At 40.9% G+C, this 60,948-nt stretch overlaps 1 protein-coding gene across 1 annotated transcript; it reads right to left on the reverse strand.

The window, feature by feature from the left end:
* Window positions 1-27,784: 27,784 nt before the first annotated feature.
* LOC149311814 (tyrosine 3-monooxygenase-like) lies at window positions 27,785-60,013 on the reverse strand. Its single transcript, XM_089526607.1, has 12 exons — window positions 59,870-60,013; window positions 56,059-56,233; window positions 54,132-54,220; window positions 52,680-52,747; window positions 49,941-49,991; window positions 46,640-46,785; window positions 42,172-42,307; window positions 40,737-40,806; window positions 37,489-37,545; window positions 35,795-35,890; window positions 29,266-29,399; window positions 27,785-27,944 (listed from the first exon to the last, which is right to left on the reverse strand). Exons 1-12 carry the CDS (start codon window positions 60,011-60,013, stop codon window positions 27,785-27,787), a joined length of 1,326 nt encoding a protein of 441 aa, XP_089382733.1.
* Window positions 60,014-60,948: the final 935 nt, after the last annotated feature.

Raw genomic sequence — 60,948 nt, forward strand, 5'->3', positions numbered from 1 at the left:
ATGCCACTGTGTGAGTGGGGACAGTGCCTGTTCCATGGCATTCTAATTTCCTCTTTCTGGGGCCTGGTTTATTTAGCAGGCCACACTCTCTCAGCCTCAGAGAAAAGGCAAAGATTCCACCCCCCACCCCCCCCAAAATGAATCTTGCCAAGAAAACCCCATAATAGGATCACCTTAACATTGCCAGAGATCAGAAATGACTTCACGGCACATGACAAGAACAATAATATCACTTCAAAAATCCTGATGTGGTGCAGTTTTTAAAGGCTATCTAAATAAATATACAGACAGAAAAATAAACCAAAAATAAATAGTTATTTTCTCCCCCTTCTCTGTCCTACATGCCATAGTCATAACTGTAATCACAACCCCAGCTTTGAATCCTTTGAATCAGGACACAAGACATGGGGATGCAATCAAAACTTTCATTCAACATGTTTTAATGGCTGTTAGTTGCCAGGGAATGAACCCAAGACACTAGATGTGCAAAGCCTATGCCAAGGTTCTCATCAGATCTGAAGTGGAAATAAATTCAAATAAAAAGAAGTGATTTAGATATTTTCCAGCATTCATTTTCAGCTCTGATGAAGAAGAGCACAAACGAGGGGAAGCCTCAGATGGAGTAAGGCCTGACCCTACAACTGGGTAGATGAAGGCAGCTGCTTTGGCAGATTGGGAAGACATGTCCAACAACATGTTAGTCATATTTATTTGTTGTTATGTGCTTCAAATTATTTCCAGTTTATGGCAATCATAAGGTGATCCTATAATTGGGTTTTCTTGGCTAGATTCGTTCAGAGGGTTTTGCAACTGCTTTACTCCATGTTTAAGAGAGTGTGATTTGCCCAAGGTTACATTGTGGGTTTCCATGGCTGAGCAGGCTGAGTAACAGTCTCACACAGTCACAATCCAATGCTTAAGCCACTACATCCACACTGCATCTTATTATATTTACCTCTTTTTTTTTAACAGCCAGAGATGGAAAGCTTTGTTTGTGGGATTTTGTGCCTCATGCCAAAATAACTTCTCTGCATTTGGGTACTTCACGCCTTGACTTCATTGATTTGAGCAGGATGAGCACTATTTATTGTTCTGGATTAGACAGCAAAATGTCTTGGGTCAGTCCTGGAATAAGTATCATACAAAACACACATTTGTTATCAGAGTTGAACATCCAGTGGAAAGAAAGATGACAACTGCAAAATAGCTTTATCCTTATATTGACTTCTAGCTTAAGGGCTGCAATTGGGAAGGATCATATTTGAAACTAATATTAATGTGACATATTAAAAACCTCTCTATATATGTGGCTGGTTTGTGTGACATTTAATAAGGGCTCATTTCATATCTTCTTTGAGTAGCTATCTGCACTGTATTGTTACGGGAAAGGTTAGGTTCATAATTTGGCCCTGGTGGATGAATTTCCTTCTGGAAAACCATTGTTGTTATAGTTACTGTATGTCTTCAAGTCATTTCCAAGTTGTGGCAATTCTAAGGTGAACCAATCATGGGCTTTTCTTGACAAGTTTCTTCAGAGGTGGTTTGCCATTGCCATTCTTTACTGATGACAAAGTCTTAAACTATAGTGTATAACACTGGCCCAAAACATATTGCAGAAATAATCCATTTTGAGACCACTTTAACTGTCCTGGCTCAATGCTAGGAAATTCTGGGAACTATGGTTTTGTGAGACATTGAGGATTTTATAGCATTGGCTTTGCTTCCACAATAGACACGGGATGTAACTTTAAGAAGGAGGATCTTCAAAAGATGCGGGGGATGTCCAGAGAAGCCTGGGTTGCAAATGGGCTGCACACTCCCCGACGACAGGGAAAAGCAATAAGATCTGCTTTGTTAAAGTCACATCCCACATCTGTCACAGGAGCACAGTCAATGCATTAAATGTCTTAGCCTTCTCTGTCAGAGAGCTCTGGTGCCACAATAAACTACAGTCCCCAGGATTCCTTAGCACTGAGCCAGGGCACTTGAGCAGTCTCAAACTGGATTATTTATGCAGTGTGTTTTGGACCAATGAGAAAAGACTAGTAGATCTGGTTCTTTTTATGGACTGTTTTAAAAAAAGGAGAATTGGGTTATAATTTAAACCTGGGTGGATTTGGCAGTTCTTTGCTGTAGACGAAGAAGTATGCAGAGCATTCATTCTACATAATCTTGGGAATGCTTTACTTACCAGCTGTTAGTGCTGAGCAACAGACAAAGAAGACCTCAGGTTTGTGAACTGTGTGCATAAGTTGTTGTTATTGACTGCTTGGGAAATAACACTGCTTCAATTTATGTCATTTTGAAAATTTCCACATTTTGAACATAGAGCAGAGGAAATTGTGAGCTGTCCCTTTTCTTGTCTGCCTGTCTATCTTTCTATCTATTTTATATGCAAGAAGACAAAACAATAATTTTCTACTTCAATTTAGAATTGCCATCTAGTTGTCCCTCATTGGCCCAGTCTTCATAAGATGACATCCAGGGTAATGTAATGTAAGAGTAGGCAAGAGGCAGATGACAGGCAGGCCCCATGCCTATTTGTATGATCACTGGAACCTCTGGAATTTTCCATCACTGCTAGGTAACTATCTTTTTTTTTTTGTGCCAAACTAATGGAATTGTGCTTCTTATAGCCTCTATGGAATACAATTCTCATTTAAAATAGTGTGTGCTGCCATATCTTAATTTAGAATGTGTTTGTCTTGCACCTTCCTGTTTTTCTGAGACCAGAAGCAAACCTCTGGTCAGTTTTTGACTTCGCTATCTAACATTTCTGGTTGTGGGCACAACTAGCAGCATAGTCTGGGGTTTGGGGAACTGGTTTCTAGACCAGTAGAAGTTTCCAAGTCCTGAAGCAGTGGTTAGCATGGTGTATAGTCATGGAACTATACACCATGAGGCCAAGGTTGTTCTGTAACTTGGCTCAGTCATTAATGAAAATGGAAACTATAGTCAAGAAATCAAGGAGATGACTTAGACTTGGAAAGGCAGCTATGAAGGACCTAGATAAAAGAAGATCTTCAAGTGCTAAGATGTATCATTGAATACCAAAGTCAGGATCATCCATGCCATAATATTTTCACTTTCTATGTTTGATTGTGGAAACTGGACAGGAAGAAGGTCACTTCATTTGAAATGTGCTGGATGAGAGTTCTATAGAAATCAGGGACCTCCAAAAAGATAAATAAACAGGTCTGAGAGGATATCAAGCATGAATTCTCAGTAGAAGACAAAATGAGGTTATTGAACTTTAGGCATATTGTAAGATGCTGGGACTTTTTGGAAAAGACAGTGATGATAGGAAAAGAGGAAGGCATCACGAAAAGAAGTAGATTGACCCAATCTAGGAAGCCACAGTCCTAAGTGTGCATGATCTGAATGGGGCCGTTGATGACTGGTGCTCATGGAGGATGCTTATTCATAGGGGTGACAACAACATAGTTGACAGGTTTTTCAACAATATTTTGTACCAGACTCATACAAGGCCTCATAAATTTATGTCAGTGCACTTTAGGTTCTTATCTTCTTTCCTTCTTCCATCTTTCTACCACTCCTATTTAGTTATTGCCTTTCTCCGTGGCCATGATTAAAGGTGGCTATAAAATATATGTGGAACTATAGGTGTTCCTCACATACTATAATTTCCTTCTTTTACTTTTAGACTTCCTATAAGATAAAATTAAATCCATCTAAATTACTGAAGTTTAAAAAGAACCACAAAACCAGAATTTCAGGAAAGCATTATACAAAATCCAGAATATGAAAATCAAATTAAGCAGCCACCAGTCAGCTCCAGATGACATAAAGTTCAAAGCAGAGGCTAAATGCAGACATCAATGCACAAGGGAGTTTTGATAACAAAGGGGGCATTTAAGTGTGCCAGTGTGGTTTTGAACAGAGTTTAAGTGTCAGCAAATAAAGTACATTTCAATATCCTTACAGCAATCTCTGTTTATAAGCATTGGTGTCAGTGTTTGGAATAATTAGTTGCTAATGCAGATACTTCAGAATGCCTCTGCTAAACTTACCTTTCTCCACCATAAGATCCTTCCTTAGGCCTTTGCCCTGACACTTTGACACTTTCCACCTTGACTTTAAGATAAGATAAAGTGAGGGATGTAAGAGTAAGACATTTCTCTTTGTGTCTTAGACAACTTCTGAGATTCTCTTGCTAATACAAAATAGTATAGATGCCTCAGACAATGTGTATGGCATTTTCATTAAATAAAGTGGAAAAATATAGCAAAAAGGAATAGCAGCAACAAACAGTTTACAATAGTGTATAAATAAAACATCACTGGTTAAGAAGCAAAAAGTGAATTTTGGTACTTTAAAAATTGACAGGATTTGGAAGTGGAAGATGAAGAAATTTAAAAAAGAAAGTTAAAAAGTAAAAAATGACTACAAGGGCTGGGATTCTCTTTGTGAGTTACTTTAGCATAAGTGGGGGCTATACCAGCCTATTTACTTTTAGGAATGAGGCCTAAAGAGATATCTTGTGAATCAGTTTTGTCTGGTTGTGCAACAGCAGGTGAGCAGCACCAGGGAGAGCTCCACTCCAAGCCCAAATGACCACTGTTTAGCCATGGAGGGGACATGGGGCTGTGCCAGGAAATTTCCCTTGTGGCATTGCCCAGCTAATGATGATGATGATGATGATGATGATGATGATGATGATGATGATGATGATTTATTTCTAGCCCGCCAAATCACGAAGAATCTGGGCGGGTTACAACAGTAAAATACATTAAGTTACAATAGAGTTTAAAAAAATCAAACCCTAGACCTATCCCCCCATTCCCAGTACTAAAACAGAATTAAACAGTAATAGTATAAAAACATTAAAAACATTAAAGACATTAAACAAAAAAATAGGCAGAAAGATAGGCGGGGAAGAATAGACAGATGAGGGGACAAATATCTCTATATCTGGGGAGGGTAACTAAGTTGGAAAGGCCTGCTGGCAGAGATCTGTCTTGAGTGCTTTCTTAAAAGCTATCAGAGTGGGAATGTGACGGATCTCCTCCGGCAGGTCGTTCCATAGTTTTGGAGCAGTAATAGAAATGGCCCTCTGGGAGACTGATGTTAGCCTAGATTTTTTTGGCTGTAGTAGATTTCTTCCAGAGGACCTTAGTGTGCGGGACGGACAATAGGGAAGAAGGCATTCCCTCAAGTACTCTGGGTCCAAGCCATGTAGGGCTTTAAAGGTAATCACCAACACCTTGTACTTTGCCCGGAAACTAATAGGCACCCAGTGCAGGAACTTCAAAACTGGTGTTATATGGTCATTCCTAGAAGTTGCCGTAATCAATCTGGCTGCCATATTTTGTACCAACTGAAGTTTCCGAACTTGGCACAAGGGTAGCCCCATGTAGAAGTTCAGTCGAGAGGTTACCTTGACTGACAGCATGTACTACTGTTTCCAGGTCCCTCGGCTCCAGGAAGGGGCACAGTTGGCGTATCAGACGAAGCTGATAACAGGCACTCCTGACTGTCACATCCACCTGAGCTGTCAGTTGGAGCGACGAGTCAAGGAGCACCCCCAAACTGCGGACCGAATCCTTCAGGGGAAGTATGACCCCATCCAGAACTGGCTGACACAACTCCATTCCTGGATTCGGGGTTCCTATAGCAAGTACCTCCGTCTTACTTGGATTCAGCTTGAGTCGGTTTTCCCTCATCCAGTCCATTACCGCCCCAAGACAGGCATTCAGAGGAGAGATGCCATCCTTAGTCACTGCTTCAGTCCAAGACAGAGAAATATATTTGGGTGTCATCAACATACTGATAACACCCCGCCCCATGTCTCTGGATGATCTCACCCAGCGGCTTCATGTAAATGTTAAATAGCATTGGGGACAGAATCGCGCCCTGAGGGACACCCGATTTGAGCTCCGTCTTGGCCGAACAACTGTTCCCAAGTGACACCATCTGGAACCTGCCTGAGAAGTAGGACCGGAACCACTGCAATGCAGTGCCTCCAGTACCCAACTCTCTCAGTCGCTCCAGAAGGATACCATGGTTGATGGTATTGAATGCCGCTGAGATGTCCAAGAGCACCAACAGGGTCACACTTCCCCTGTCAATGCCCAGATGGAGATCATCGACTAAGGTGACCATGGCAGTCTCCACTCCGTATCCCGTCCTGAATCTGGTTTGAAATGGATCCAGAAAATCCGTTTACTCCAAGACTGCTTGTAGTTGATTGGTGACTGCTCTCTCGATCACCTTGCTCAGAAATGGTAGTAACGAGACTGGTCTATAGTTATTTCTGTCCAGGGAAGGCTTTTTTAAAAGTGGTCTAACTACTGCCTCCCCAACACCTCTAGACCTCTGTGGGACTGACACCTAAGTGTGCTGGTGGAACATTGTGTGCTGCCAGCTCGAAATATACTCTTAGCATGGATTACATCATTAGGCCATCGGGCCTGAAGAGGAAGAGCCCTCCCCTCCCTCCTTCCAACTGTCATCTTCTGACCTGGGAGGAAGTGAAAGGACAGGCCCCACGCCATTGGGCCTGAAGAGGAAGAGCCCCCACTCCTTCCAACTGTCATCTTCTGGCCTGGGAGGAAATGAAAGGACAGGCCCAATACCATCGGCCATTATTATTAATGACAGATGGCACATATCTTTCTATGATATAGTTTCTAGTTTGGTAGATCATGGAAATGCTGTACACATAGCACATCTTAATTTCAACAAAGCATTTGACAGCTTTTGCTATTTTGTTGACAAGATGGTAAAACGTGCATTAGATACTACCACTATTAAACATGCATTGGATACTACACCATCCAGCTACATCATATCCAGCTAGTCAGAATTCATGATTGTATGAACTTGTGGTTATTAACTGCAGAACCTTCAGGGAAGAATGATCAGGTTAATTCATGCAGATTTTATGATAAATAATTGAGATAATTAGATATGCTTAGTCTGAGAAGGGAGAATTAAGAGGACACTTGATAACAGTCTTCAAACGTTTGAAAGGCTGGCATGTCCAAGTTGAAACAGATTTTTTTCTGTTCTTCTGACAGACAGGATTAGAACGAATGAGTTGACATTCCAGACAACAGGGTTTCATGTAAAGATTAGAAGAAATTCCTCCAGTGTAGAGTGCAAATTACCTTGGATTATAGTGTGTAATTATTTATTAGAGAGGCTGTACTACTAGACTTCAGGGGTGTTGCAGGCATATCCTGCAATGGATTGTATAAGATACCTTCCAAAGTAAGACTGTAAAGGATACTCATCAATTTTCTCATTTTTGATGAGAAAAAATGGTCAACAACCAGGAAATTGTTCACATTTGGAGATTTTTTTTTTGTGAAAATTTAATTTGTATTGAAAATGTTATTAAAAAGAAGGAAAAAAGAATATATATAATGCCTTGTACAAATACAGTGTTTTGTGTGGGGAATGGGGCCAGGTGATGTACTGTTGTGGTTCCACAAAAATCTGCATTGTTATGTGCAAAACACAGTAATTTTTGTGCAAATGAAATAAAACTTCTGAAATTGCAGTTTTGAAAAAAAAAGTATCCTTGCTTAATATATATAGATTGTTGTTGTTCTTGTTGTGCACCTTCAAGTCATTTCAAACATATGGAAACTCTAAGGCAAACTTGTCATGGGGTTTTCTTGACAAGATTTGTTCAGAGGAGGTTTGCCATTGCCTTCCCCTGAGGTGCATATATTATTATATAGAGCATGCTCATTTCTTTAAAGGTGTTCTTTGTCTAAGGGCTATCCAGTCCAACTCGGATTCTGATCACTAGTCTGATCACTTGAAGAAAAAGGGCCTTGAAGATGGCTGACACCACTTAGCACCTGGCCAGCAAACTGAGCAGGTACACAGGCAGGTCAGCTGTCAGCTGAAGACAGGTCAGCTGGTCACCATATTTCTTATGATGGTAAGATGTATTGTGTTTCTATGAATATACACTAATCATCTACATTTTCTTCTGTATATATACAGCAGCACATAAAAAGTTATGCAAACTTATATCCTCTTTTGTCCTCTTTCTTGATGTGATTTTGTATTTTGTGGCAACATATAATTTGTTTTTATGGTGGTGGTGATTATGTGCCTTCATGCTGACTCCAACGTATGATGACCTCATAAGTTTTTTTTGACAAGATTCATTCAGAGGCAGTTTGCCATTGCCCTCCTCTAAGAAGGGGAGAGTGTGACTTGCTCAAGATCATCCAATGGACTTCCATAGCTGAGTAAGGATTTGAAACCTGGTCTCTCAGAGTTGCAATTCAGCACTGAAACCACTACACCACACTGGCTCTCTAATACATAAACAGCCATCCATTTGCAATATTGCTATTTCCTACTGGAGGAAGGGCCTGTAACAGAAATACTGGAATCAGCTCTCAAGCAATGCACTTTCAATTTCAGTTCATGTATTGCCAGGTGCTAGTTGGTTGCAAGAATTTCTCAGCCTTTTTTGTTAAATTTTTCAGTTGGCTTTTCAGCTCCTGGCCAGTGATCCACAATATCTCCCCTCCCTTTTGTACCTGGCATTCAAGTATCAGAAAAAAGATAGGCCATTTTCCTTCTCTCCCCCCCCCCCCCTTCTCCCTAGCATCTATCATCTGCCTGAAATGTGAGTAGAAAGAAGTCATATTTAGGCAGATCCCAGTCCTGCTCTCTTCCAGGTCCATTCCCTTCCATGCCTGGAGAGTAATAAGCAAATCCCTCCATGAAGAAGCAGCTATCTGCTTCAAACTATTAGCAGAACCAACAATAAAAGGGACATGGTTTGTGCAGTCTCGCTCCTCACACATTTACTTAATCCACATAAATAGCTGGGAAATGTGAGAGATAATAGTGGATCTTTCTAAAAGAGCAAGGGCCTTAATACTCTAAGGCACCAGATCCCATCCGATCTTGGAAGCTAAGAATAGTCATCCCTGATTAGTACTTGGGTGGGAGGCCACCAACAAATTACAGTTGCTATAGGCTATGTTTCAGAGGAAGGAACTGGCAGGTTGCCTGTGAATTTATGGTGATCCCATGAATTATTATTATTATTATTATTATTATTATTATTAACCTTTATTTCATACGTTTTTTCTTAGGCAAGGAAAACTCAGTGGTGGTTTGTCCAATTCCTTCCTCTGAAATTACATGTTTTAATCTGGCCCTAAATTTAAATTTCCATCTTGTTTTTCAACTGAACATATACATTCCCAGGCTGTATTACTAATTGAGCAAATACATACTTCTGCTCTATAGATATTGTGGAGAATGGTTTTACCTCTCAGGAACATGTAATAATAATAATAATAATAGGATTTATTTATATGCCGCCCAATCACTGGGAATCCAGGCAGCTTACAACAGAGGGGATAATAGACGGTTCCCTGCCCTCAGGCTTACAATCTAAAAAGACACGACACAAAAGGAGAAGGGAATGGTGTGTGTGTGTGGGGGGGGGGGGGGGGGAGATCAGGTCTAGCATTCTTCTCTCCCTCTGAGCCCTGGACCAAGGCAGATGGACTGGAGGGAGGGCACTTCTTCTTCAGGCTAGCCCTGGTGGAGCTGGGCCTACCTGGTCAACTCCTTCATAGGCCGGAAGATGACAGTTATGGAGGGAGGAGTTTTTACTCTTGATAAATCTGTGCTGGCCCTTAAAAATCAATGCATTATGCTCTAGCTGCTCAGAAACTATGTGCTGATCAATCTATTACAGAACATTGTGTAGCATCAGTGTCATGCTGACCAAACTGAAATTTCCTGGAACTTTGTATTTTTCCACTTTTTGAAAAAGAGGAAAGGATTCACTTCACTTTCACCTTACTACCTAGTACTCCCTGCCTATGGGGACATGTCTATGAGAGCAGATCTTGTTCTTTCTTCCACTTTCCTCCTATCCACATGAGCTTTAGTAAGCTCCTTAAAGTTTTGTGAAGCATGGGCTGGTGCTTTTCCCACAGATGGCCTGGGATCACCTTCCTTGGCAGTATCAGTTGTGTGGCTATGATGTAGGGTTGCCATATCCCGCCTAGGGGCGGGACTTTCCCAGTTTGGGGTGGGTCTGCACGGTCCCACCCCGGTTTGGCCCCACCCCTGGGATTCCCCCCCCCCCAGCCAGGCCCTGGAGGCGGCTCCGCAATCGCAGAGCCTTCCAAGGCCTCTCTAGGGCCTGGGTGGCAGTGTCTCCCAAGCCCCAGAGGCAGCGTCTCTCTGGAGCCTGGGAGGCAGCCTCTCCCAAGCCCCAGAGGGGCCTTGGAAGGCTCCGCGATCATGGAGCCGCCTCTGAGGCCTCTCTGGGGCTTGGGAGGCAGCCTCTCCCAAGCCCCAGAGGGGCCTTGGAAGGCTCCGCGATCGCGGAGCCGCCTCTGAGGCCTCTCTGGGGCCTGTTAGGCAGCCTCTCCCAAGCCCCAGAGGGGCCTTGGAGGACTCCGCGGTCGGAGCTCCAGCCGCGGGGTCCTCCAAGGCCTCCGCGAGGCCGGGGAGGAGGAGGAGGCTGCTTGCCATCGCAGCGATCGCACAATGACAGGCGGCCCCCACACTCCTTCCCGGCCTGGGAGCAGGCCGAGGCTTCCTCCCAAGCCGGGAAGGAGAAGGAGGACAAGGTTTTAAAATGTAGGACTTTTTTTAAAAAAAATTCCTGGCTAGGAATTTTTTTTAAAAAAGGTCCTACATTTTTAAACCTTGTCCTACATTTGTCCCGGTTTGGAGGTCCTCAGCTATGGCAACCCTACTCTGATGGCCATGTTTTTCTACCTGCTTGCCTCTTTTTCTTCATTCTTTAAGAGACATCTGTTTATGCATCCTGTTGATACATTATGCAATTACTTACAGACAAAGCATATACTACATATAAAGACCAGCCTAGTAGCTTCCTTGGCTTCTACACACTGTTGGAAGTTAAAACCACCTAAATACAAACTTTCTGTAGACCTTTCAACTTTGTGCCACTGGGGTGGGTCAATACAATCACAAGCAGGTCCAAAAACTGGCTCCAACCTCAAGTGTAACAGAAACTCAGGAATCTCTTCTGTATGTGCTGGCCACAATCTCTGCTTTCCTTGCCAGGAGGCTTATGCTTTGGCATTTGCAAACACATCACAGCTGTCTAGCTGATAAACTGACGCACTCTGGGTGGCCCCATCCTCCTCCTGAGATTTCACAACTGCTGCTGCTTCCACTGAGAAGTGAAGCTTATGGTTTCCCAACTCCCTCACAGAGAGGGGTGAGATTGCAGCACCAATTCAGCATGGACATCTTAGCCCAACTGAAATTCTCTTCTACAAGACATAATTTTATTATTAGCTATGAAGAATTAAGCCTAAATTTAATTGTTAGCCTCACATAAAGCAAGCCTACTGAATAAAAGAAACTTATTTAATTGTTCATCTACCATGTTTAGATTGATCCAGTTTGTCTATTTTAGTTGGGACTAACAATTGGATTTAGGTCTGAGTGCGCAGTAGGGAGCCTCACGTCTTTTATGTGGTAAGATGTGTGGACAATTGGATGCCTCTGCATTTAAAGGTTCTATGAATCTTTATCAGGCAAAAGATCTCTGCTTGACAGAACAGACAGCACTGGTTAGGAGGACCAGTGGTCTGAACTGTATGCAGCAGCCTTGTATGTACATATATGTTCAGTGGGCCCTTGGTACCCAGTGGGGTTTGGTTCCAGGACCCCTGTGGATAGCAAAATCCATGGATGCTCAAGTCCAATTACATACAATGGCATAGTAAAATGGTGTCCCTTAAAAATGACAAAATCAAGGTTTGTTTTTTGGAATTATATTTTTTTAAAATATTTTCTACCAATGTGAAGAGCATGGTTAGTTCTACAATGATGTGATGAAGGAGGTTGGGAGATGGCTCAAACATGAATGGTAGAAAATGTGCAGTGGGGACAACTGAACACAAATTGTCAGTATGGGGGTGGTAACAACAGCAACACCCCACAATATTTCTGTCAACGTTGCATCCTTAGAATGTCCTCTAGCACAGCATTATTTTGAGTAATGTGGGGTTCATAGTGATATATTTGCAAAACATCCAAAATAAAAATTATTTCTATCTGGTATGACCTTGCTGTTGTTTGTTGTTATGTGCCTTCAAGTTGTTTCCAACTTATGGTGACCCTAAGGCAGTGGTTCCCAACCATCCTAATGCCGCGACCCTTTAATACAGTTTCTCATGTTGTGGTGACCCAATCCCATGAAATTATTTTCATTGCTGCTTCATTAACTGTAATTAAATAGGTGTTTTCCAATGCTCTCAGGTGACCCCCATGAAAGGATCATTCGACTCACAGGTTGGGAACCACTGCCCTAAGGCGAAGGTTTTCATGGGGTTTTTTTGGGCAAGTTTCTTCAGAGAGGATTTTCCATTGAGGCTCAGAGAGTGTGACCTGCCCAAGGTCATCCAGTGAGTTTCAATGGCTGAGTGGGGATTTGAATCCGAGTGTTTAGAGTCGTAGTCCTATAATCAAACCAATACACTGGCTCCCAAAGATTACTAGAATAGTTCAGCCAGTGCATGCAGATGGAGCACTGGCTGATTTGGTTTTCTTTTGCCTAATGATGTAAACCAAGTTCTCAGAAGGGTGCAGCCAGTGGCTTGAATCCTATTTGTTAGTCCAGCTAAAGCAGCTGAATCAATTTCTGACTGGAGAGTCAAAACATAGGCAAATCCCACTGATTTCATAGGTCTATTATAGTTTTATTTTATTTTTTTATTTATTTAGGTATTTATATCCCGCCCTTCAGCCCTAATGGCTCTCAGGGCGGCTTACAATTATTTTTAATCAGGCAGTTCCCTGCCCTCAGGCTTACAATCTAAAAGACACGAAACAAAAGGAGAAGGGAATGGTGGAGGGAAAGGGGATGAGGTCCAGTGGTTCTTCTCTCCCTCTGTGGCCTGGACCAAGGCAGATGGATTGGAGGGAGGGCTCTTCCTTCTTCCAGGCTAGCCCTGATGGAGCTGGACCTGCCTGGTGAACTCCCTCTCAGGCCGATGGATGGCACTTATGGAGAGTGGAGTCTCCTTCCTCTCAGGCCAGTGGATGGCAGTTATGGAGAGCATTATAGTTGTGCCTAATAGGATTCAGGATAATAGCCTGTGTCCTATTAGGCTTTGTTCTTCTTAGCTAATAACACCTTGTGAGGAGGAATTTGACTGGTTGCATTCACAAGGTGATTTGTACTTCAGCTGAACTAAAGGAAGACAATTAAACAACCTCACTTTAATAAATCCTCTTTGTTTTCTAAGGATTATAAAAGTTGTCCTGTTTCAGGGCAAGGTACATAAATGAAAGGAGGCTATTTGAGGGTCTGGTGGATCTGTTTTTCTAGACCTATTTCAGTTGGGTTTCAGCCCAGCTTTTACATGGATCTTGGTTGCCTTGTTTTTATAGTGAAGCAGATGAGGTGGACAACCCTTTGGCTCTTCTGGTTCTCTTGGGGGATTTTGATGCCATTGACCAAGGAATCCTTCTTGTGGTTCCACTTCAGTCCACATGGTTAGTACCAGAGTGTAGTTTTGTTTGCTAGTTGTTTGGATCTCGGGTGTTTCTGCTATGGGTGCCATCTCATTCCTTGTACAGTACTACTTGTTGTCTTTAGCAATAGCAATAACAAGTACATTTCTATAATGCTTATCAGTTAACTAGTACTCTCTAAGTGGTTTACAATATTGTTTTTTAAATTTTATATTTATGTATTTTAATGTTTTGTATTGTTTTTAAATTTTACTGTTTTATACTTGTTCTCTGCCTTGAGTTTCTATATTGGGAGAAAGGCAGGATATAAGATAATAATAGTAATAATAATAGTAATAATAATAGTAATAATAATAATAATAATAAGCCAATTTCCCCCCAATAAGCTGGGCACTCATTTTACTGACCTACAAAAGGATAGAAGGCTGGGTGGACCTTGAAGCCCTCCTCTAGGATCGAACTTACAACATTGTGTCTTTGTGAAGCTGCAAGAAGAGGTTGACTGGGAATCTGGGTTAAGTATCAGTGTATTACTCTGCTCAGTAGTATCAGTAGTACACACTTGTTTCAGCTCTATTTCCTCACGTTGGATGGAATTGCATTGTTCTTTGAATATGGTAATGTGTTAAACTTTTGCCATTATGACATCTAGGATATGGACCTCTTTATATCTTCATCCAACTCGACTGGTGTTCAGAAGCCATAAAAAAAAAACTGTTCATTTCCATCAAATATTTCACTATAGGTATACTGGGGTTTGTTCTTCTGTTCTCTGCTCTTTAAGGTAGCTTCTTTTATGCTGATTTTAATTTGCCACATTGCATCAACAAGTTACTTCCCTTTTTATTTTAGTATTTTTGTGAACAGAAATTTAATATAACAGAAAAATGAACAATGTGGGAATAAAAGCCACAATAGATGAGGCAGAGTTTGGACTGTGTGTTCATTCATGCTAGTCTGTTAACACTTATGGTTACAAAAATGAGCACCCATTTTGTTCGATAAAACTAAGGAATCTAACACAATGAATACAATGAGCCCATATTGCAAATCAATTGAAAAACAAATCTTTATTAACAATCATCTTCAGCTTCAGCATTACAATAAAACAGGACATTACTAAATGCATTCTGATGAAAGCAGAACTTGCAAACATTACTTTTTGGTAATAAGGTTTCCCAGAATTCTTTAGCCAGTGGCCATTCTGGCTGGGGACTTTTCAGATCAATGGCCCACAAAGCAACAGTCGTTCCTGACTCAAGAGCTCCACACGTAATATTAAGTGCCTCTAAGAATTTCTCTTAATTGGAAAAAAATGCATCTTGATTTTGTAGTACAAGTTGGCAACTAAGGAATGGCCAAATTTACAGGTTTTTTTAATTGGAAAAATTCAGTATTGATTTTGTAGCACTTTTCTGCCTCACATTTGCATCCATTGGCAAATGTGACAACATTCATGAAAAAGGTATGAATTTTGTGCACGTTTCCCTTAAATCTATTTTTTTAAAAAAATGTGTTTCCTATTGTGCCCCCTTTTAAACAAGCATTTCCCCTTAATATAATATAGCTTTTCCATACTTTTCCTTAAAATATTTTTTTAATTTGTGAACTGGAAAGCAAAATTTGGCAGGAGGGAGGGAAGGAAGATTTCAGCATGGATGTGTCTTCATTTGTTTATAGGTTTGGCTGGTCCAAATCTTCTAAATTCATAAGATTAAGACTGGATGATTATATGTAACCCTCTGCTTCCCCCATGTGGGTAATTATGGTGCATGATCCAAGCTGAACATTGACTACTTGTATTTGTTCAACATGTATGCAGAATGGTTGAGTGGTTAAGATGCCAAATCTGATGATTGGAAGATCGGAAGGTTGGCAGTTTGAGGCCTGAGTGCTGCATGATGGGTGAGCTCCCATCACTAGTTTCAGCTTCTGCCAACCTAGTAATTCAAAAGCAGGCAAATGTAAGTAGATGATAAAGAGGTATGCCTTCAGAGGGAAGGTAACAGCATTTGGCGCAGTCATGCCTGGCCACATGACCACCAGATTTGTCCTCAGATAACTCTGGCTCTTCAGCTTAGTAATGGAGATAAGCACCACCTCCTACAGTTGGTAATGACTAGACATTCATGTCAAGGGACTACTGTTACCTTTAGAGCAGGTTTAGAAGAAGGAGGAGTGACGATAGGAGGAATGAACATCAATGATCTAAGATATGCAGATGATACCATACTAGCAGGAAACTTGGAACAATATTAAGGAAGATCAAAGAGGAACATGCAAAGGCAGGCTTACTGTTGAAAATATAGGAAACAAAAATAATGACCACAGAGGAGGAACATAAATTCAACCTAGATAATGCATAAATCAGAAATAGTTTAAAAGTTCCCATACCTTGAGTCAAACATTGATAAGAATTGAGATTGCAGTCAAGAAATAAAAAGATTAGGAATAGGAAGAGCAGCCATGAAATAACTAGATAAGATCCTAAAGTGCAAAGATATACAACAGAGCACTAAAGTCGGAATTATCCAAGCCATTGTATTCCCCATCACCATGTATGGATATGAGAGCTGGACAGTGAACAAAGCTGACAGAAAGAAAATCAAGTCATTTGAGATGTGGTGCTGGAGAAGAGTTCTGAGGATACCATGGGCAGCCAAAAGGACAAATATATGGGTACTTGAACAGAGCAAGACTCAGCTCTCACTGGAAGCCAAGATGACCAAAGTGAGGCTGTCATACTTTGGCTACATCTTGATGACCCATTAGAAAAGACAATAATGCTAAGGAAGGTAGAAGACAGCAGAAAGAGAAAAACACCATAGACTCAATAAGGGAGGCCATGGGTCTGAATTTACAGGACTTAAGCAGAGCAGTGGAAGACAGAGGGGTTTGGAGATATCTCACCCACAGGGTCACCATGACTTGGGGTTAACTCAAGGGCAGTTAACACACAACACACAGCAACAAAGCATCTCTCTCTTACTACAGCACTCTCCCATTTTTCTCCCTGGTTTATTTGCAGATGCATTTTAAAAATAAATATTGGTATTAATAGGTAATATTATCATCCTTTCAGTGTCATCTCCTATCTTGTGAATCTAGAAACTGAATAGAGGCAGATACATCTTGGCTTTACATTAGTGCGTACAATGGATGTCATTGTCCTCCTTTCCTTCCACTACTTTGCTCCTTTCTTCTGGTTATTGAGGCTATTGTTTATGTTTTAATGAAAATATTGGTTGGCTTTGCAGAAAGACAATAATCTAAACTTCTAAACACACCTCTCTCTCAACAGCACAATGAAGACTGAGCTTGCTTAGTAATCACAGAATACTGGTTGATTTTAATAAAGGGAAAATGGAGTGGAGTAGAGTAGTGTAACATGACTGGGGGTACAAGAATTGCAAAGTTTTGTAGCAGATTCCATTCATTCTATGATATGTACAATCATGATCTATTTGGAAATGCAGCCTTCTGAGGGATATGTGTATGTGTAAAAGTTTTGTTTTGTGTTTTTTTAAGTAGTAACATGTATACTATGTTACTAAGGTCAAACTAGTAATATACCATACTTTGGAAAGCATTGTTACTTCTTCTTGTTCAGCTGTCCTCTTTCACCACTGCTTGACTCAGCAGCCAAGCAGTGGCAAGAATGAGGAATGGCTGCCTTGACCTCTGTATGACTGCAGACAAGGCCAAAAGAACCACGTGGCAAGCAAATAAGCCACTGTGAAAGGAGGAAAGAAAGATGGACCTGCTGCAGACATTTTACTCGGAGACCTCTCAAAATCCAAGCCTGAATTGCCAGCTGAAATGCATGCAAGTATTTTGCTTCAAAGTGATTGATTGCACATGCATGGAGATTTATGCAGCATCAGTTCATGGTGCAACTAATCAACTAGCAAAACATGATATGATGAATCACTTTTCTTTTTAAATTCTAGCAATCTTCTTTGGTCAAAACCTTATATGTATGCTGCAGCGTCACTGTGATTACTGTACTGTTGTTGTTGTGTGCCTTCAAGTCACTTCCAGCTTATGGCAACCCTAAGACAGGGTTTTCTGAGTGACTTGTCCAAGATCACCAAGTTGGTTTCCATGGCTGATTGGGGAACTGAACCCTGATCTCCAGAATTGTAGTCCAGTGCTCAAATCACTACACCATGCTGGCTTTCACAATACAATACAATAATTACTGAATTAGACTCTTAATAAAGAAATTATGTATGAGAATTATATTCAACAATAGGGCCCGTTTAAAATAAATAAACAACACCCCAAGCCTCAGCTTCAGTATGGCCCCAGAATGAGAATACACTGATCCAGATATTTCCCCAAGGGCTTTAAGTAAGTGAACAGGACCAGCTTCTATAATAATGCTGACAACACTTGGGCTTACCTGGCAGTGGTGGTCCCACATTCTCTCCAACCAGGATGGACATGGGCATTTTAATTTGCTGTGATGGCTAGTTCTTTGTTGCTTGTTCATTCTTGAATGACAGCAGGGATACTCAGTATAATAACATGCAAAAAGTGTCCCGTGAGTTCATACAAAGGGAGATAAGGGCATTTTCTTTGTGGAGCATTCCTCTTTTGGTAATGATAATACTTGCTATGGGTTAACTTTCTGGCTTATAAATCTAAACTGTCAACAAGATGGTTTATTTAGTCAGTACTTTTTTGTTTGCTTAAACCTCTCTGCCAGGCTATTCTTTATAAAGTGAGTCATGTTTCTGTGGAAATGGTGGTCAGTGCTGGCAATTTCCTCACGTTCAAAGATGACATTCACCTATTGAGTCCCTTGAGGTTCTTTTTTGTTACCTATGCTATTGAACATCTACATGAAACCACTGGGAGAGTTCTGGGATCAGGTCACCTTATGCTGATGATATCCCGCTCTATCACTCATTTCCACCTAATTCCAAGGAATTTGTTCCTGTGCTAAACTGGACATCCTAGCAGCTGCAATGGGTTGGATAAGAGCAAACAAATCAAGGCTTAATCCAAACAAGACAGAAGTGTTCCTGGTCAGTTGAAAGGCAGATCTGGGAATAGTTTTCAGCCTGTGTTTCACTCTCCCCTAAAACACAGCTTTGCAGGTTATGGGGAGTACTCTTACATTCAGCCCTGAGCCTGGAGGCCCAGTTTCAGAAGTGACCAGCAGTGCATTTGCACAGTTAAAACTAGTGCACCAACTGCACCCATTCCTGGAGAAGCTGAATCTGGCCATGGTGGCACGTGCCTTGGTTACTATTTGAATTACCATAATGAACTCTACATAGAGCTGCCTCTGAAAAATGGGCAGAAACTCCAGTTGGCCCAAAGAGCTGCAGACAAATTGTTAACTTGGGCTGTTTACAGGGAGCACATAACTCTCTTTTGCAACAGCTCCACAGGCTGCTGGTCCATTTCCAAGCTCAAGTCAAAGTTGATGACCTATAAAGCCCTATACTGCTTAGGTTGAGGCTATTTGAAGGGCTGTATCTCCTTTTATGAATCCATTAGTGTTCTAAGAGGCCTTTTTCAAATCATACTAATTTTCCAGACTCAGTTGGTGACTCAGAAGACAGGGCCTTTTTGGTGGCTGCTGCTAGACTTTTGGTCTCCCTCCCTAGGAGACCAGGATGACCCCACCCTTGCTTTCCTTCTGCCAGCAAGTGAAGACATGTTTATGCCATCAAGCTTTTGACAACCAACTAGCACAGCTTTTAGTGCTGTGTGGTGCTTTTTTTAAGGTCTGTATGTAGTATTTTAATAATTTTTAAATATTTTAATGTTTAATGTTTTTAACTTATAAATTGTTTTTAAAACTGATATTTATATTTTTGTTGAAGTTTTTAAAATAGTTTTATTCTCTATTGTTTTTAAATACCTTGTTAGCCATCTTGAGTCTCATTATTGAGAGATGGGAAGCAACTTGCACCTCAAGAGGTGCATCTTTTTTTTTTTTTTGTCTTGCCAATGAAACTTAAAAATTCTTTATTTCCTGGAGTGCCCATACAGCCAGAAGGAGGAGGGGACTGTCTGCATAAATTTCCCCTCAGAACCATCTGAACTGTGAACAGCCACATCTTGACATGCAGTCTTAGGACTAACATAGTCTTAACCCAACCCCCAACCCCCCTTTCTTGTATCATTCATTGGCTGATGAAACTTCAAAAGCAAGCAACACATGTTTTTGGCATTTGGTTGGACCAGTAGAGATATCACTGTTTTGTAGATTTTGAATGTTATTGTATTGAGAGAAAGGTGGCTTATAAATGAATAAAGTTATCATCACCACCATCATCTCCATCATCACTCCAATAACTTTACATGTCAATTGCTAGTGAAGATGTTCATGGTTGGCCTCCTGTCTTGTGGGGTTCCCACTAATGTCTGCTTCACCACTTTGTTATCAGAATGAAGACTAGACAAGACTTTGGTCTGATCCAACAAGGATCTTTGATTGTTCTTAACTTGGGTTGTCCCACTTGAGATGATCCTAGTTTCAGCTATCTGTAGCTAAAATGCAGTGTCCTCTTTCCTCTGCTCCAAAAAACAAAAACAACAAACAAACAAACAAACAAACCCAAAGAGCTAGATGCTCCGTTCCACAGCAACCTCCTCTTTGGAAAGATATCACCATTTTTAATGTCCTCTACTTCTCACTCAAAAATTTAGAAAATGTGTCTGAGAGGGTCAGTCCTCTAGATACAATGTCACTGATGAAAGATCAAGACACATCTATGATGCATATACCCAGACGTGGATCAATTGGGAACAGGGAGCAGGAATAAAGGTGCGAGTGGTCTGCCTGGAAGCCACACACCTTGGCTTGAAAGCCTGTTCCTCCAGTAACAAATGCCAAAGATCTCGTTATTAGTCTCAGTACTCCTTTCAGCCTTCATCTATGGTTTGGAAGTGTGGGTTGTGAAGAAATGCTCTCACAAAGGGTATTTCTTTGGTCCTATTCTTCATGTTTTGGATTTAGTATGTCATACAATTCCAGACCTGCATCTTCTTGTCTTTTAACATTGTCTTCACTTTCTCCAGCATGGTACAGGATGGAAGGAAAAGTTATTTAAAAAATCATGCCACACAAGCAGGAACTATGTGGTGGTGGTGGTGATAGAAAAACAAATTCCAAACCATCTGCAGCCGAACAGTGCTAATTAAAACAAAACAAAACAAAAAGCAGTAACATCAACCACATCCCATTCACCAGCACTTACAGGCTGTGCATTACCATGAAGTTAAATGTACAGTACAACTGGGTTGTAGCATATGGTGAAATTTGTATGGAACAATTGGCCCTTGCATGTGCATGCTGAGTCCCAGCTCTCATAGGAGTGGTTTGATCAGGCCACACTTACTCTTCTCTGATCCCACCCACACAACTATGTATATAATGACCCATCCTCTGAGGTTATACTCTACACATTGCATGAAATGGACTGCAGTCCACAAAAACATACACCAGATAAGTTTATGCATCTTCAGGTTGCCACATAAGCCTTCTATTGTTAATATCTTTAGCACTGGTAAATAGTGACCATTTTGTATAGAAAACCTATGAATTCAGATCTATTTCTTTTCCCTGCTGTTCAAACCCCACCTCCAGTCCTGCTTGCTACTCTGACAAAGACTAGTGAGAAGGGATTACAAGGTAAATGTTTGTGACCAATGTGTGGAAAATTTTACTTGTTTTGACTACAGCCCCCATAGTCCCCCAGTCAGCATGGCCATTGGCAAAGGATTTCAGGAATTAAAGCCCCAAAAGGTAGGCATAACATTTGAACATAAAGGAGTTCATAAAAGGAGCCATAATCTTTTCTCATCAGTTTCATTGCATCTCCACAAGGCAGCTTGTCCTAGTTTGGCTTTCTTACCCCTTCCTCTGTCATCAAGGTTGGGCCAGCAGACCCTTGGAACTTCCAACTGCCAAAGGGTCTGCTGGCCAAAGACTTTCAGAAGCCAAAGATTTTCAAGAGCACTCAGTGTTCATTTTGCTCTGTTCCCATTAAGCTGACCAATAAATTCCTTGCCAAAGCAATGAAGGTTCTATTCACTGTCAGCTGGACCTTGAGCTAGTCAAGAGCCACCCAAAGAGAGCTGGAAGAAAAGCAACCAGACTCCATTACCACAGGAGATGAATCCAGCATATCTTGTTCTGTAAGTCAGCAGCTTGCTAGATCTTTCTATGACAACAGAATCTGGAATCTGATTTCCATAAGTTCATGTTGAGAATGAGCATGGCTGGATATTCAGGTGTCAGAAGAAAGAAGAAGGAATGCTGCCTTCAAGACCACATAAGGTGGGAGCTGAAGTCCATTTCTTCCTGTTTACTTTGAATTCAACAAAAAAAGAACAGATACAGCAGGGTTGGCTCACTTACCACACTTTGTGTAAAGTGATGTTATATACACAGCCAAGTAAAGGAAAGGAAAGTTGGGAAGCTGTGGCTTAGTGGTGAAGACATCAATTCTGATGACTGGAAGTATCAGAATGTTCGCAGTTCGAGGCTCGAGTGCTACATGATGGAATGAGTGCCTGTCATTAGCCCCAGCTTCTGCCAACCTAGCAGTTCTAAGGCATGCACATGCAAATAGATAAATAGGTACCACTTCTCAGTGGGAAGGTAACAGAATTTGGTGCAGTCATGCTGGCCACATGACCAGTCCTCAGTCAGCTTAGAAACGGAGATGAGCACCACCCCCTCCACAGTCAGTTACAATGAGACATTCATGTCAAGGGATTACATTTACTTTTTTTTTAAGTAAAGTAAAAGTAGAAAAAGTGTAGACCAGGATTTAGTAGTAGGAAGGCCAGCTGAAGAGATTTTGCTGCCTGAGGCAGCACCTCCATTCTCTGTACAGAAGCCAACTGGAATGGCAGCTGTATCTGACTGGCAACTGGATAGGGGCTCCCACCATACTCAAGAGTAGCAGGCCAGTTAAATGGGTGCAGGACAGACTGGTCAGAACCTGATTGATTATATACTCTCGTGTTACACTATCTGGGTACATAAACTGGAACTGTGAAAGGAGGTATTCAATACCTCTTTAGACAACATTCCCTCTCTCAGCTTTCAAAGGGCCAGATCGCACTCCCCTAGGCATCTAGTGGCTAGGAGAGTGTGAGAGAGACAGTGGTGTCCCTATACCAAGTATCACCAGGTGCAAGGGGGGGCTGTTGAGGGTGTGGTGGCAGCCAAAAGGACATGCTGGCCCTCTAAGATTTGCTGTGGTATGCATGTCTCCTGCTTCTCTGATGCCAGGCTTTCTCTCTTGGGAGGAAGCCTGGGGTCAGAGCAGCTGGCAAGGGTGCATGTGTGCCAGGGCTAGGGTTGCCATAATTGTCCACTTTTACCAGGGACAAAATGTGGAACAAATTCAAGACCAAACTGTAGGACAACTGCAGGACAAAACTCAGCCCAAAATGTAGGACATTGAAGAAAAATGGTGGACCTTAAATGTCCTACATTTTGAGCTGAGTTTTGTCCTGCAGTTGCCCTACAGTTTGGTCTTGAATTTGTCCTACATTTTGTCCCTGGTAAAAGTGGACAATTATGGCAGCCCTAGGGCCCAGGGCCCAACTGGGTGTCACCCCTCTTCTGGGTGCCACCTGGTGCAGTCATGCCCCCTGTGTGCCTCCTATGCAACTGGACAGAAGCCTGCATCTGGAAGGCAATGGCAGTTCTCTTCTCCTCGGTGCAGAATTGCAACTGGACACCACCTGTGTGCCTCCTACTGACTCCACCTCTTTGGAAACTGTCTTCTGGTGATGAAGGGAGGAATAAGGCACAGGCAGCTGCTAAGGATTGCCTGGCACAATCCTTCTGGCTGCTAATAACAACAACAACAACAACAACAACAACAACAACAACAAGAACAATAACATTTATTTATAATGCCCTTTCCACTAAAGGGCAGTACATCAGAACACATACAATTAAAAATGGCACTGGGACTCTAGCTAACCTTAGAGGGAAGAAGAGAGTCCAAGAAAGATAGGTGATGTTATAATTGCTGCTTATCAAAAAGTCCTGTGATTTAGAACCTGACTCAATCCTGACTCAAGAAATCTTATTTGAAATTATATTAAATGTTGAGTAAGCACTCCTAAAAAAAAAAAGTCCTGTGGTTTTGAACCTGTAGTTCTGGTTCTGCTATACCACTGGCCATGTTTAAGAAAGGGGCAGTTTTTTCCAAACCAGAAATTAACTTCTGGCCTTTTCCCTTTGTTTTATTTATATTTTATTTTATTTTTTGCCATGTTTTCACTCTATGCAGGTTCCAAGGACAGGAAACTTTCTCTGCCGCTTACCCCCAAGTCACACTGTTATTGGATGGTCCAACATCATGACAAAGTTCTGCATGATTAGCATCTTCATCGAACTAAACAGGCCTTTGCAACTGATACCAGGCTGGTGCATTTGGGTTTCCAATTGCTCCAGACCACATGGCTCCTTTTCAGGACACAAAGAATGCAAAGAGGTTGCAGAGGCAATGCTAATAAGGTAAGTAGTCCCATGTACAATACAATAATTTGGAGAGCTGGCTCTCAATACCTTTGTTACCTTCTGGAATGATGCAGAAAAGTAAAACTAAGAAATACATTCCTCTATCTTTTTCCTTCAATAATGCAAACAGTGTATTTTCAAATACATGTATATATTCATGTATAAGTATAGACATTTGTCACATAATTGACCCCAAAAATCTGAGTTGACATATCCATGGGTCAATGTAAGTACTGTACTTTATCTTTCATAAAAATAGAAACCATCCCCTAGTAAAATGCAAGAGTATAATCTGTCCTTTAAGGACTGACCCACCTCTATTCTTCCTTCCATCCATCCATCCATCCATCCATCCATCCATCCATCCATCCGTGTGAATACAGTTCTGCCTCCTGCAATTTTGTAAGTTCTTTGGCATTGTTTTCCTTTTCTTCATCCTTTAGATCCTTTGTTACATGACCCTAAGTCTTACACTTGACTTATCCATGGGTCATATCAAAATCCATAATTTTGGCCCCAAAACCTGCCCTCAGTTTATACATGAGATTGACTTATAGTTGAGTATATATGGTAACTGGAAACTTAATCCAGAAGGAAAAGAACTATTTCATTGCATTTTGAGGAGGGCACAGCTGGTAACTCTCAGTGTTACACTGCCATCTTGTGATCAAAGCAGTAATATCACTAAAATATAACTCACTTGTACAACATAACTAAAGAACTGTTTACAGGTTAACTAGCACACTCACCCCTACATGATATATCCATCCCCTGGTCTTCAAATACTGAGCCAGTGGTCTGCCTACAGCATATATCTGTATAGTGCTTGGTGCCCTGTGAAAAATGAAAACATGTTTGTTTGGTGTTCCCTACATTTTGTACACATTTGGACATAGAAAGCCTCCACAAATCTTTGGTTCATCACATCCATGGAGCTCAGGGTAGTGGGACTGGTGCTTGAAAGTCTGATTAATCCCGAACCTGGTGTTACACTATCAAAGCAAGTGCATTTGGAGGAACTGGGTACTCTCTGTGGTTCTCAGTTCATTATGTCTGCCTTGTTAATTCCAATGGAAGAATCAGATCTGGATTAAAGTTCTTCTGCATGTGATTAGGACTCTGTCCCATTAAATAAATAGGGGAAGCAATACAAGCCATGAGACAAGCTAAGAGAGGTTTGAGGAACCTTTGAAACCCTAGGGTCAAGATGCTGTTTAAGAGCTGGTGGGGCAGAAATCTCTGCTGCCATATGTTAGAGTTGCCAGCTGAAATAGCAAGAACATTTCTATACCACTTATCAGTGAACTTGTCTTCCCTAAGTAGTTTACAATGTGTAAGCCAATTGCCCTGAACAAGCTGGGTATTCATTTTACCACCGTACAAAAGGATGGATGGCTGAGTGGACCTTGGAGCCCTCCTCTAGGATCAAACTTACAACATTGTGGGTACAGTACCAGCTTTTAACCACTGTCCCACCAGGGCTCCTTGATCTTCTCTTCCTCAGGCTGACATACCAAATAAAGGGCAGAGCCCCTGTATCTTTAATAGTTGTATAAAAGAAGAAATGTTGTTAGGTGATCCTTAGCACTGAAGCTCTTTCTGCTGAAATTCCCTCTTCTACATAACCATTAAAGGCATATGAACCCTGTCTTTTATAACTATTGTTAAGGTTTGGAAACCATGCCATATGAGGAGTGGCTTAGAGAGGTGGATATGTTTAGCCTGGGGAAGAGAAGGTGAAGAGGTGACATGACAGCCATCTTTAAAAATTTGAAGGAATGTCATCCTGAGGATGGAGCAAGCTTATTTTCTGTTGCCCCAGAGACTAGAACACAAAGCAATGGATTCAAAGTACAGAAAAATAGATTCTACCCCAACATTAGGAAGAACTTCCTGACAGTAATTGCTGTTCAACAGTGGGACACACTGCCTCAGAGAATGGTGTTTTTAAACAGAGGCTGGATGGCCATCTGTTGGGGGTGCTTTGATTGTGTCTTCCTGCATGGCAGAGAATTGGACTTGATGGCCCTTGTGGTCTCTTCCAACTCTATGATTCTATGGCAACCCTGGGCTTTTGCTGCCAGTGACTGTGCATGTTCACACACTCCCACAGTGGCTGTGAGGAGGCAGGGGAAAGATTCAGGCACAGCCAGGAAAAAGGAACAGCTGTTTCCATCCCAACAAACAAATTTTCAAGTTTCACAGGGCACCTGTGAGGGCAATGGATGCTCTTTTTTTCTGGCTATGTAACTTTACCTGTGTGAGACAGCATGGTGTAATGGTTTGACAGTTGGACTTTTACCATTGAGTCCAAGGTTTGAATGTCTGCTCAGCCACAGAAGCCCACTGGGTGACCTTGGGTAAGCAACATTCTCTCAGCCAAAGAGAAAGGCAAATCCCCTGAACAAATCTTGCCAAGAGAATTCCATGATAGGCTCACCTTAGGATTGTCACAAGTCAAAAAATGACTTGAAAGAATACAACAGCTGTATGGCACCTTGCACTACACTCACACACACACACACACACACACACAGAGAGAGAGAGAGAGAGAGAGAGAGAGAGAAATGTTTAACAGCACTTCAAACAGTTGTGTAATTGAAGTGGCTGTTGCAGAAGAAGACACTGGATGTTGCCTTCCAAAAAAGCACATGCACTGGTGCAACTACGGTGGCGGCGGCAGTGATTTGTGGTTCACACTAGCATCTGACACCAGCAGGATTCTGGGCAAGGTTTACAAATGTGTGTACAAACCACTGTGTGACTGCAAAGGGGAATGGCATAAGCCCTCTTAACAGCATGTGCAAAGGAAATTCCATGCAGTTCATGGAGTTTCTGCTGGCTTCACATTATGTGTGGAAGGTTTCAGGGGAAAGGGCTACAGTTATAGATGTCATGGAACTTGGACTGGCGATGTAAATCATGATTTTCATTCTTGCAAGCAAGAATGAATAATATTTCAATTTTTCTCCTCACTGCAAGAAAGCCATTGATAACTGAGCAGTTTCCAAATACTATTTGTAGTTCAGAACTTATTCTGTTGTTGTGCGTGATCACATTTTGACGCAGAAGACAGCATTTGCTGCACAGGAAATGTTTCTGCAGAAAATACTGTTTTCTGTGGAGGAAAAACATGTGCATTTTTTGTACAGAACAAATTCTGAAGATCCTTACCCATATAACATTCTCCCCATCGGGCTTTCCTGGCATTTATGACTATTTTTCAATTACTCTCAAATATTGCTTCTATCCCTACCTTGGATCAAACACATAGGATGCTTAATGCAAAGACAAAAAGAGGAGAATAAGCAGAGGTCACTATTTTTTTTAGGAAGGCACCTACAAATACAAGAAATGTGCAAGATAATTTATACTTCAAAACAAATAGGCCCACTCTCTCTAAGAGAGAGTGGCATTATGAATATTCAGGATACTTTTAAAAAATCCTTGGTTTCACAAACTATCTACATTTTATTACAGGTAGGCTACCAGGAATAAGCTAGCTAACCCATTTTCTTCAAGACAGAGGAATCATCACCATAGCTTGGAAAGTTACTTTTAAGAAGACTAATGACCCCTTGAATCCTTCCACAACTGTGCAATGGTAGGATGATGCTCTAGGAACCAGATGACCACCATCCTACCATTGCTCAATTATGCAAGTTATTCAATCCATTCTTCTTAAATCTATTTTTCTAAGCATCTGTAAATGCCAGATTTGTTTTGCCAGAGAAATGTATATAATGTTTCTCCAATTATTGCATTATTCCTGTGAAAGATTAGATCCAAATTCTTTTAAGAAAACCTTTCAAAAGTATGACACAGGTTTTCCAATTCTTCTTTCAAGTGAGCGATTATTTCTTTCACTTTCCGTGGTGAATCTAGCACTTCTATGCTGCATGTAAAAGGATCGTAATGAAGAGGAAAAGCCTTCTTGATTGTCAAAGCATATTTCCTGTTGAGAGAAATGATAACCAAAGCATAGGTTTCCATATAGTATAATATAATATATATTCAACAACAAATTTGCCATCTCTTGGCACACTGCTACATGAGGCAGCTGGACAGAAAGGCAGATAGCACTAGATGGTCAGGGTGACTGGGGATTTGGGGTGCTGTGGGTCCAAAACAGCTTTCCAAGCTCAGTACCAAGGTAGCAAGAGTTGTAAAGGTTCTGTGTATATGACCTTATGGTTGCCATAAGTCAGAAATGACTTGAAGGTGTGTGTGCATGTACACACACACACACACACACACACACACACACACAGAGAAAGAGAGAGAGAGAGAGAGAGAGATGCTCACAACTTGTGCAAATACACAGAAAGGGAGGGAGGGAGAGAACATGTTTTCCTGTTTGGAAATTAAGGCCTGGGACAGACTGCCAGAAAAGAGCAGCCTGCCGGTGGCCTTTTTTCCTCCAGAGGGAAGCCGCAGCTGCCAAACCGTGTGGCTTCACTCCAGATGAAAAAGAACATGAAATAAGCGGGTTCTTTTTCTGCCATGCCAATTACATCCAAGTGTGCCAATGGTGCACTCGTGAAGTAACTAGTGCAATGCAACATGCAGATGCTATGTGTCCATTACATCATAATGGCACCGCCAGTATGTGCTAGGGTTAGGGACCGTGTGGCTACCACGTGGTTCCTAACCCTAGCTACACTGCTGCCACGTCACAAAAGGGCCGTCTGTCCCATGCTTAAGATAGACTTCTTAGCTGAAAGGGCTGTTCAAGATCAAGATGAAATAAGGGAATTATTACTTCTCACTTAGGGAGTTGGGATAAAGAACATTTAATCTGATTCATTTATAAGACTGTGCCAATAATACCAACAAATTCTACTGTGGCTGCAGAGAAGGCTGTCCCTCTTATTGGTGCACTATGTGCTTACTGTTGATAGACACAGGCTATCACCTGGGAATATTGAAGCATTTATCCTACTTGCTTCTTCTCACTTCTAGGTGGATCCATAGTAGAGTGGAAACTGAGGAAAGGAGGAAGCTAAATGGGTAAATACACAGACCCTCCAGAGAGTGTTTGCTGGTTGCGGCAACAGATCAATTAGTCCTTGCAAACTGCAGCAAGCTACTGTTCTACTAACTGAGCTGGAGATTTGCATAGAGCCCTTTCCTTTTTCCAGGAGTCAAGCCTCCCAAAACTGAAGAATTTTAGACCTCCTCCCTCATCTGGAGAAAACTGGAGACTCAGGGCCAGACCCTGAGCTCTGGCAACACGAGTTCATTATGCTCAGATGGGCCACATTTTTCATACTTACTGGAGCTGAGACTTTGCATCTTCAAACTGTTCTGCTACAAAGTAGATGGACTGGAAGATCTGGTCCTGGTAAGGCTGGACTACCATCACATCTGGGTCAAAGGGTTTGTATTCTGGTTGCTCTGATAAAGCATACTTTTAGGAAAGAACAGTAGGAGGGTTACAGATTAATTTGCAGTCATGAGTGCTTATTTGTTCTCTGTATTGTGTGTCTTCAAGCTGTCCACCCTAAGTGGACCTATCACAAAAGATAGGAAAGTTTTCTTGGCAAGTTTCTTCAAAGGGGGGTTGCCATTGCCAGCCTCTGAGGCTGAGAGGTCACCTGGGGGAGGTTTTGTGGGTAAGCCAGGATTCGAACCCTGGTCTCCAGAATCATAGTCCAATGACTACAACAAATAGGCAGCACATACAATGCTGACAAGTGGATGTAGGGAGACAGAGGGGAATCTGTGCCAGAAATCTGTGGTGCTACAAGGACTGTCAGACTTAGAATGAGAGGTGGGTGAGTTCACACTTCCAAACAGATGGGCATTTATTTCCCTGATGTTTAATAATGACCTGCACTTATTTCATCTTTTTTTTCCTAATTAAATTTTATTGAGTTTTTACAATAAAACATATAAAGTCTGTAGAACAATGAGAAAAAAAAACAACGATAACAAGGGTCAACTGCAAGTTTGTTTCACTTGGCTTGCTCATACTGAGTATCCAACTTTATATATTTCTAATTGTGGATAAATTTGCCCTTGTCTGATTTGGAATTGGGTTTTTTGTTGTTGTTGTTTTTAAAAACCTAATCCCCACTTGTTCTTATAAAATAGTTTGAGGTTGTTAATTTTTTATTTTTAGTTTGAATATCGAAATCTTGTATTGCCAGTTAGGACGTCTTGAGTATAACAGAATCTAAACAGCTTCTCTCCCCTGCTAGCCCAGGATTTCCAAAAACACTCACTTTGTTTCTTTGTTCTTCTCCATCAATTAATTAGTGGTGGAAAGGTTACCAGCAGCTGGATCAAGGTATCATGGGAAATATTCATTGCCCAAGATCCATAGTTCTTAGGGCACTGCTGTTGCAATATTTTAAGACTGAATCCTATCCAATCTAGAGTGGACCTATTGAATCAAATGCAGAATGATGAATCAACATGTAGTTAAATCCAAGTGACTCTAGTAGGTAAATCTCATTGATTTTACGTTTGGGTAAACAATAGGATTCAGACTTGGGATGCCAATGAGAGGTATACAGAGAAACATCATGCTTGGATTTAAATGTTGCTTATTTCATTCTCACATTTTTTTTCTTTTTCTCCCTGCCAGCTGAGATTAAACTAGGTGAGTTTTGTGTCTTTTTCACCAAACAAACCTGTGCAGCAGGGAGGCAAAAAGAGAGAGAGAGAGAGAGAGAGAGAGAGAGAGAAGAGTTAATTTGTGACAAAAACCTCTTTTGGACAAATATCTTGCAGAAAAGTATATTTTGCACAGGATTTTGCACTGTTACTGACTATTTTATTTATTTATTTATTTATTTATTTATTTATTATATGTAGTTGCTTGAATCCATTGATACAAAAACCCCAGATAAGGAGGGCCCACGGTACTTATAAATTTGCCTCTATGCACAAAAATATGTATCTTCAGAGTTTATATTTTGCTTCTGCTGGTGTGTATACACAAAATCCACAAAAAAGGTATACCTTCATTGGACCAAATAAAATACATCTACACAAACATTGTCATAAAGGGCTAGCACTGTGACTGCCCTACTAGTACCACCCAGGCTGAGGCTAGGGAGGGTGTAGAACCAGAAATTTCTGGGTCTCTGAAAGGCTAGGATAGTAAAAAAGCACACCATCCATTACAAAATAATTGTCAGAATCCCACAGTGGGACTATGTCTGTTGATAAAATTAGAGAGCAGGCCCTTTGAACTCAGTTTGTAGCAACTGAAGTAAGCTGGGGAGAAAAGGGGAAAGTGGAAGGAAGGATGAGAAACTGGGACATTTTAAAAGCGGATGGGGAAAAATCTAACAGGATTAATCAGGACAGTCAGAGGGTATAGAAATCAAACATGTGTTCTATTGATTCATGATGTCTCTGTTTGGGAATAACCATTGGACTTAGGTCTGGACATTTTCCAACTGATTGCCAAGAACTTGGAGAAGTTACTTTTTAGGACTGGGCTTGTCCATGATGGCTCAGACAGGGACGTAGCCATGGGGGGGGGGGGAGTCCGTGGGGTCCGACCCCCCCTTCCATTAGAAATAATGAATGCTGCACGTTGCCACACCCAATCCCCATTATAATAGTGGTACTTAGTTTGGACCCCCCCCCCTTCCCAAAATCCTGGCTACGTCCCTGGCTCAGACCTTATGTGTGTTGTAATTAAAGCCCTCCTCACAACTTGTCTAAGATCTGATTTTCTCAAAAGATGTTATAAGAGGTTAAAGAGGGAATGCCTTTCTTCATTTCTTCCTTCACTACACCTTTCTAGCAGAATTTTTTTGAAAATGCAAAGTTTGACCTTTACAATAAATGCTCACCATTTGAGCAAAATGGACACATCACTAAAGCTGAGTTGACCTTTAGAATTTCTTCAGTGAAATGGTTGGATGGGAAGATGCACAGAATTTTCATGCCACTTTGGTGCTGAGCCTGGAGAAGTTACTATTTACACCACAGCAACCATTCTGGCTAGTGACTGTGATGTCTGGAAGGTCCTGGGAGCGAAATCCCAAAAATGTAACTTGTCCAAACTTTCAATTTCTTCCAAGGATGGCATAAGCTGTCTGGGAGAAGTTGGGGAAGCTGTCTTGATTCAGTTTGCAAAAAAAACCCCTGCTACCAAAATTAGCCTGAATACTAATTTCTTGTTTGAATTTACTAAATGACCAACACAGTTACCCCTGCATGGTTCCTGGACTGTGAGATATCACATTGTACCTGCAACAGGGGAACCCTGAAGAGTGAGCCAGTGGACTGGGACTTTCAAACAAGGTAAAACAATTTTTTCTTCTCAAATTTGGACTGGATTGGCACATTTTACCTCTACACCTACCAAAATATTCCTGATCCAAGAACATGGAGACTTCTTGAGGAATCCATTGTCCTCTGCCTACAAAGAGGCTGTGGCCTCACAGGAATGGAGACATAGTGCATTGCAAAAGAGGAGTCCTTATTGATATGCAAACGGACTTTAAATTCCCTGGACTTTGAAAATCTTCCTATTGCCAACATAGCCAGAGGAGAAGGGGCCAGCCTGCTAAAGATACTCTCCTCATACCATCTTAACTAAGGACAGAAACAACAAAATGCAGTTATCTTACTAACATCTCCAATTTTTCTACTGTTTGGTACATAACATCTTGTCTGATGGAGAAGCCAGCAGAGCTTTGAAAGCTTGCAACAAATATATTGTGCATTTCAGTTGGACAATAAAGGTATCACTGTTTGGTGGATTTTTGTTTCAATTTACTAATTTCTTGGTTAGCATAGGCTATCTCTGGAAGGACACTATTTAAATCTAAACCAGATGCCTTAGGCATAATATGCAGCTATATTATGTTTCAGGTCTTGTGAATACAAGCTGAAAGTTTTTTAGGATCTCAGGCACATTTCTTTCCATAAAAATCTATTATTCTTTACTGTGGGAATCTGTGCTTCAAAATGTTGAGTTGACCCGATATAACCTTGTAACAGCTGCGGGAGCCTTACGTTTCCACAAATGAAGCATACAAAGGGGGTGAGGTCTGCCAATCGTGAAGTATGGGCTGTTGCATTTTACTGTACATAGGCTGAACTCCAGGCTGGGTGTTAATCGTGAACTTATTTGGCATAATGCAGAACAGCTGACAGTACAGTAAAATTACAGTGCAAAACCAAGTGTCTATAGCACATTTTTGCTCCTTAGGAAAAAATAAAGGTTGGCCAGCAGGCAAGCTCTTCCATATCAGTTATGGATATAGACCAGAAGTTGGGATACCACTCTGAAGGACAAAATGGTGGTTGAAAAGGATGCAACTTTACCTTAAAAGCACATGTAGGAAAAGCAAAACTAAAGCTGTCAACAAAAAAACTTACAGTCTCCATAACTTAATGTGTGTTCCCTAAGGATATAATTCTTCACTAATTTTCTTCTCAAAGGAAGAAACAAATAATTTTAGCTACTTGCGTCCTGCTCCAAGAAAATATTGAAAAACTACAGAGTTTTCAAAGCCTATTTGCAATTCAGGATAATATTTCCACGTAGAAATTTCCATTTCCTGTACAGGAAATGCACACATATTTGTTTTGCATACAAAACAACAGAAGAAATAGCATTTTTGGAAGAAATATTGTTTTCTGTGCAAAAAAAATGCTGTTTCCTGTCCACAGAATGCTATTTTCTGTAAAACAACAACAACCAGTAAGAATTTTGTGCAGAGTAAGCCCCAAAACGTGAAGATTCTTCTCACTCCAAGATTCTTCTAGTCAAGGTTTTGCGATACGAAAAATACATGAGCTATATAAATGTATTCAATTACTCTTTCCATCTTTAGTGTTTGCATATTTGCAAAGGCAACTTCATAAGTACAAGTGGTTTCATCCTGCTAGACTGTGGAGAGAAGTACATAATATGTAGTGAGTTAGGAAAACTTTCCCCAGCCTAGTACCTGCCAGACCTGTTAGAGGTCCTGTCAGCATGCTGGCTAGTAGACAAGTCCGATAATGCCAGGAGATGATATTATTTGTATCTTAAAACATCTGGATTGAGTAAGACTAAGGAAATGTATCAGTCATGAAGCTCACTGGACAATATTGAGCTAACTACTCAGCATAGACTAACTTTCTGTTTTGTTCTGTTCTTTTATTTATACCCCATCTTTTCATCAAAGCTGGGACTCAAAGCAGCTTACAAGACTGTAAAAGCAATTTTAAAAAATCTAATAGATGCCGCAAAAACTACAAAAAAGCTATGATTAAAATAAATATTACACTGTCAATAGAATTAAAGCCCTCAAAAACATTGATTTCATAGCAAAGACTAAGAAGTTGTTCAGTAGATGAAGAAAAGGATTTTTCTTATAAAACAGCACCCTGGAAATCCTTTGATTGGGATGCTGACAGGGTGAAAAAGCAGATTTGGGCGTGTGAGTGTAATATACATCAAACGTAACTATAATGACAGAGCTCCATCATCATTGTTATATCTGATGATGCAAGATCTTGACTATATATATATATATATATAGAGAGAGAGAGAGAGAGAGAGAGTCAACACAAACCATTACAAAGAGCACATATCAACATTACCTTATAACAATTAAAACCATTTTAAAAGCTGCAACAATTTAAAACTGTGGCCCGTTACAGACAGGCTCTTGAGGCGCCCCTGTCACGTGCTAGGGGTTGGCCGGGGACCTAGCGTCCACACCGGCCTCACCCCAGCACGTGACGGGGGCGTAATAATGACGGCACCCTATACACACAGGCGACGCCATTGTTATGCCGGACGCCTAGTGTCCGCACTTCGCGCGGCGCTTATGATGTCGCGAGTGTGCCATTGGCACCTTGCGGCGTCATAACCGCACCGGAGGAAGAAGCACCATTTTGGGGCTTCTTTTTTGCTCCGCGCTGGAGCCGCGCAGTTTGGCTGCTGCGGCTCTCTTGCAGAGCAACCAGCAGTGCCGGCAGACCACCGCTTTTAGGTGGTCTGTAACGTGCCTAAGTAACCTAAGTTTTGAAATAAATTAGGCTATGAAGGCTTTAATAAAAATATTGCTTTGGCTTTTCACTGAAAAGAAACCAGTGTTGGTCCAGTGGGGGAGGGAATTCCACATTTGGGGTGCCACAGCTGAGAAGACCCTGTCCCATGTTCCCCCATTTCATATTGTCTCCAATTGGAAGACACAGAGGAGAACCTTTCCTGTGGATTTCAAACCTTGAACAAGTATAGATATAAAGGGAGAGGCAGTATTCAGGCCTCAAAATTTTAGGGCTTTAAATGTCACAACTAGAGCGTTGAATTAGACTGGAAACAAATTGCCACCCAGTACTTCTCCTGATGTAAGCCCATTTGATTTCAGTGGGTGCACTTTACATACTGCTTTATGGTGATTTTTTTTAAATACTAACTTGACAAAACTTGACACAAACACAAACACACACACACACACACACACACACACACACGTACACACAATTTCTTTTGTCCAGATAGCAGTCAAACACAATCACTGTAAAATATATGCAGATAGGTGCCTGAAATGCCATGACTCTGACTGGTTTTTACATTTTCAGGATGGAAAAGTGCCAATCATAATGAGAGTCCCACTATTTCATCATGCTTGGCTGCCAATTACATGGCTTCTTCACTATTAATTAGAAACATGCAAAAACTATACCACTGAACATAAGGCTCAGTGCTATCATCTAGTGACAGCAACTGGTAAGCTTATCTAATGTTAATCAACACAGTCATATTGAAATAACTGATCTTTATGATAAAATCACTCATATCTTGGAAACTGGAAGATCAATACTTTTAAAACTTACCATCAGCTCCCCATAGGAAGAAAGGAGACCCGCTCCATAGGCTTTGATAGCTCCATTTTGTTTGCAGAGACCAAACTCAACAGTAAACCAATAGAGCTAACAGAAACACAAGAATGAAATTATCAAGATTGCTCTAGAGAAAACATTGCCATCTCTACCCCATTCATACCACTGCTCACTACCAAGCTGCTCTGTTTTTGTATAGAGAATGCAAACAGTGTCTATTTGTTCCTTGATTTATTCCTCTCTATATAGATTTCTGTGCTTTTGAGAAACAGACTTACATTGGCAGGAGTCTTTTCCTTTCTCCCCAGAATGCATCAGCCTAGCATACTGTCCTATGTGTTGTGGGGAAAGCAAAATGATGCTTTCCAGATGAATTTTGGCCATCAAAACCCAGGTCCAAAAGGAAAGCAGAGAGGGACACAGGCAAAGTGTTGTCAATGTTTTTCAGCCCAGCGGTGTAGCTGGTTTTGCATGTGTGCCTAAGATGTACACTTAAATGTCACATACAAAGGGCAAGATGATTCTTGACCTAGGCTGCATCTGCACGGAAGATATAGTTTTGTGAGACTATTAGTCTTATCTGTCAGCGAGCTCTGGTGCCATGACCAACTACAATTCCCAGAATTCCATAGCATTGGATCATGGCAGTTAAAAGTTTTGTCAACATGGATTTGTTTCTGCAGTGCGGATGCAGTCATGTAAATCATTTAAGTCTATGTGGATGACAAGGATGTAACTATCATGGAGCAAAATGGAGCCCTTGCTCCCACATGAAATTTCTGCCCCCCAAATGAAATTTTCCATCAGTCCCCAAATTTCTAATATTGCACTTAAAAGTTCAGTTGAGCTTTGAGAAATACGGGTCCAAAACACATAGCAGAAATAATCCATTTCGAGACCGCTTTAATTGCCCTGGCTCAATGCTAAGGAATTCTGGAACTGCAGTTTTGTGAGACATTTAGCCTTTTCTATCAGAGAGCACTGGTGACACAATAAACGGCAATTCCCAGGATTTCCTAGCACTGAGCAAGGACAGTTAAAGCAGTCTCAAACTGGATTATTTCAGCAGCACGTTTTGAACCAAAGTATATGGTCTCCAGAGAAAATTGTCAGGGAAAGATACCAAGAGAATGTAAACAGAGGAAGAGGAAGAGTTCTAGGAGTGAATAATTGTCAATATCTTGCTCTCTGTTGTTGTTGTTGTTATTATTATTATTATTATTATTATTATCATCATCATCTTTTATTTATAAAGCGCTGTAAATGTTAGCAATTTGGGGGCTGGAAGAAATTTCATTTTGCAACATAATTCTTATTTGGTGGTGCAGTGTCTTCATTTTGCCCCTGTGTAGTTACACATCTACTCTACAAGCAGCGTAGCTACTTTTTCAGCTACAGCTAAATCCATGGTTAGTTTTCTGCTCTCTATGCTGGAATGTTATGGCAAGAGATAAATGGAATATTGGAGACTATTGGAGACACACTATGGGAGTGTATCCATGTGTTTATCATGCGGCAGGTGCAATTTAGATTTTCTAGCTCAAACACTAAAAATGGCCAGGCATTTTGGCAAATGCTGACTAGTTTACAAGAGAATGTCGTGTTCATTAAAGTATTCATTACACATGGAAGAAGTCTTATACTTTGGTACTGCATTAATCTGCTATCAAAAGGCAATACATACTCACAGCTGATAGTTTTTCTATATCTGTATCAGATGCTCCAAGGGAAGCCAGCCCGATATCCTAAACCAAAAGTATTCATTTATAATAAAATATTTAAACTTTGCTAAACCGTAAGAAATGTTCAATCAATGAAAGGTGAGGATTAGATGAAAGGAAACAGTCAAATGAAAAGAGTGCAGGTATAAACTATCTTACCATCAAAATGAAAATGCAAGAAGCAGCTTTAAATCTCAAAAAATAATTGTGGGGTGGAGGTTAAGGCATGATGAAAGCATGCTAGAAACAGTTTTCATAAACCAATGAAAGATTCATAAGGAAAGGGGCAGAAGAATCTGTCATGGTGTTGTGAATATGAGTAGGTGGAAGTAGATTGAAATATGGTAGTTTCAATATACAATAAATGTTCATGTCTTCCAGCATACAATGGCTGCAATGCTGTATGGCTCAGCAAAAAGTAGTAGTTCTGCATGTGAACCTATGCAAACTGAGCCATATAATCCCAGACTTACTGTATAGCCTCTGATGACACACACACACACACACACACACACACACACACACCCTGGATGACCATCCCATTCCTTGTGGGGAGTGGGCAGGATCAAAAAAACATCTGGCTATGTGGAATGAATATAGCAGTGCTGAGATCTGCTGAGGTCCTCTGGATATATCTGTGCTGATTTTCCAGAGGGGTTTCAGAGACTGTAGTAGAGTAAATAGGGGGCACTTTGGGGACTGCAGAGGGAAGAAAAGAATACCACCACAGCACTCAAAAAAGGACATTCTCAGGTATAAGGGAAAGTTATACATGCATATGCCTCTCTCATATGCATATCACAGCCAGCATGGTGTATTGGTCTGAGTAGTTTTTTGTGGGTTTTTTCGGCTCTGTGGCCATGTTCTAGAAGAGTTTATTCCTGATGTTTCGCCAACATCTGTGGATGGCAACATCAGAGAATGCTGGCATGGAAGTGAATTGGCTATGTGACCCTTGGTTGAGAGGGAGTGATTTACATGTTAATCTGTGTGTTGGTCTGTTGAATGACAAGGTCTCAGGGTGTCTATTTAATTAGTGATCCATTGGCTGCTGGGAAAAACCCCTGCCCCTGGGTGGTTTTCATTTGCACATGCCGCGTCTTGATTTTTGTGTTTTTCAGGATTGGTAGCCAAACTTTGTTTACTTTAAGAGTTTCTTCTTTCCTGTTGAAGTTGTCTGTGTGTTTCCCAGTAGACAATGGATGACTAATTCTCTGAAGATGCCAGCTACATATGCTGGCGAAATGCCAGGAATAAGCTCTTCCAGAATATGGTCACATAGCCTGAAAAACCCACAAAAATGATCACTAATTAAATAGACATCCTGTCTATTTAATTGAGGTGCCATTCAATAACACACAGAGATTAACACGTAAATCACTTCCTCACAATGAAGAGTCAAACAGTTTATATACCCTACTCACATCCATGTCAGCATTCTCTGAAGATGCCAGCCACAGATGCTGGTGAAATGTCAGGAGTAAACTCTTCCAGAACACAGCCACATAGCCTCCCCAAAAACTACAAAAAACTATGGATGCCGAAAGCCTTTGACTTCGTATTGGTTTGAGTGTTTTACTGCAATTCTGGAGACTAGGATTTGATTCCTAGCTCAGCCATGAAACCCACTAGGTGACCTTGGGCAAGTCCCATGCTCTCAGCCTCAGGGGAGGACATGGTAAACATCCTCTGAACAAATCTAGCCAGAAAAACCACACAATAGGTTCATGCTAGGGTTGCGATAAATTGGAAATGACTTGAAGGCACACACTCCACACACAACACATATGCCACTAACAGGATGCTAGGCTGTTTTTCCTAGGGAACAGTCAGGTGTCTTTGGGAAGCCACAAGCAGGGCACAAGAAGTCAATATTCCTCTCATACCTCAGTCCCCTAACAACTGGTTTATTTTCCTGAAACATGGAGAGGCCAGGGTTAATAATAGCTAACTAATATCTCCTCTATACACATATCCATGAAAACACAAAGTCTTTTTGCGTGAATTATAATTATAGTCAAAGGACAGCCCTTAGCTTACAGTTAAACCCATAGCTTTTGCATAGTTTTGGAGAGTTCAATGCATTATATCATATAAAAAAATACAGAGCCAGTGCTTTATTTTAGAATCACTGTTTATCCAATAAAAGGATGGAAGTTGCACATAATGTCTAATATGAAATTGTCTTTCCTTGTCTTCCACACCCATGTGATATAAGCAACATCTGGCACCATCACTAAATATTTGGAAACCACATTGTTCTGAGCTATATAGCCCACCAGTTCTCAACTTAACATAAAAGACTTACACTATTTTACACCTAGCACTAGCTGTAACCCATGGCTTCACATAGACCAGTGATTCTTAGTGATGCAAGTTGCTAGTGGCTTCCAGAAAGCTGTGTATGCTTATGGCTGCACTGTAAGGATGGTGCCTATTCAAGAGTAACAGCTATCAACTGTATACATTCTGCTTCCATGAATGAACAGTGTAAAAGGACAGGAGGAATGGGAGAAGCATACACTTTAGAAGTCTAGGTAAAGACAAGGTTAGCACATATTTGGGATTGTAACACCAGCACATACACTTACCATTGCCAGTAAGGATGGCTGGTTTAGCTTCGCCCACCCCCACCGCCCTTTTCTTCCATTTTGGATGTTATGTCTTCCAATTTGTAATTGCATGACCTGCTGTTTTCTGTGTACAGAGGGGAAAAAAATAAGAACCCAGAAATTTGACTGTAGAGGAAGGACATAGCCTTTTTCACCATGGCCAGATTATTATTATTATTATTATTATTATTAAAAATTGCCCTTTCCATGTGCGTGAAAAGGGGCAGACATTTTCTCTGTGCATAGATATGCATAGGTATGAGTGGTACAGGAAGGTAGATGTATAAATATGGTTCATAGATATGTGAATACTGTAGGTGGATGGAGGGGTGTGGCCCTACTCAGTTGAAGCTCTGGCCCCTTGCATGGCCAGGGTGTGACCCCCAACATGCTTCTTAGAACACAAAATGTGCTTACATAGAAATTCTGCAGGGGGTCCTTGGTGTCTTGGTGTCTTTCAGGGTCTCATGTGAGAGAGGACCTTCCCATCATATTTTCCAGTGCAGGTTCCAAGGGTTGAACTTGAATAGTCCTGCTTACAAAACATGTGATATCTCAACACACTATGCCCCCTTTCCTCTATCTGAATGACAGCAATATTACCTGTGAGAACTGGGCGAATTCCTTATCAGCTAACATGGGAACATGACCCAACAATTCATGACAGCAATCCCTGCGAAAACAAAACCATTTTTAAATTATGCCATAAAATGAGTTTCTTTCTTTTTGCCTGATCCTGTTACAAATTCAGACATTGTACATATATATTCTCTAGAATGTTCCATTGCTTTGCCTGACTGTCCTTTCCCCAGTTCTCTCATCCATTCCCATCCAAGGTGGGACTGTCAATGATGAAATTGAAGCAAATGCCTCAGGGCCTTCAGAGGTTAGAGGTCCCATGCTCCTGTTGGTGTCCCGCTCTTTTATGGGCTGGAATCTTGCTGATGAACTGCCTGTGTTTGCTTTCAAGTGTTCTTTTGGAAGGTGCACAAGAAACTATTGACAAAACACATCTCTTAAATGTCTCTCCTAAAATAGCAGTCAAGCTGGTGGGATGGTGGTTGCTGTTACATCTTCTTATTGTCTTGGGGCAGGGGGTGGTGGTGATTCAGATGACCAAGAAGCAGCCTGCCTCAGCTGTACCTGCAACCAAGGGGAAGAGAAACATGGTTACTCTCCCAATATGGAGAGTGACCTCATTTTTCTTCCCCTTACAGCGAAGATGAAACGTCTTCATCACTTGCTCAAGCTTCTTAGACACCTGAGTCACCTTCACCTTTCCCCACACAATGAACAACTGCACAATGCTTCCTCGGTTTTATAGGAAAATCAGTTTGGTAGGAAATCTCACAAGTATCCCCTCATTTCTTGCAATAAAAGTATAATGATAATAAATGAAATGAATAATCACTTGCTCCCCTTCCTCATGATGCTTGCAGTCTGCGTCCTGAGCTACTACATAGCTTTGGGGTATGTGTATCCAGAAGTGGAACACTAGCTAGCAGGCATTTAATGTTTGTCCCCTTCCATGTTCACCACCCACAGTGGTGTTCATTTGATTACAAAAGCCCAACATTGTATCTGTGGGCATATACTGTATGATTGGTGCCATGTGTTGTTTGAATATCAAACAAATTCCCACAAATTGGGAGGGGGGAATAAGTGGACTTTGACAATTCAAATGCTGGTGTTTGATTCTGATGTCAACATGTGAAAAACAACCAGAATGTAGTAAAATATGAACATTTCCCACCCGAAAAAGTAGAGAGGGATCTGAAAACTTATGGTGTGGACAGAGAAGGGTGTTGTGTGTGAACATATCATAGATAATTGAGGTTGACAGTGAAAATAAGCTTCATGCCAAACTGTGTGAAAACCTTAAAGCTTTCTGGTTCCAAGTTATTTTCCTCACGTCCCAGCTATGGCAAAATTGAAATACCATATTATATGAAGCACCAGTCCAACATATAAGGAGCCACTACTGTCCTTGTTAGCCAGGGCTTGAGAACTATTACAAAAGCATTTCACTTCTACTCACGGTTCTGGGGAATGCATTGGGGACGATGAGTGCCTGATGTACTGTGTACTCTGAAAGACACGGAACGCCAGTCCAGCAAGGAAATCCCGAGCAGACAGAAGTCCTGCAGCTGGCCTCAACTTAAAGCCTGTTCTTTCTGGGGGGGAAATTAGCAGAGCAGTTAAATGTATGTGCACATATGGAGGAGACGTGTGTGTTAATGAAATTAACATGCCATCCACCAAGAGTGTAGCTATAGGGGGCAAAATGAGGGCATTGTTCCCCAAATAAGGATTCTGCCCATCCATGTAATTTTTTTTCTGTTGCCAATGAAATTTTACTCTGCAAACGTCTAGCATTACAGAGACAGAAGCACTGAAAATCATTCACACAGTTAGCTGTGTTAATATTCCCTTGATAAATGACACTGTCCGACTTAGTGGGATGGTGTTGTTGCTGGGGCAGAAGGTGCCCTAGTCTCTGCAATTGCAGAGGCCTGTCTCGCCTCAGCAGCCTTTGGGCTGGCAAGAAGATCCACCATTGGCTGCTGGGGTGGAAAGAGCGGCTCTTTTGGACCAGGTGCTGGGACTACATGCCCCAGCTTGCTGTGCAAAAGGAAAGAGGCCATGATTAGCTGGCTCAGACCCCCAAGCACAGCCTCTTGGTGGTAGGGGCCTAGGAGGCAGTGCCTCCAGTCTTTCCAGGCCCCCTATTGGTGGGTGGGCCTATGTAAAACTGCGTTGCATCACATGCCATCGGCGACATTTTAGTTCGGCTCTCCCACCCTCCCTCCCTTGGCTAGGGTGTTTTTGTCACAACTTTGTTTTAGAGTGGCAGCATAGGTCCTGATCTGGTAGTCATGGTTACCAGGGCTCCATAGTACTGGATAGGGAGTCCATTGGATCCGGTAGCACTGAGGGCAGGTGGTGTGGCCATTGTGGAGGCCACATCGAGTGAACATCTCCTGGTGACTAGGGGCTTATTGGAATATGCCACTGACCGGTTTCATATATGCGAGAGGGCGTTTCCCTTGCCCCTAGGTCATCCCAATGCTTGGTCGTGACCAAGCAACCTTTCATCCATCAACCGGGGTGTTGATTGATGTTTCCAGATCCAGACCTTATGATTTCGGCCAACCCTACCATTTGTGCTGTTTGTTAATAAAGTTGTGGCCTTTTCCTCCAATTCTGTGTTGTTGTCTTATTGGGCAGCTTCCTTCCCAAGCAACATTTCCACACTCCTTTCTTTGGAGGTGTATAGTGTATTTCCAAATGTTTAATGGAAGTCTTAAATTATTACAATTCTAGAAATTTGGAGATTGAAGGGAAAAGATCACTTGGGAGGCAGAATTCAAATCACTGGGGTAGATGTCTTATTTGGGGGCAATGTCATACTTGGGATTATATAGCTCTATATAGCTGCTCCCTTAGTCTCTGGAACTAGTAATCAGAAAGAAGAAAACAGGCATTTTCCAGGGACATTTCAAGGGGTTGTTTTATAGGGGAGGCCTGGAAAATGTACCATTCCCTGTATAGGATGACAGGTATGGATGCTGCAGGAGCTATTGCGGTAACTTGCAACATCTGTGCCAAGTTTGTTTTCTTGCCAGATGGTCTGGGGTGTTATATCAACAGCAAGTGCAGGATGGTTGCCCTACTGATAAAGACAGTGTGGCAACTTGAGGCCAGTGTAGCTACATTTCAACTTATCATGAAGCTTAAAAAAAAAAGATGGAGCAGACTCTTCTGAAAGTGGAAGATGTGGAGTGGTGAGGGGGAGATGGTGTGTTTCTAGAGTGAGGGTCAATTTCTCAACACAAGAGGTAGACACTTGAAAGAATGTGTTTTAAAAAAGGAGAATTATCAGAAACTAAATGATGATTTTGGAGCTACTCAATTGATTATAAGCTCTCTGTAACCTCTGACTATGAGGCTGAAAGAGCTGTTCAATGCTGGAATAGATTGCCTTGGAGAGTGCTGGACACTCCTTCTTTGGAGGTATGTAAACAGAGGTTGATGGTCAACTTTCAGGAATGCTATAGTTGTACATGGCAGGAGATTGAACTATATGACTCTTTCAGTCCCTTCCAATTTATGAGTCTATGATTTCAGGGCTGAGTGAATACACTGTCAGTAGACCATGTACAGGTTTCACCCTTCTTTTGTGTTCCCTCATAAGGTTATGCAGAAATAATTATGGCCGTACAGCTCCACCTCCACCTACCCACCCCTTTTTAAAAAAAAATAAAAATAAAACAAGGCATGCTGGGAATACATGCCTTGCTTAATTCAAATTCCTGGAACCACAATTCATCTTTGAAACATGGCATACATTTTCCTGCATCATGTTTTAATTATTTTTAAAAGAAATGGGGGATTTTACAAATGTAAGAGGAGCTCCACAACATTTCCACAATTTGTTGTTGCAGTGGGTGTGAACCTGGCTACCAACGGCTTTGGGACCTCCCAGATCTGCTGAAATTGCCCACCTAGTGTTTACTAGGCTGAAGTCACTATATCTAAACCAGGGCTATAAGTCACCTTGGTGAAAAGTGGACTCTGTGCAAGCAAGGAAGGAGACATTTTTTGGTAACCAAATCTTATTGACTTACTGAATGACACCTACAAGGTACCGCTGCTACCTTAGCCTCATATAATTTTCATGTATGCTGTTATGCCATAAAAAGATCTCTCCCAGATGTTGGATACACCACTTTTTCTTGGCAGGCCCTTTCTTTTTAGCTTTGAAATAAAGCTGTCTAGGCAAACCCCTTCTGAACAAATCTTGCCAAGAAAACCCAGTGATAGATTCACCTTAGGGTCGCCGTAAGTCGGAAATAACTTGAAGGCACACACCACCATCGCCAGTTTCCATTGTCATAAAATGTTTCACCATGTGTGCTTTTTAAAACTAAACAATTCTACAACCTTCTCAGGTTAACAACTCTTCATTTAGCTATTTCTAAAATTTGATAACACATCTGTTAGAAAACAGAGAAGAAATCCAAGCTCGTATTCTTAAACAATGTTACCCCAAGGGTGTTTTCCCCCTGCCATGTGTTTTAGGTGGAAGCAGGGCTCAAAAAGGCTTTTGTTTTTTATAGACACATAACATGGGGAAAATTACTTGTACTTTATTGTTCTCCAATAAAAATAAGGCTGCAATAAAGAATTGGAGGTGAGACAGGATCTTCTTGGACAAATTGCTTAATGTCTTCAGGAAACCCAAAGAGAGTTGAAAGAAAAGTCATGACCAGTTGCCCTAAAGAAACCTATAAGAACAAAGTCATACACTCTTGGCTGCCAAATACTGCTGCTACATAAAACTTCTTTTATTCTCTGGCTGTCACTTTTCCTGCCTTGGAATGCAGTCATTTCTGAATACCAATATACACAGACCAAAAACTAAATCTCTCTCTTTCATATGCTATTTAATTACATGAAAACCATGCTATATTTCTGTGCCTAGATATTAAGTAAACATGGAAAACATTTCCTGTGGCTGATAGTGGTGATGGCAGTGGTGGTGGTGATGTAAGTCAACTCCTCAAAACATTATTCAGAAAATAGCCCAATAGCACAATCTTCTTACTCCACCTGCAGACCACTTTTGGGAGTGCTAGCTCTAAATTCTACCTCAGTCACTAATGTGAAAAATAATATATAACAATTGCATAGCATTTTAGTTCTCAACCATATTTTAAAACTGAACTTATTGCATGGATGCCTGACATTAAGACAGATCATAGGAAAACACACTACATGACAACAGAATTTGCACAGCAAGTTCTGTTAAGTGACATGGTCAGGTGAGTTAAAGACAGAAGATGAGTCAAAACCTAGATGGGCATTCAACTTGTTACTGCTACAAAGCTCGCTTCAGCTATTCATTCATTAATTGGTCTTAGCCAGGACTGCTGAGTGCAGGTTTGGGGTCCAGTGAAAATTTTTCAAGCCCCCACCCAGGAGAGATGAACTGGTGAAAAATCTTTACTGAGAAAAGTTTGGTTCATTGCACAAGTTTGCCATTACTGGAAGTTCTGCATGTACTGAACATGCAGTATATATTTTGTTAAGACTTGCATCAAAATATAATTGCCTTTTCTTTTAATATGCAACTAGAAGTTATTTCATCAATTAGAGACTATGTTTGAAGGTAACTGCCATTATTTTCTTCTCAATAAGAATCAGCACTAATTGTCCCTGCCAGGTTGTTTAGGCCCTGACAACTCTCTTGTGATGCTTGTGCTGGAGGTGCAAGGATGTTGCCATGCTGCTTTTTATGGGTGTGTACCATCAAGTCACCTGTCAACTTATAGCAAACCCATGAATTTCATAGGGTTTTGTTAGGCAAGGGATACTGAGAGGTGGTTTCCCCAATCCCTTCATCTGAAATATAGCCTACAGCACCCGGTATTTGTTGGTGATCTCCTATTCAAGTGCTAACCAGGTCTAACCCTGCTTATCTCCCAAGATTAGATGGGAAATACCTGTTAAAAATTCAGAAACCTGTTGCAATTGAGGGATACAATCAGCTTGGTATCCACAGTATTTTTCAAGCTGCTTGAAAGCTTCCAGGTATTGCTTGCAGGCATGTGTGGGGTAGAGACTGCTTAGTTTCTGGTAGATTTCTTTCCTGAAAACAACCATAGATAGCTAGTTATTAACATCCATAGGAGCAGAATCTGTTATATGACCCACATAGGCTTCCTACTCGTATAATAGTTCTAATCAATAAAATTCTCATATAACTAAGGGAGATGAGTTGCAGATTTTGATCAGAATCTTGTTGGTGTCTTATGCATGCACCTGATGCACGTGTAAGTTCCCCCAAAGAAGCAGTTATTTGATGTGGAACACAACAAAGCTGTGCATGCAGTGCCATGGTGTCTGTGGACATCCATGTGGATACACAGTTATGAAAAGTTGCAGAGAAGGTGATGGCAAACTTCTTCTGGACAAATCTTGCCAAGAAAATGCTATGAGAGGTTCACCTTGGAGTTGCCATAAGTCAGAAATGACTTGAAGGCACACAACAACAAACCCTCCACCCACATTACTGTTACAAGTTTCACAGTAAAAGCAAATGAAATTCCCTCTTCTATGTGACTCTTATAGGTACAAGAACCCAGTCCTTTTTTTTAACCTCGCAACCATAGTCTGTGGTCTGCTCAGCAGACAGAGGAATATACTGACTTCCTTTTTGGAGTAATATTCTATGTTCTGATTAAAAAATAATACATCCTACTATTTAAAGATATAGCCATGTTAGTCTTTAGAATCAGTATGTAGAGAGATCTTGTAGCATTTTTGAGACTAACTGAAAGAAAGAAGTTGGCAGCATGAGCTTTCCTAGACTTCAGTCTACTTCCACATCTGAGGAAGTAGACTGAAGCCTACGAAAACTAATGCTGCCAACTTCTTTCGTTCAGATTCTCAAAGGTGCTACAAGATCTCTCTACATACATCCTACTATGTTTAATTATGCTTACTCCTTAGTAACTACAATATGTTTAAGATTGCACCCTTAGTTTCAATATGTGAATGTTGTTCTCTTGCATAAAACATATTTTGTGTTCCACCATTATTTGGTTTGAAGGTCTCATACTGTGTAATCCTGCGATGGCAGGAAGCCTATAAAAAGCAGTTTTTTGTTTCTTTCACTCCAATTCAGCTTTGGGGTTGTAACTCATTTGTAAACATGATTTTATGAAACTTGAGATCATTCTTGGAAAGGCTGAATAAAGCAAATGGCTTTTTCTGTTTGGATATTGTATTTCTTCTCTCTTTTACTGCTTTAGTGTTGCTATGAAGGGTGATAGCCAGCATCTCCCAATAGCCATCTCTGTTTTTGATCAGTATCAGGAGGGGTTAGCATGGGTGTAGCTTACAAAGCTGAAGAATGGGAAACAAACAGGTCAGCTTCCAGCAGGGGCTGTTATCAGTAATGTAAAAAAGATGCTTAAGCTTTGGACTACTCTCATAATACAGTCAGAAGAAGATAAGGAAACCAAGAAGGCAGCCTTATGCTTTGATGTTAATAGCATTCTGTGTAATGCTATGAAATGATAAAACAAAACAAAACCTGAAACATGTTTGTTTCATAGCAGAGATTAGGAAACTTACTTTTTGGATCACAACTCCTAAAATATTGCAGCCAACATGGCTCTGGTTGGTAATTATGCACTGCTTCTTCCACTTTAAGAGTTATTGGAATAATGTGCTGTTGCTATTGCAATGTTACCATATCCTCCAACTGCCCTGGCAGAGACAGTTCTGAGTAATCCTGTTGTCCCACTTTTTCAGCTGCTTTTAAAAGATGCCAGTTTCTTTCCCCTTCTTACCCTACCGCCTCTTTTTCCTCAGCTTATTTCAATTGTAAACCAAATTCAATGTACAAGAGTAGTTTGAACTCAATTAATTCAGAAAGGGGGAAGGAGGGAGAGCCCAGAATCTTAGCCTTCCCTGTAGACTTAGGCAAAAGCAAACTACTCTAGTCTCTCCTAGCTTTCGTTCTCTTCCTTATTCATAACCTTTGCCACTTTAACCACATTCTGAAGTTGCTTAGTCATCTGTGTCCTGGTTTTCATCTGTCAAAAGTTGGAGGGTGTATGTTACTCTGCAGCACAAGACCAAGACACGTTAATGCCTGGGGCACAAGAAAAGTGATGCCTTCCCCACTCCCTAAACAAAAGCTGACTGGACTGGTGGCTGTATCTTACTTCAATGCTGGCAACTATCCTGTACTCTCTACCACACAAGCTTAGGGGACACAAAGCAGGCCAGTTGATACACGTAGCCATGTCTAATCCTCACTCCAGAGCAAGTATTGAGACAGAGACTGTCTGTAAGAAGATGGTGATGATGGAGAAGGAGTTGATCCTAGACATTGGCATTCACAGCTTCTGACTTGCTGCTCCTCCAGATGTATACTTGTTGTGGGCTGGCCAAAACCCATGTTGACTGAGAATCACGTCTTAACAGGGGATCAGCAAGATTTTTTTTTTTTGTAAGATACTAAAGTTAAACATCCTGTAAGTTAGGTTGTGAGCCTTCGACCTACATAGCCCAACATACATTTAACTGGATAAGCAGAACACCCCTACCTCCAGCTTTTGACATTTGTTGTTAATTATTGGGGGGGGGGGAGTTTGAAAGAAATTTTATAATGACTTCCATTATGACCAGGGGTCTTCCCTGGGCTAGCACTTTAGTGTTATTGCGGTAGTAGTTTAAATCCAATTACTAATCCCAGCTACAACAGACCCATTGAAGCAATTACTGAATGGTAAGGCCACACATTTGTAAATTCATCTGATTCAGTGGATCAGTTGTGGAGAATAGGAAATGGATTTATGATATGATGAAAACAATTTCTATTTTTCTTTTAAAAAAACACCCTACTTTTTTTTAAAGAGATGAAATATATGAAAGTTAAAAACAAGAACCCTAATACTTAACAAAGAACAGCCTCTCAAAAACAAAACTCACCAAAATGTAGGGATAATGACTTCATACAGCACATGCTTGTCACAATTTTGGTAAGTGAAAAGTAAGACAGGTAAGAAGAAAAGCTCAAAGCAAATGGCATCAGACAATATTCTGAATTTAACCACAGTGTCTCTGTGGGGGTTCACATAGCAGATCTGAGCAAGGACTGGTAATGATAACCCTGCTGAGCCTCAACTGAAACTAGACAGGAGGCTTCACCAAAGCAGAGAGATGGGGACATTTTACATCCCCACCTTCCTCTTGTGGGCCATAATGCATCGTGCAATATCATAAGCTCACCATGTAGCAGTTTCATGGACAGTGTACTCAACTCTTGGTAATGGGTTACCCCTGTGGAAAAGAAGATCACACTTGGTTAGATTCTATTTGCATATCTCAGATGAGATATTGCTGTTGTTATCTTGGTATCACAGTCTACTAGTGGGTGTTCTGACTAGAGTTTTGAAAAATCAATGATCTGGATTCTGTTTAAGAGTCCAGGAATCAACATGATATCATTGGATGATATGGTATGTTCCAAGCAGTGCCACGTTTTGTGATTGTGGCGTTGTGATCTATAGTAATTTCATTCAAATGCTTTGCTCATAGAATCATAGAGTTGGAAGGGACTCCATGGGCTCTTGAGTCCAACTCCCTACTCAGTGCTGGAGATCCACCAAGAGCATCCCCAATTAGACTCTTTTTGAAGATGTCCAGAGAAGGAGACTTCACCATCTCTCTAGGTCACTGGTTCCATTGTTGAAACACTCTCACTGTCAAAAATAAAAATTTACCTTCCTGTAACTTAAAGCCATTAGACCTGGTCCTGGTCCTTGGGGCTGCAGAGAACAAACCTGCACCCTTCTCTCTGTGGCAGTCCTTGAGTTAGTTAAAGAATGTAATCATGTCACCCCTTAGTCTTTTCATTACCAGGATGTGCATTACAATTAGGGTTGCCATAAGTCAGGACCTCCAAACTGGGACAAATGTAGGACAAATGTAGGACAACATTTTCAAATGGAGGGCACATTTTTTTAAAATGGAGGACACACTAAAATTTGATGGTTTTTAAAAAATGTTAATATAAATGCATGTTTCTTAGGCATGATCAAAATGGAGGACATTTTGGCATTATTCCTAGACAGACGGCAGAAATGTACTTCTCTTTCTGGCCAACCCCCCCCCCCCCCATTCCAAACAGCACATTTGGGCATTGAACATGGCTTTATTTTAACATGGCCTCTTGCATATTTCAGAGGCTTATTGCATAACCAAACTCTTTGGGTTTCACAATGAACATGGGTTAACATGGCTATGCATATTGAATATGTCAAGGTGGTTTAACAAGAAGTGGATTTGCCCTCGGTTTCAGGTGTCTTGCACCAACTATACTTCTCAGAAGTGTGTACTTGGTCAAGGGAAAGCACAAAAAATACACCAAAAACACACCTTGGAAGGTGACACTGTCTCGGCTTCAGAAAAAGTGCATGCATGCTTCAGAAGCTGATTGATATCAATATCACCATCCTCATCATCATCACTATCCTTGTTAAAACAAGGCAGACCTGTTAGCATTCAAAGCACCAAAATGCACTTTGGAAAGTCACACTGTCTCACCTTCAGAAAGAGTGCATGCATGCCTCAGAAGCTGATTGATATCAATATCACCATCCGCATCATCATCACCATCCTTGTCCAAGCAAGGCAGACCTGTTAGCATTCAAAGCACTAAAAATACACAGAAATGCACTTTGGAAAGTCAAACTTTGCACAAAAAAAGTACTTGAAATGGCCACTTATCACCACCTCTTTCTCCTCCTCCTCCTCCTCCTCCTCCTCTTCTTCTTTCCCTTTGGTGCCAAGAGCTCTTTCCCCTCCCCCTGGCCCAGAAGCCTCCTCCACTCCACCTCCTACTCCACCTCCTCATCCTCCGAGGCTTCTTGAAGCTGGCCAAAGGCAGATTGGGGCTGGAAACAGTCCTGCCCCAGCTCTTCTGTCATTGGCCCTCCTCCTCCACACCGCCTGCCCTTCTCCTCCTTTTCCACTGGGCCGTGCGGGTGCACCAGCATCAGCTTACGCCCGCACGCAGGAGGAGGAGGAGGAGGCTGCCCGGGGCAACTGCTGCAGGTGGTGCGTGCGCATGCAATGGAGAAGGAGGTGGGTGGGCGATGTGGCCGCTTGGAGGAGGCGGAGCAAGGCAGCGCGGCCATGCAGAAATGGAGGAGGAGGGCGGTGCAGCGACACAAAGGAGGCGGGGATGGAGGCGGTGGAGGGAGAGGAGGAGTAGCGTGGGGGCAGCGCAGCAGCTGCATAAGTGGAGGAGGAGGAGGAGCGGCGGAGGAGTTGGGCGGCATGGCCATGGAGGAGGAGGAGGAGGTGGTGGGTGGCCGGCCAGCTGCATTAGCGGCTGCGGCAATGGCCGCATGAGTGCGCCCAGCCCGGAGTCTAGAACCAAAGCCGGGATTTGGGGGGAACCGGGCCGGGGTGGGCCAGTTCCCCCAAAAGCGGGAATGTCACAGGGCCTGCTGGGTTATGGCATCCCTAATTACAATGCTTTGTCATGTTCAACTGATGATCAACAATGTGATGTTGTTCTTATTGTGTTTTTGTTGTTGCTGCAGTTGTAATCCACCTTATTTCCAGTCTTAGGATTCAAGGCAATTTACATAAGTTAAAAAGATCAAATAAAAGTTCACATCAGTAAAAATAAGTTAAAATATAATAAAACTATCAACTAAGATCATTTTTTTAAAAAAAAAATTAGAAGCAAGAAATATGGACAATACCATTCATTATTAAAAATCCTCTCCCCATAAGCAATAATTTCCCTAAAGATCTTATAGAATTACTTCTTTCTTTTGGTGATTGTCTCAGTTTTCCAACAAAAAACTATTCTATGCATCTTAACCAAAGATTCAGCTTTCATCAGCCCCAGAAATACCTGTGAATGCAGAAAACCAGATTACATACCATAAGAACGTGTGAAAAAGAAAAAAGAAAAAATGTTTTTGTTTGATTTTGCAGTTTTGCTGCACTTACTGTCTGAAATTCAAGGCCAAGTCAGCAATAAAAGCTCTACGCTTCCTGTATTCTGGATCATTGTATCCCTAAAAGTGGAAGGAAAGAAATGCTTTTTCAGCACACTGGGCCACAAAGCCAAACTGACCAAATCTTAGTGTTCTATTACAGAAATTAGAGGATCTATTAGAGTTTGAATGACAGGTGAATTTTGAAATTCACAATGGTAAAGTCAATATTTTATTTAAAACATGGAAGGAAGTATTTACACAGTTTAGGGAACAACATTTTAAGAGACTCTCTTTAAAAATATTTGCAAAGGAGAGTTTAACACAGACTTTGGCCAGGATTGTATTGTAGCAAACAGTCTGTAGAATGGACCATTTTGTGAATGGTTTCACAATCGCTGGCTTGGCCACGTAAGCCCAATGGGTGACCTTGGGCAAGTCATGCTCTTTCAGCCTTAGAGGCAATCAATGGCAAGCCCCCCTCTAAAAAAACCTGCCAAGAAAAACCATGAGAGGGTCGCCATAAGTCAGAAATGATTTGAAGGCGCATAACAACAAAAACAAAGAAATAAAACCAGTACATATCTTCACATGAACTATTAAATCACAGAAGAACTAGAATAACTTTCATCATGACTGATTATTTATAATAATAATAATAATAATAATAATAATTTGTATATTGCTTTTCTGCATTGATCAAAGCGGTGTACAAAACAAAAGAATGCAGAAATATAACAATACAGCACAGAATAACAAATACATAATGATAAAACAGTATAAAAAGTTCCAATTACAATTTAAAAAACTATTAGACTAATCAAGCCGGCAAAGCTGATGTTCCATGATACAAAATACATATAGGGGGGAATCACCTGATCTCAAAGCACATGGGGAAAAGCATGATGAAAGAAAAAGGCCTTAAGTTTCTTTTTAAAAATATTCAGGGAGGTGATGGAGTGGAGCTCATCGAGAAGGGTATTACAAATTTTGGGGGTCAAAATAGAAAAGGCCCTTTGCGAGGTCGATGCATATTTCGCAGGTGGAACCCTCAACAAATTCTTCCCGGCTGACCTGAGTGTGCAAGGGGGATTATATGGAAAGAGGCGGTCCTCCAAGTACCCTGGGCCCCAGCCGTTTAGGGCTTTATAGGTAATTACCAACACCTTGTATTGCGCCCGGAAGCGAATAGGCAGCCAATGGAGATCTTGTAAGAAGTGTTATCTGGCCAGCCCTGGAACAACCAGCGACCAATCTTGCAGCCATATTCTGCACTAATTGAAGCTTCCGGGTTTGGTACAAGGGTTGCGCATTACAGAAATCCAATAGAGAGGTTACCAGAGCATGTACCACAGTTTCAAGGTCCCCCCCGGCTCAGGTAGGGTCGCAGCTGGCGTATCCATATTTAATAGGTGCTTAGTTACCTTTAGGTCTAGAGAAGGTGAAAGGTATGCTCAAAACTTACCGGGTGGTGATGATCCAAACTGGGATCATATTTGGTGATCAGGTGATGGCATTGGTCCAGATCTCTAATTTTCTTAGGGAACCAAGGAACTGTTGGAAAGGATATAAATCTCAATTTGAGAACACAGTATGGATCTGTATTTTCCATGGTCATTATACTGGAGCATGAATATATGCTGCTCAGTGTTATCAGATCAGGTGTTATTTCTATGCACTTTCTCATTTTCTCATCTTCAAGTCTTTTTCATGCTGGTTTTACGTAGTTTTTTTAAAGGAGAAAAATCTGTGGGCAATCTTTTTTTTTTAGGATTGTGTGCTGTCTTTTTATCTTTATTGTTATATTTCTAAATGATTTTACACTTTTTCAAATTAAATCTAATTTTGATTGTTTGTGCTTTCATATTTTTATCAGCAGGTTTTTACATTAATCTTTCTTTAGCTTTGTTTTAACACACCTTGAGACCCATATCAGGAGAAAAATGGGATAGCAAGTAAACAAAAAAACAAAACAATCTTTGAGCATGTTTTGAGCATAGTTAGGAAACAATCTTCAAGCAAGTTTTTCAAATAGATGCGTTAATGGGTGCATGGCTCCCACTGACTCAGTTATGTACATAATTGACGTGTTTGTCAGTATGTGAAGCAGGGACGTAGCTAAGATTTTAGGAAGGGGGGGTCCAGACTAAGTGCCACCATTATAATGGGGCTTGGATGAGGTGGCGCAGCAGCACACACCATTCATTTTTCTAATGGAAGGGGGGGTCCAGACCCCAAGAACCCCCCCCCCCTTGGCTACGTCCCTGTGTGAAGCAAAATACACAGTGTATTTTGCCCATTTTCCCACATACTGACAAACTGGCTGCTTTGCGTATACTGACAAACACGTCTGCTTTCATTTTAAAGTGCGCAGGAACGTAGATCTATTTCACATTTAGCCCATGTTTTGGTAAATCCATTTAAAACATGTAATAGAGTGAGATTTTCATACATACCTAATTGATGGTTTAATATCTAACATAGAAATCATATATAAGTTGTTGTTGTTGTTGTTGTTGTTATATTTATTTATATCCCACCCTTCTCCCAATGGCCTCAGGATGGCTTACAACATTAAAGAACAATTCAATTAAAAACAAACAAAAATAGTACATTAAAATAGAATTAAATTACCACAATAATTAAAACAAAATACATGTCAAAATATAAAATATTTTTAAAAGATAAAAATGTTTAAAATATATTAAAACAATATGGAGCCCCAGGCCGTTCTTTACAAGGGGAGGGTGGGATAGGGGATTGTATGTAAATTGTAAGTTGTACACTGCCTCAATTGCCACTGACAGAGAGGCAGGATATAAATAGAAGATGATGACGATGACGATGACGATGACGATGACGATGACGATGACGATGATGATGATGATGATGATTAAAAGCTTCTGTTTTGAAAGCCTATCAGTGGAAGGTCATTAAGGAAGGGGCCATTCTGGTCTCCCTGGACTGCCATTAGGACTTGGTGGCTTCTATGCCGTGTAGTGCTGCTACGTAGCAAAACTTCAAATATGTAGCCAACAAGACAGATATACTGGAGGAATAACCTACTGGCAAAGATGTACTCATGAAATGGCCCAAACCAGACAATGTCTTTGGTGGAACAGAGTGGGGAGATACCTGGGAGGAACACAATTGTGCAGTATCTTTGTCCTTTACAATTGGCTCAGGTATGTTTGTATGTATGTTGGCTGCATCCATTATTCAAACCTGGGAACTTTTATGTAGAATATGGGCTGTTCCAACTAACTACATCTCTTCTTACACCCTGTGCTCCTAGCATCTCTGATTCTGATTCTAATTCTGGCACATGCTTTCCAATATATGAGCACTGTTCACTGTTTAAAATGAATGCCACTGTGTTGCTTCTTGCTTACCTTTCTCTTCTTTGTTTGCTTTCACATTCTCTGCCACTCTCTTTAAGGAATCAATGAGGCTGCTGACTTTGCAGCTCAGAACCTCACATTTCACAAAAACGTCAAAGTCCTCAGCAGTTTTGATCCCCATTCTCACTTGTCTTGTTTCCAGGTGGTGGATTTTAGCTTCAGACAGCTGTAAAAGACAACCACATGTTACCAAGTTTGGATTTATATAAAATTTTGGGTGCATGCGGTCTGTGCTATGATCCCTGACTGACCCCATGGAGGACTCGCCATTAACCTAAAAGCGGAGAGGCCACGTAGGCAGCTCACCTGGCCCAGGCAGAGCCCTAGAGAGAGATGGAATTAAAAATCTTCCATAGGAAGTTTGGGAGTCACCAAACCAGAATCACCTCTGCTAGCCCAAGTAAGACAATAGACTTGGCTTCTCGCTTAATGAGCCAGTGATCAGCTTAATGGCTCAGCAATCAAGTTGGCTGCCCCTCCGAACTGTGTTCTGACCTAATGCATTGTGCAACACATTGCTTGCTCTCGGCTTAACAAAGCCCAGGCAATCAACACCTTTGTCTAGCAAGTCCCATAGCCTCCGGATACGTTTTGTACTATATAAACCCTGAGTTTTTGGACCCTCCTTGGGTTTTTGAGCACTGGGTTCTTTGAGCATTGAGCTCTGCTGAAATCACTGAGCTAAACTGAGCTCTCACTGTCACCAGGTTGCAAGTTGGTCCACACCAATTTGAACCCTGCTCTTAAGCCTCCGCGGCCCTCTTTCCCATTCCTGCAGCCATGATTCATTGTCCATCCAAGTTCCATCAGGACTTCCCAGAGAAGACTTCTAAAGTAGTATATCCTACTGGTGCCTCTCTTTCCCAACCTATCTCCCAAACTTACCCCTCCCCTGCTGTAGCATTGAATGTGTGTGTGTGTTTGTTCCCCTTTTGCTGTGATCTTCCCTGTGCTTGAATAAATGTTATTAGTTTAATTGTACCGAGTTGTTATCAGAGTCTCTTTCTCTTGGGGTGTACTGGCGACCTCTAGTATACACTTTGGGACACGATCCTGGCATGTGGTATGTTAGGGCCACCTCTCGGCAATATTTGAGCTAATTAAAATTCCCCTAATTCAATCCTTCCTAACACACAGTCAACCGAATGTATTATATACAGTGTGTCCTAACTACAGTACCCGAGACTTCAACTAAAAGCAAGAACAAACCAAGCCAAAAAAATTATAAACAGGAACACAGTTTCTCTTCTAGCTCAAAAGAAACAACTAATAGTCATGAGCATTTTGAAGCATACCTTTTAGCAATAAAATAAAAATAGTACCATCATCTGAATGTTTTTAAAATTAAGTCTTGTAGTGGTATGAGCATTGGGCTAGGATTCTAAAGACCAGAGTTCGATTCCTGGCTCGGCCATAAAACCCACTGGATGACCTTGGGAGGTCACATACTCTCAGCCTCAGTGGAAGGCAATGGTATCCTTCCTCTGAACAAACCTTACCAAAAAAAAAAACACCACCTACGTAGCTGTGTAGTCTGAAAGGTTATTTTAAATACTGTTTTTAACCTGTATTTTGACCTTCTTTTATTCTGTATCTCCTTTTTATCTGTGATAGCTTATGACCATAATAAAGATTCTATTCTATTCTATTCTATTCTATTGAGTGGTTGGACTCCAGTCCTATCATCCCGAACCATTAGCTTTTGTAGTCCAATTTTTATTTTAGAGTCCCATGTCCCTATTCCTGATTTAACAGTAGAAGATAGATAAGTATCAATGATTTTGATAATTCTGGAAATTATTAATAATTATTAATTGTTAATATTAATTATTAATTATCTCCCTTGGTCATACAAACAAATATATATTACAAACATTTATATGTAATTTTAGTAAAACATTTTGGCAGTTTTCATTTAAAAAGATGAATTATTTTGATACAAAGGACTGACTATTTTTCCTAGCAATTACTAATTACTGTTCAATTGCTAGCTTTCAGAGAAGTAGCCATATTAGTTGCTTGCAACATAAAAAGGGGGAAGAAAGGAGGAAGGGTAGAACGAAAAAGAAATGTGGCAGCATCTTTAAGACTAACTGGTTTTTATTTCAGTCTGAGCTTTTGTGGATATAAATCCATTTCATCCAATGCAGTACTGAGTGGTATTAAGATCTCAGGTCTAAAGCACATTTATACATATCTGGGAGTGGGACAGAACATTTTAAGATCCAGAAAGATGTAAATCATATCCCTTACCCCAGCTCTTTGGAAATTTAGGGCAAGAGAAATCATTTGCATCTTTAATGTTTTATATTTTTAGTGTATCTGATTCTCTGTACTGCTTATTTTGTTTTATTTTGCATTATGTCTATGTGTGTTTGGTTTTTTTAAATTGTATTTTAATGTTGTATTTTATTATTTTATATTATTGAATAATACATAAAGGTTATATTTTACAAATGTTTATAAAACACCATGTACATGCATGGCACCATATAAATAAATGACAACAACAACAACAACAACAACAACAACAACAACATATCATGGCCACAACTGTATAAACTGACAGACTTTTAAAGCAGAAAGGTTTTAGAGAACATCCTGGGGGTGCTATACTGTTTTAAATTATTTAAGTTATATATACAGATACAGGTGAAACATCAGGAATAAACTCTTCCAGGACACGGCCACATAGCCCCCAAATCCCATAATAACAATAACAATAATAAAAACGTGCTTTATCCCTGAGGCCTCAATATAAATCAGTACTGTACTGCAAGAAGTAGGTTAATATCCACAAAAGCTCAGGCTAAAATAGCAGTTAGTCAAAAAGGGAGGGCTGGGTGTTCTGTGGGGCAGGGATGATGGTGGAGGAATCATAGAGTTAGAAGAGACCCCAGGGGCTATTCAGTCCAACCCCCTGCCATGCAGGAACTCACAATCAAAGCATCTCCAACAGATGGCCATCCAACCAGGGCCAATGAATAGAAGTAAGGTGTAAGGAGTAAAGGAGTAATAGGTTTTTACAAGAGTAGGGGTAGGAATAAAATGTAACAAAATATATTTGTTACGCCTTACTCCTGTTATTATATTGTACATGCAAACACCATTTTGCCCTAGTGGCACAGTAGTTAAATGCCTGTACTGCAGCCACTCACTCACAAACCACAAGGTTGTGAGTTCAATCCCAGTCAGAGGCTCAGGGTTGACTCAGCTGACAGATGTAAACCACTTAGAGACTGCTTAGGTGGTATGAAGTGGTATATAAATGAAGCTGCTATTGCTGTTGCTATTTTTTATTTAATTTTTAACTTTTAACTTTAATTTTTTTTCTTGAGGAGCATAGTAGGAGTAAAAGTAGGTGTAGCATTAAGGGGGGAAATCTTACTCCAGAGTAGGACAAGGAGTAACCCCAAAATCACCACTACTTCCCAGCCCTGTTAAAAAAAACCTCCAAAGAAGGAGACTCCACCACTCTCACTGTGGAACAGCTCTTTTACAGTCAGGAAGTTCTTCCTAATGTTGAGGTGGAATCTCTTTTCCTGTAGCTTGCATCCATTGCTCCGGGTCCTAGTCTCTGGAGCAGCAGAAAACAAGCTTGCTCCCTCCTCAATATGACATCCCTTCAAATATTTAAACAGGGCTCTCATATCACCTCTTAACCTTCTCTTCTCCAGGCTAAACCTCCCCAGCTCCCTAAGGCTCTCCTCCTAGGGTTTTTAGTCCATGTTAGTCTCAGGGGAAGAACCTGTTTCCTGGCACTGAAGGTGGTAAAGGCTCCACAAAAGAGACCAAGGGGTACCTGGAAGGCCTGGGCTGCTGAGGCGATGCCAGTCCTTTTCCCTCCTGGGAGGGTGAAAGTGAGGCAAAAGGTGGCCCTTTCCATCTCTCTGGAGAGGCTGGGCACAGGGAGGGCAGGGTTCCCTGGCATGTCCGAGGGCTCCATCCCTGGCAGAGGTCGTCCTCCAGCTCCGCGTAGGCTTCTCAATCTCCAAGGCACTGCAGATCCCAGACTCCACAGGGCTTCCCTGTTGCCTCCCAGGAAAGACTCAAGAGATACTCCTTTGAAGAGAGGTGGGCATGGAGGGGGTGGGCACAAGGGAGGGCACAGTCCTCCCACCTTAGTCCTCCCACCTGATCCTTGCCAGATGGGTTGGACAACAACTCCCATTCTCCCCAACCCCCATAGGTCTAACCCAGGATAGGAGCTGTTGTCCAAAGCATCAGGAAGAGGAGAAGGTTTCAGGATCCAGCCCTGGCATTTTATTAGTTTTGTTGTTTTATTGATGTTTTATTTTGTTGTTTTTAATGTTTTACTTTAGTTAATGTTTTATTTTTGTTTTGTTATTTTTCGTGTTTTATTTTGTTATTTAGAATGTTTTATTTTATTAATGTTTATTTTTATTTTGTTATTTTAACAAAATTGTTTTTTGTTGTTTTTAATGTTTGATTTTATTCATATTATATTGTATTTCACGTTTGATTTTTTCTGTGTTATTTTTCATGCTTTATTTTGTTATTTTTAACGTTTTATTTTGCTGTTTTTAATGTTTTATTTTATTAATGCTTTATTTTTAATTTGGTTTTAATGTTTTATTTTATTTAACATTTTGTTTTTATTTTGTTATTTTTAATGTTCTGTTTTGTTGTTCTTAATGTTTGATTTTATTAGTGTTTTATTTTATTTAACGTTTTATTTTTATTTTGCTATTTTAAATTTTTTATTTTGTTTATTTTTAATGTTTTATTTTGATTTTCTTATCTTTAATGTTTTAATTTATTTTAATATAAGTTACAATGCAATTAATTGAAAAACACGAGTTAAAAACACAAGTTTAAAGAAGCCTGCAAAGACGATTGAAACATATATGAAATAAAAAT

This window comes from Sceloporus occidentalis, unplaced genomic scaffold, assembly GCF_023333645.1.
Source record: "Sceloporus occidentalis isolate IW3139 unplaced genomic scaffold, rSceOcc1.0.p SCAF_5, whole genome shotgun sequence".
Taxonomy (NCBI): Eukaryota; Metazoa; Chordata; class Lepidosauria; order Squamata; family Phrynosomatidae; genus Sceloporus; species Sceloporus occidentalis.

Excerpts from the sequence above, each read along its gene's own strand:
- LOC149311814 (XM_089526607.1), bottom strand. The coding sequence starts at position 60,013 with ATGGAGCCCTCGGACATGCCAGGGAACCCTGCCCTCCCTGTGCCCAGC. Across the intron at positions 52,748-54,131 it reads GTTTGGATCATCACCACCCG|GGATACAATGATCCAGAATA; the intron begins GTAAGTTTTGAG and ends TTCCACTTTTAG. Across the intron at positions 29,400-35,794 it reads CTTCCTATGGGGAGCTGATG|TATGCTTTATCAGAGCAACC; the intron begins GTAAGTTTTAAA and ends CTTTCCTAAAAG.